Source organism: Thalassophryne amazonica, chromosome 20 (genome assembly GCF_902500255.1).
Source record: "Thalassophryne amazonica chromosome 20, fThaAma1.1, whole genome shotgun sequence".
NCBI lineage: Eukaryota > Metazoa > Chordata > Actinopteri > Batrachoidiformes > Batrachoididae > Thalassophryne > Thalassophryne amazonica.
Window position 1 is genome coordinate 68248851 of NC_047122.1, and position 72089 is coordinate 68320939.

Sequence of the window (72089 nt, forward strand, 5' to 3'; positions counted from 1 at the left end):
CTCTCTTCATTGGCTTCCTGTTAATTCTAGAATAGAATTTAAAATTCTTCTTCTTACTTATAAGGTTTTGAATAATCAGGTCCCATCTTATCTTAGGGACCTCGTAGTACCATATCACCCCAATAGAGCGCTTCGCTCTCAGACTGCAGGCTTACTTGTAGTTCCTAGGGTTTGTAAGAGTAGAATGGGAGGCAGAGCCTTCAGCTTTCAGGCTCCTCTCCTGTGGAACCAGCTCCCAATTCAGATCAGGGAGACAGACACCCTCTCTACTTTTAAGATTAGGCTTAAAACTTTCCTTTTTGCTAAAGCTTATAGTTAGGGCTGGATCAGGTGACCCTGAACTATCCCTTAGTTATGCTGCTATAGACGTAGACTGCTGGGGGGTTCCCATGATGCACTGTTTCTTTCTCTTTTTGCTCTGTATGCACCACTCTGCATTTAATCATTAGTGATCGATCTCTGCTCCCCTCCACAGCATGTCTTTTTCCTGGTTCTCTCCCTCAGCCCCAACCAGTCCCAGCAGAAGACTGCCCCTCCCTGAGCCTGGTTCTGCTGGAGGTTTCTTCCTGTTAAAAGGGAGTTTTTCCTTCCCACTGTAGCCAAGTGCTTGCTCACAGGGGGTCGTTTTGACCGTTGGGGTTTTACATCATTATTGTATGGCCTTGCCTTACAATATAAAGCGCCTTGGGGCAACTGTTTGTTGTGATTTGGCGCTATATAAAAAAAAAATTGATTGATTGATTGATTCTTTGCCTCTATCCTTCACATATTTGGGGAAAAAAAGCAAGATCCAAAGTCCATCTGGATTTTTTTAATTATTTATTTATTTGCAGAATTGATCATGTGGATTTAACAGTAAGTAAAATAGCACCTGTCTCGGAGGCGGTTTGTATTCTGAATGGGTGTGATAGAGCAATGGACCTTTCACTCTCAATCTCCCCATCAATGGTCAGAATCCCCTGGTTGCAGGTCATCAGTGCACCGTTGGTCCCATACATGTCTTTCAGACTTCTACAGTTATTGTTCTGCTCTTGCATGCAGTCCCACAGAGTGTCTGTTATTTTAACTTGTGCCATTTCTCTTGCTTAACACTCACTTTGACATTTGCTCCAGGTGGACAGTATGGACTGCAGCGTCCACACGCCTGGCATACGAAGCAGCACCAGATACCAGAGGCAGCAGCAGTGAACGTCTGCTGAATGTTGGGAAAGTGTAGGTACACGGACCCACAACAGGGGGCGCAAATGAACGGACAATGGAGGAAGTCAAATAACAACACTTTACTGTTGTGAATGGGCACAACAAACACAACAGATTACAACAATAGACAAAAAGCCAAATCACAAAAGGTGTCGTGTGGGCAGGCTCGAAGATAGAAGACGTCTGTCCAAAGCAGAACCGGAACCACACGATTTCCTCCGCCACCAGACCCCGGGAATACTGGAGCCGCCAAGTCCCGAACTCCCAGGTGGCCACTGCCTCCGCGTGTCAGACCTGGTACTGCTGGCGAGGAACAAAAAAACAATTAAATGTGGGCGCGTTTGCACCCAGCAATCCACACGGCAGGAAAACTACCTCCACCTCTCGTTGGAAAAAGAGTCTGCTATACAATGCACAAAAGTCACAAAAGGTTACTGTCGAAAGATCACACAGTCAGCTGAGAACGTTACCTTCCAGGTAGAGCGATATCTCGGCAAAGAGGTGGAGACGTCGTCCTGCTGATGTACCCCTGCTGATCAGGTGATGCGTGACAGCTGTCACCCTGGCTGCTCCTGTGAGGCGGCTGCGCCCTCTGGTGCCTGGAGCCCGCACTCCAGACAGGGCGCCCTCTGGTGGTGGGCCAGCAGTACCTCCTCTTCTGGCGGCCCACACAACACTGAATTCATGTCCTGCTTTTACCTCAAATCAGAACAAGTAGGGAAGGTATCAAAATAGGGAAAAAGCCACAGTGAGTCTCACATTTACTTTGACTTCTGTGTCACGCAGACAATGTGATCCTCAGATATTTCATATTTTGTGTGGTCAGTTTTTTTTTTTTTTTCATTTGGTAACCTACAACCATTCCTTCATCTGAGTCGACACATTCCAAAAAAGTTGGGACACTAAAGCTTTTACCACTTCGTAATGTTGCCACTGCTCCTTATAAAGTTTTGTTTTAAGAGTAATTTTATCCCATTCATCCGGCAAACCCACCTTAAGATGTGACCTAAATGCCCGATGCCCATCCTGAAGCAACTTCACATGCGGCACACATCAACTTCAACTGGAAACCTTCTGATTTCTAAATAACCGTGTTAACTACTTCACCACCACACTGCCCAGGCACAGCATTGCACAGTTTGGAGGGTAATGGAAACCTGCCTACTGTGACCGACAGGGATGATCCAGGATGTTCCAGTAAGCTAACAAGAACGCACCCAATAAAGCTACAGCACAAAATTTTCTGTTTCTTTTAAACCCTCGGCTCTGTGACAGGGCACAGACAGCGAGCACAGACATTATCAACATCAACAAATCAATAGTTGCTCGAAAAGCTTTGCAACTTAATGTGCTATTACTGAGGTATTACCTATATTTACAGAATTTGATAGTATCTCACTAGGCGTGCTGACAAAACTCGTAACATCTACAAAAAGCACAACCTGTTTATTTGATCCTATACCAACAAAACTGTTTAAGGACCTGTGGTCCACTCTTGAGCCAACTGTGCTGGAAATTATTAATCTCTCACTAACTTCTGGATCTGTTCCTAAATTTTTTAAATCTGCAGTGATTAAACCTTTACTTAAGAAACCTAATCTTGACCCTAGTGTATTGACAAGTGATCGGCTGATATCAAATCTCATTTTGCTCTAAAATTCTGGAAAAAGTGGTGTCACGGCAGCTCGTAGACTATCATACTGAGAATAATCTCTTTGAGCCACTGCAGTCTGCTTTTAGAAAATATCATTCCACAGAAACGGCTCTCACTAAAGTGGTGAATGATCTTCTGCTTACAATGGATTCAGACACCACTACGGTTCTGTTGCTGTTAGATCTCAGTGCTGCATTTGATACAGTGGATCATCATATTCTACTTGATAGGCTGGAAAATCATTTTGGGATTACTGAGAATGTACTTGCTTGGTTGACGTCATACCTGACCAGTCGTTCTCACTGTGTTTTGTACAGTAACACTACCTCTGACCTTAGTGACATGAAATTTGGGGTTCCACAGGGGTCTGTCTTAGGCTCCCTGCTTTTCTCCCTTTATATAGTACCCCTTGGGCACATATTGTGACATTTTGGGATTACCTTTCATTGCTATGCTGATGATACTCAGTTATACATGCCGATAACTGCTGGTAATCTCATTCACATAAAATCCTTAGAAGACTGCCTTGTGAGAAGCTGGATGTCTAGAAACTTCCTATTTTTAAACTCTGATAAGACTGTGACATCATCATCAATTTCACCATCTAATAGTTAGCCTAGGCTCATGTGTCATCCATCACACTGACAAAGTGAGGAACCTCCGGGTAATTTTTGATCCTACATTTTCCTTTGATCTCCAAATTACAGATATTACGAGGACTGCTTTCTTCCACCTGTAAAATATAGTTAAGATTTGTTCCATCCTGTCTATGGCAGATGCTGAGACCCTGATTCCTGCTTATCTCTTCTAGAATGGACTACTGCAATGTTCTATTTTCTGGTTTACCGCAGTCTTGCATTAGGGGTCTCCAATTGGTTCAAAATGCTGCTGCCAGACTTTTGACATGAATCAAAAAGTTTGATAACATTACACCCATTTTCTCTTCACTGGCTTCCTGTCCCTATGATATCAGATTTTAAGGTTTTGCTACAAACCTATAAAATTATTCATGGTCTGGCACCTCCCTACTTTAGCTGACCTAATTAAGCCCTAGGTACAGGCCTGGGCTCTGTGCTCTCAGGGTGCAGGACTACTTTGTGTCCCTAAGGTGAATAAAAAGTCTGCGGGTCACAGAGCTTTCTCTTATCGTGTCCCTGTTCTGTGGAATTGCTTTTTCTGCTTTACTTAATGCTGATGAATTATAGATTGAGTATAGTTTTTTCTGTCTGACTGATTCTGTTGTCTTTTCTCTCTGTCCGAGATGTGGCTGGATCCACATGCTGGAATGGATGATTTCTGTGATGGATGCGGGGTGGACCCTGCTGTAGTAACAGATCCGATGGGTGGCTTGATGAACCCCCCCCCCCCCCCCCCCCCCCCCCAAACTCTCATGATGGTTTTCTGGACGCCTGCATGGATTCGTGATGATTGTTGTTCTGTTGTGTTCTGTTGCAAACTTTTTTTGGTAGAATGGCCTAAGCATAGAACAGTGTCTCTTCTTGCAAGTCCAGTATTGTCATGAATATTGTTCATAACCTTGGGTTCATTAACAATCAACACATTATACTCATTTAGTAGTAATTTTATTGGTTCCCAAAAGAATAACAGTGCAGGAGGAAGCTGTAAGAGCAGCACTCCTAGCACAGCAGCTCCATGGGCACAAAGGTCTTTGGATCCAACTTACAAATTGGCACCTTGTAAGTTGGGCGCCAGTTTTTTTCCTGGCGCCCAATGTGGGGCGTCAACAGATCTTCTCGAGCGAACGGAGGAAGACACACCGCAGACCGTGCACGGCTGATTCCACTAGAGGGATCGAAGGAAAGTCCTGAGGAGTGAATTCTCCGTCGGGCCGGTGACCATAGCCGTCAGCCTCCGCTCGCCGCAGTAGATTGACGACGCCTCCGAACCAAATGAGAGGCACAACAAATTAACATAAGTAATTACTGCCTGCCTGTGAGGATAAAATATGTTAACGTGGGTAATAAAGTGCGGGGGAGGGAGTTAGAGTCTCCGGTCCTGCCAACACATTTGGCGGAGGGGTTCGAGTCCCCATCCGGCTAAGAAATACAGGAGGAGTAAAAATAAAATTCAGGAGAAGCAGTTAGAGAGACGCGAATTAATTGAATATTCCAAAAGTGAAACTAAGTGTGTTTGTGGTATGAATATGAGAGAATGGGACTGTGAGTGACTGAAGCACGGACAGCTTGATATCCCATTTTATCAGGGGACAAAAGTGAAGCTGTTGTCTGCAAAGTAGGTCATTTTAAGTCCATACGCACCACACTCACATATTCCCGACGAGTCTGCAAAGAGTGGGATTCCAAGGAATGTCCGCCCCACGGGGTAGAAGCTTCAATCAATCAATCAATCAACTTTTTTCTTATATAGCGCCAGATCACAACAAACAGTTGCCCCAAGGCGCTCCATATTGCAAGGCAAGGCCATACAATAACCATGAAAAACCCCAACGGTCAAAACGACCCCCTATGAGCAAGCACTTGGCCACAGTGGGAAGGAAAAACTCCCTTTTAACAGGAAGAAACCTCCAGCAGAACCAGGCTCAGGGAGGGGCAGTCTTCTGCTGAGACTGGTTGGGGCTGAGGGAAAGAACCAGGAAAAAGACATGCCGAGAAGGGGGGCAGAGATCGATCACTAATGATTAAATGCAGAGTGATGCATACGGAGCAAAAAAAGAAAGAAACAGTGCATCATGGGAACCCCCCCACAGTCTACGTCTAAAGCAACATAACCAAGGGATGGTCCAGGGTCACCCGATCCAGCCCTAACTATAAGCCTTAGCGAAAAGGAAAGTTTTAAGCCTAATCTTAAAAGTAGAGAGGGTATCTGTCTCCCTGATCTGAATTGGGAGCTGGTTCCACAGGAGAGGAGCCTGAAAGCTAAAGGCTCTGCCTCCCATTCTACTCTTACAAACCCTAGGAACTACAAGTAAGCCCGCAGTCTGAGAGCGAAGCGCTCTAATGGGGTAATATGGTACTACGAGGTCCCTAAGATAGGATGGGACCTGATTATTCAAAACCTTATAAGTAAGAAGAAGAATTTTAAATTCTATTCTAGAATTAACAGGAAGCCAATGAAGAGAGGCCAACACGGGTGAGATATGCTCTCTCCTGCTAGTCCCCGTCAGTACTCTAGCTGCAGCATTCTGAACCAACTGAAGGCTTTTTAGGGAACTTTTAGGACAACCTGATAATAATGAATTACAATAGTCCAGCCTAGAGGAAATAAATGCATGAATTAGTTTTTCAGCATCACTCTGAGACAAGACCTTTCTGATTTTAGAGATATTGCGTAAATGCAAAAAGGCAGTCCTACATATTTGTTTAATATGCGCTTTGAATGACATATCCTGATCAAAAATAACTCCAAGATTTCTCACAGTATTACTAGAGATCAGGGAAATGCCATCCAGAGTAACGATCTGGTTAGACACCATGCTTCTAAGATTTGTGGGGCCAAGTACAATAACTTCAGTTTTATCTGAGTTTAAAAGCAGGAAATTAGAGGTCATCCATGTCTTTATGTCTGTAAGACAATCCTGCAGTTTAGCTAATTGGTGTGTATCCTCTGGCTTCATGGATAGATAAAGCTGGGTATCATCTGTGTAACAATGAAAATTTAAGCAATACCGTCTAATAATACTGCCCAAGGGAAGCATGTATAAAGTGAATAAAATTGGTCCTAGCACAGAACTTTGTGGAACTCCATAATTAACTTTAGTCTGTGAAGAAGATTCCCCATTTACATGAACAAACTGTAATCTATTAGACAAATATGATTCAAACCACCGCAGCGCAGTGCCTTTGCTTGACCTGAACTTTGCAGAGTGAAGGGGAATAGGTGACCAACATGGGAAACACATGCACAGAAAATAAGCCCCTATTTCAGGGCGACGAAAAATACATGCACAAACGCAATCTGGAAAATCTGAAGTACATAACAAAATGGAAAAGAAATATGGCTTTTCAGGTAAATTGGTTGTGCCAGATTGTGAAGGTTTGGTGTTAAAACTTACGGCAGCAGCAGCAAATAAAAAGGGTAACAGGAAAGCAAGAAAAGAAGGTGAAAATGGAGAAAAAGTCAGAGTGACTGAACTGGACGTGACAACAAACACACCAATAAGTGACAACATTAATGAGTTACCAGAAAACAGATAACAATCACAGTGGATATTCATGGAGCATGGTCATTACCACTCCTGAAAGAAAGACCTGGGGTGACTCTAAAGGTAAATGGACAGGACATGGATTTTCTCTGTGACACAGGAGCATGTAGGACAGTGATAACAGACAGACCTCCCGGAACTAAATTTGCAAAAGAAGTTGTTTGGGTAAAATCTGCAAATGGACAGGTGAATTCAGAGAAAATATTGAAGTTTGTCAATTTCGAAGATCCTGAAACGGACCAAACTGCTTGTGTCTCTGTGGTTTATTCGCCCCATTGTCCAGTAAATTTACTGGGACAAGATTTGATGACTGCCTTATCTATAGGAGTCACACCAACAGTAGGTGGTATGAGAGCTGTGAGACAGCCCGCTACTGTATATACAAATTTGGCCCAGGCCTGGCAGTACTCTTTGGATCTGTCGGAGTTGAGACAAACTGAACAATTATTAGAGGAAGGTCTGATGACCTGTGAAAACAGAGAACATGTAGTAATGATGTCACCAAAAGATCTACACATAACTATGCTATTCACTCCACAAAAGGATGAAAGGTATGGAGCAGGATTTCTGAAAATTCCATCAGAATTACAGACAGTAGCACACCTATACACAGACAGAAAAACCACCTCTGTGTGTAGTGTAGTGCTGACCCAAAGTGCAGACAAATGGTACAGAGGAAAACCTGAGGCTGTGCCGCATATTTCACTGACAAGGGCAGACACTCAGTCCTGGAAGGACCTTGGAGGAATTGTTAAAATAGCTGAGGAAGCAACTGATTGGCATGAAGCAGATGCAGTGTCGGTGTGGGATTTCAGTCCATCCACAGGCTTGTATCGGAAATACATGTTTGTAAGTGCTTGGACGACACCGGTGATACATGAAGTAGATCTGGACGATTGAAATTTAACATCTGTGTTGTTGACACAGGAAGATGAGACTTTATTGGCCAAACTGCCTCCTCATCTCTGGGTGAATGCACCCACAGATGTAGGACTGTTGAAAAATATTCCGCCAGTCAAAATTAAGCAACGATCTGATTGGAGACCACGGATCAAACAATATCCATTAAAACCTGAAGCAGAAAGAGGAATTGAACTGGTTATTGCAGAATTACTGGAAGCAGGAGTCATCAGGGAATGTTTAGATGCATCCTGTAACACTTGGCAGAAACAGGAAGTAAAATTAAAAAGCAAAAGTTGCAGTTCGTGCGACCACAAGTGACTTATTTAGGCCACGTCCTATCAGCTGAGGGGAAACGAATACAAGACGATCGAAAGCACGCTATTCTCAAAGCGCCTAAACCGTCAACAAAAAAGGAAATGATGACTTTCTTAGGTATCTGTAATTATTGCAGAGCCTGGATTCCATGTTATGCAGAGAAGGTGCAGAAATTGCAGGATTTAATACATTCTATACCAATGGCTATGAGTGACAAAATACAGTGGAATAAAGAAGCTGAAGAACAGTTTACAGCTCTTAAACAAGAACTTGTGAGTTCCACAGTATTATCTCTGCGCAATTATGCCAAGCCATTCACTCTCATGGTGGACACAAAACAGGGATTCATGTGTGCAGCTACAACAACATGGTAATAAAATAAACCAGTTGGCTATTATTCCAAATGTTTGGATCCAGTGGCACAGGGCCTACCTCCCTGTGTCCAAGCAGTATGTGGAGTAGCAATGGCAGTGGAAATTACAGCCGACGTTGTTTTGTTCCACCCATTGACTGTTAAAGTACCACACACAGTCAGTGTGTTACTTCTGCAAACAAAGATGACATTCTTATCGCCGGCTAAACAGATAGCTTATACAGCAACGCTATTGTCTCAGCCACACATTACCATTGAAAGATGCAACACCTTGAATCCCGCCACGCTCCTACCTACTGAGACAGATGGTGAACCGCATGATTGTTTGGCAGACACAGAGAAACAACAATTACCTCGACCAGACTTAACAGATGAACCATTTACAGATGGACTACATTACTTTGTGGATGGCTCATGTTTCAAAGATCAGAAAGGACAGACATTAACAGGTTATGCTGTTGTTCATGTTGTGGGCTGGGGTGTTTGGCTGGCTTCGTTTTTGTTTTCTGTTTCTCCCACCAGGTGGTATGCGTTTAGGACTGAGTGGCTGACGTGGGGCTGAGTTTGAGGACCTCACCCTGATCACCTGATCAGGGTGAGCTTATAGTTAGGGCTGGATCAGGTGACCCTGAACCATCCCTTAGTTATGCTGCTATAGACGTAGACTGCTGGGGGGTTCCCATGATGCACTGTTTCTTTCTCTTTTTGCTCTGTATGCACCACTCTGCATTTAATCATTAGTGATCGATCTCTGCTCCCCTCCACAGCATGTCTTTTTCCTGGTTCTCTCCCTCAGTCCCAACCAGTCCCAGCAGAAGACTGCCCCTCCCTGAGCCTGGTTCTGCTGGAGGTTTCTTCCTGTTAAAAGGGAGTTTTTCCTTCCCACTGTAGCCAAGTGCTTGCTCACAGGGGGTTGTTTTGACCGTTGGGGTTTTACATAATTATTGTATGGCCTTGCCTTACAATATAAAGCGCCTTGGGGCAACTGTTTGTTGTGATTTGGCGCTATATAAAAAAATTGATTGATTGATTGATTGTTATCACTGCAGTTCATCAGGACTCACAGCTGTGTCGCATCTGTCTTGATCAGGGCATGTTGCATTTAAACCTGGAATACACAGTGTGTATTTGCCAGAGACTCGACTTTGTGAGCAGACGTGTGAGATCGATGTTGGGAGAACAGTCTCACCACTACGGACGCAGAGACCGCTCCAGGTTTGATGCCACGGTCTGTGAAAGAGGATTGGGTGAGGTCTCACGCTCTTCAGCACACTTCCTGAGGTATTTTGGTTTTTGTGACTTTCATGAAGTAAAGTCAGTAAATTTGGTGTCCCTCACACCTTGTTATATTGAGTTGTTATGCTATGCTAATCGTCTAAATCAGCTTCTACTGCAGTGGAGTTTTGAACTGAGTGTTCCGTGCCTGCAGGGAGAGAAGCTGATTTTACATTTAGGCCAGGAAGTGTTTTGCTGATTGTGTGCACCTTTGAGCTGTCTCTCTGTGTGGAGAGTGTTGGACTCACCTTTCGGTTTCTTCTTTCACAGACTCGGTTTGTCGCGGCCACCTGGGGGGTGTCGGCAGGGTCCTTGGGTCCAGAATTGCTGTGGCTCCGGTCCTTTTGCGCTGCTGGGAGCGCGCCGTTTTTCCACCTCGCCAGACCGTTGACTTTTGGGTTATTATCACTTAATACACTATGTTAATTAAAACTTGTTTTCCTTTGAACCGTGCTCTGCTTCTTTTATGCTGGGTCCTTTCAAACGCTGGGTCGGTTCGCTGCCCGCGTCCGACACATAACAGTAGTCTCTGGCCATTTAAAAATGGACCAGCTGTAGCAGAGACGGTATTTTTGCCGGGAAGGCTGCAGCAGATGTTGGAGTTAATCCGGGATCAGATGCGGGTGCTCTCCACCCGGGTTGTGCGCATTGGCGCGTGTATGGCGGAGTTTACAGCTTGGGTCGCGTTGCATCCCGCTGTTACGGCTGTAGCCCCGTCTCCTCCCGTGCAGGTGGCTCCAACACCTGTTGTATTACCTCCGGAGGTATTTATTTATCACATTAAGTTGCATGTCAAAATCTGCTGTCACGTAAAGCAGTGTGTATTAGTTTTTACTCGGTCACCACGGGGACCCCTTTATTTGGCATTTTGGCTCCCTCTGTTGGTGACAGAGCCACATTACCGTCTAGGTCCAAAGGATGGAAAATACATTTTTTTTTGTCCATTCTTTACACTTGACGATGTAGACCAATCGTTAGTTAGTTTTTTGTTGGTCTATTATCTGTTTCTTTTATTTAGTATGGGGTGTTTTTGTATCAGGTGTTAATTTGTTGTCTTTGTGTGGGTTAAAGCACTGTCAGTGGTCTGGTGGAGTGGACATGCAGGCTGTCTGGAGCATAGCTTGGACTCAGGTACCTTTATGTTTATTGTCTGTTAGTTTTTCTTTTTTTTTTTTTTGGTTTCACCTCCCAGGGTTTGATTATGAATGTCCTCTGGGGGGGTTTGGCGGGGGGGGGGGGGGTTCAGGGGCGTTAGTTAGGTTTAGTTCAATTCCCGGTTCCACTCCAGCCTCGGTGAGCCTTTGACCATTCGCCATCGGCGTAACCGAGGTGTAGTGCGGTGGGAACATACCTCAGTCGGAGCGGTGGGCCATTTCGGTAGTTCCACCCCTCCTGGTAGGCTGTTGGTATGGTCAGTGTAGTGACACCGGACGTACTTCCGGTTTTCCACTGCGCTTGGGGTGGGACTGGGTTGGTTTTTTCCTGTTTTTTCCCCCGGCTTGGTAGTTTTGTACCGTTTGCCAAAACGTGTACTGACGATTGGCTCTGGTGGTGTTCCGGGGTCTTTCGGGGTGCTGGGGGGGCAACAGGGTTCCCGTTTGTTTTATTTGCCCCCGGGGTTGTTTGTGTGTGTCCACTGGGGGGCTTGGGGTTTTTGTTATTTTGTTTGTTTTCCCCCAGTTTCTGCCCTCAGGGTGTGACTGTGATGTCCTCTGGGGGGGAAATGACTGTGGGACCATCTGGCCGTGGACGGCCAGGGCTGGGTCTGTTTTTGTCATGGGGGTGTCTCCTGGGGTTTGATGGATGGTCCTGTGGGAGGCACTGAAAACCCCCATAAATGACTTTGAATCTCAGAGGGACCTCAGCTGTGGTTACTACTCCTGGAGCTGGCGGAGATGTCCTCTGGGGGGTGTTGGTCCCTACATGTCGTCCGGGGGGGTGTTAGGTTCCTTTTTTTTTGCAGGGTTAAGTTTGGGTTGTATTTTGTTTCTTTTTCTTTTCTCCTCTCCCCAGGGTTTGATGGGACGGTCCTCTGGGGGGGAGGGGGTCGGAATGGTTGTTTGTGTTTTTCTTTTTTTTTCTTCCTCCCAGTTTACACCCCTGGGGTTGGTTATGGTGTCCTCTGGGGGGGTGTTGGGGTTTTTCTTTTTGTTTTGTGACTGGGCAGACTCTGAACATGGTCGGAAGAAGGCTGAATGCACAGGTTCAAGAACTCCTGGCTAAATCTGAGCAAAGTGAATGACAGAAGCAAGAGTTGACAGAAACGAATGCAAAGATGCAGTCAGAGGTGGAGACTCTAACAGGTCTGCTAAATGAAGCAGAAGGCAAGACCATCAGATTCAACAAAAGATATCTCTGCACTGGAGTGTCAGCTGCAGGACATTCAGGAGCTGCTCCAAGAGGAAGTCCATTAGACACCTTCCTTCTCCATCCGCCTAGGGCAGATGGAGGATGAGGGGCATATTTTGCAGGAGATGCTGAAAAAAGAGGAAGAGAGCAAGAAGACTGTGGAGAAGCAAGTTTCTACTCTCTAGACTCAGCTGGCTGAAAGGAAGACAAAGGCAGGATAGGACGCCTTGTCAGTACAGGGGGCTGAAGAGGGCCTCAAATGAGTCCAATGGGAGTTTGGACGGTGTTCAGCGGCAGCTAGAGTAGAAAAGTTCAGACTATGGACAAACTGGATAAGACAGAAATCCGTTTGCAGCAGGAGTTGGATGACCTCATGGTGGACCAGGACCACCTTCAGCAGATTGTCTCCAATCTGGAGAGGAAGCAAAAGAAGTTTGACCAGATGCGGGCCAAAGAGAAATGCATTACTACTCAATATGCAGAGGAGCATGATCGTGCCGAAGTGGACGCCAGGGAGAAGGAGACAAAAGTGTTGACCCTGTCAAGAGAGTTGAAGACTCTTACAGACCTGAAAGGTGAACTTGACCGGTTTAATAAAGTGTTCAAGACTGAGATGGATGACTTTGGAAAGAGTTCATAGTTTGGAGAGGTCCAAGCATGCCATGGAGCAGCAACTGGAGGAGATGAAGATTCAGCTGGAGGATGAACGTAGGCAATGTTTCCAGGCCCACTCTGCCAAGAAGAAACGGGAGCTGGATCCGGGAGGGCTTGAAGGCCATCTTGAAGATGCTATTGAAAATCGCGATAATGTCTTATAGCAGCTGAAGAAACTGCAGGCCCGAATGAAAGACCAGATGAGAGGACTGGAACAGGTGCGAATGTCCGGGGATGAAGCAGTTAATGATGCTAAAGACAGTGATAAGAAGCTTAAAGCCATGGAGGGAGACATGCTACACACCCAGGAGGAGCTGTCTACTGTAGACAGGCTCGGAGAGTGAAAGGATGAGCTCCAAGATGAGATTTATAGTCTCAACACAGAGTTCCCTGTTGGCAGAGGAGAAGAGGCGGCTGGAAGCTCGTATCATCCAGCTGGAGGAAAAAACTAGAGGAGGAGAAGCTCAACATTGAGATGGTCAATGACCGCATAAAGAGATTAACGTTGTAGGTTGAGCAGCTGACGACGGAGCTGTCTTCAGAGCGCAGTAATGCTCAGCTCGTAGAGACAGGCCTTTCCCAGCTGGATCGTCAGCACATGGAGCTGAAACTAAAGCTGCAGGAGGTGTTTTTTGCTCCCGGCCAACATTTCAGCTATGGTCCCTGGAGGGGGGTGTTTTTTCTGGCCCAGGTTTGTGTGGTCGCTGGGAGGCTTCCTGTGAGGGTGGGGTACTGTTGTGGGCTGGGGTGTTTGGCTGGCTTTGTTTTTGTTTTCTGTTTCTCCCACCAGGTGGTATGCGTTCAGGACTGAGTGGCTGACGTGGGGCTGAGTTTGAGGACCTCACCCTGATCACCTGAGGCTTATTATCACTGCAGTTCATCAGGACTCACAGCTGTGGTGCATCTGTCTTGATCAGGGCATGTTGCATTTAAACCTGGAATACACAGTGTGTATTTGCCAGAGACTCGACTTTGTGACCAGACGTGTGAGATCGATGTTGGGAGAACAATCTCACCACTACGGACGCAGAGACCGCTCCAGGTTTGGCGCCACGGTCTGTGAAAGACGATTGGGTGAGGTCTCATGCTTTTCAGCACACTTCCTGAGGTATTTTGGTTTTTGTGACTTTCATGAAGTAAAGTCAGTAAATTTGGTGTCCCTCACACCTTGTTATATTGAGCTGTTATGCTATGCTAATCGTCTAAATCAGCTTCTACTGCAGTGGAGTTTTGAACTGAGTTGTTCCGTGCCTGCGGGGAGAGAAGCTGATTTTACATTTAGGCCAGGAAGTGTTTTGCTGATTGTGTGCACCTTTGAGCTGTCTCTCTGTGTGGAGAGTGTTGGACTCACCTTACGGTTTCTTCTTTCACAGACTCGGTTTGTCGCGGCCACCTGGGGGGTGTCGGCGGGGTCCTTGGGTCCAGAATTGCTGTGGCTCTGGTCCTTTTGCGCTGCTGGGAGCGCGCTGTTTTTCCACCTCGCCAGACCGTTGACTTTTGGGTTATTATCACTTAAAACACTATGTTAATTAAAACTTGTTTTCCTTTGAACTGTGCTCTGCTTCTTTTATGCTGGGTCCTGTCAAACGCTGGGTCGGTTCTCCGCCCGCGTCCGACACATAACAGTTCAATTACCAAATACTGTTATTGAAGCAAAACAGATTGATCATTTTAAATCAGCCCAAGCTGCAGAACTCATTGCATTAACCAGAGCTTGTATCTTGGCTAAAGGACAGAAACTGACAGTCTATACAGATAGTCAATATGCATTTTCAGCAATTTGGTTCTTTGCAAAACAATGGCAACAGAGAGGTATGATAACCTCTACAGGGAAACCAGTGACACATGCAGGCTTACTCACAAATTTGCTAGAAGCTGTGACATTACCATCATACCTGGCATTATGTAAATGTGCAGCCCACACCAGAGGCACACATTTTGTCTCCAGAGAAAACTGTCTCGCAGACAAAATAGCGAAAGAAGCAGCAGCTGGTCGATATGGCACTTCTTCTATTTACACAGCTCAGACAGACAGTGAACCATTAATAGACTCTGACCTTTTACTGGATATGCAAAAACAAGCACCAACACAGGAACGAAATCTGTGGTTGAAAAATGGGGCAACCCCAAACCCCAACGGACTTTATTGTGTACATAACAAACCCATCCTACCCAAAAGCTTATTCAAAGCAGCTGCAATTGCGACACATGGGTTAACACATGTGTCGACAGGGGGGATGGTACATATGGTAGACCAACACTTTACTACCTATGGTTTTAATTTATATTCAAAAAACTTTTGTAAAGCCTGTGTTACCTGATTGAAACACAACCCACAGGGAAATATAAGACCCTGGAGAGGGCAATTCCCCAAACCACAGTATCCTTTTCAAATTGTTCATATGGACTTTATTGAACTAAATCGATGTGGACCTTATCAATACTGTCTAGTATTAATTGATGCTTTTTCAAAATGGGTAGAAATCGTTCCATCACAAAAAGCAGATGCTTTAACGGTAGCAAAAGCACTGTGTAAGACAATTATTCCATATTATGGAATAGCAGAGACATTGTACAGTGATAATGGAACACATTTTGTAAATGAAGTTGTACAAAGAGTAGCAGAACACATGAAAATTAAGTTAAAAAATCATTGTGCTTACCACCCACAAAGAGCAGGATTAGTGGAAAGGACAAATGGCACAATAAAACCAAGATTAAGGAAATGTATGGAAGAGACAAAACAAACCTGGATTGAATGTTTGGACCTAGTAAAATTGTATATGAGAATAACACCAACACCATCAGGTTTAACACCATTTGAGATACTTTATGGATGATGATATCGTCTACCAATTTTTGATATGGATACTAAAACAGCAGATGAGGAACAAACATTAGCATATTTTATGAAAAAGACATTAACACAGAAAGAGATAACTCAAACACATTTACTGCCAGATAATTCTGATCTTCCACAGGACAGCCTTCCAGTAGTCCAACCAGGAGACTGGGTGTTCATCAGAGTGATTAAGAGGAAGAACTGGTCCAGTCCTCGTTGGGGAGGTCCATACCAAGTGCTATTGACAACACCAACTGCAGTAAAGATAGCAGAGAGATCAATGTGGATCCATCTAAGTCACTGTAAGATACAGCGTGTGTTGGCTGCCTCCACAGTGTAAGGGGAAGTCTGGCTACAAAGGGAGTCTATTTAATTAGCAATAGATTGTCTCAACACCAGTGAAGCAGGGAGATCCTTGCACTATTAGGTGAGGTTGGTCAACAGCACTGTATCCTAGCAATCATGACTGAACTACAGCAGACCCCAGAGCGGTGTGCTCAGCGCCGCCGTTGCCGGACTGTTGGGCAGCCGGTTGCACTGTGACCTTAGTGTGTTTTGTGCTCCTCGGATTCCTGGCCTGGTGGTTGACCCAAGAATTGAAGCTCACTGTGGACCGAGCCAGAGAACAATGGAAGCAACGTCAGAAGAGGTTTATTCATAATGTGAATGAGACAGATGGACACCCTCATATATACCATACTAATTTGTGGTACAGATATGTTCATTTATTGGCTATGGAATTACATGTTACTAATTGTTATGTTTGTTCACATATGCCTATATCCTCAACACACCCAGCTCTGACGGCTAAACCATACTCTGCTAGGGTGACAGAATGTCTTATCATACGGATGCATAATCAAACTGTATTTCGGGGACAACAGTTCTCAGCAAATCTGATAAGATGTAATACCACTTGTCTCAGTGCAACCACTTTTATGATAGGAACTTCAACAGAAGATAAGTACAAGCGTGCCCAAGTGCTGCTCCATTGACTAGACTGAAGGGAAATGCAAAAATATCATCACATGTTAAATTGTCATCACAATGGCCATTCCCGATTTGCTTTTATGGGACAGGGAATAAAACTGTAGGTACAATTATGAAACGTCTGTGTACCCAAACTTATGTTTTATCAAATGATTTAAGCCTAACCAAAACATATTATGAGGATGGTACTTATCTTCATCGCATTGGACGTGGATGTAATCATACAGGCTCCTGTCCATGGGGAACGGATGAATCGTGTGCTTATGTTAGTATGTTAGTAAGTTTTTGCTACCACCTATAAATGGTACTGGTGTATGATGACATCTATTGGCATTGTGGTTCCAGGCTGTACATGAGTCTCCCACCAAATTGGGGTGGTGTGTGTGCACCTACCCAGGTGACTGACCATACATATGTGGTAGTGCCAAGGACCTCCACAGAGAAGAATGGCAGCACCAGACGGAGGAGATCGATATACCCAGATGTGTTACCACATGATCACATGTGGGGCTCGGATGTACCAAAGGACCAAAAATTGTGGTCTGTAGGAGATAAAATAGCACATTCATTGTTCCCCTGGATAGGAGTGGTAAAAAATTCATTAATGATTGAAACTCTGAATTATTGATTGGGTCTGTTCATGAATGTAACTGAGAAAATAGTACCAGCTCAAAACACTGAAATAGATGCTTTATGTACCATGGTGATGCAAAATCACATGGTTTTAGACCTGCTTACTGGTTCACAGGGAGGAGTCTGTGTGATGCTTAACACCACTTGTACTTTTATTCCAGATTCAATACATTCTGTTGATGTACAAGATGCGTTACAAGAACTGACCAAGTTACGTGATGTAATGCACAAGGACACTGTAACTGTTACACAGTGGAAACCCTGGTCCTGGTTGACTTCAGGACCATGGTGGCAGTTACTATTGAAAATGGTGACACCAGTTATTATAGTCCTAATTCTGATTGGACTTTGCATGTGTTGTGTGATCCCTTATATCCCTGCCATCCCCTCATTACCCCATCCCCGTAGAGACGGTGTCTGCTCCCAGACCACCAATAACCAGCAAAAATCTATTTAAGCATAAAAATTCAAAAAGAAAAAATAATATAGCACCTTCAACTGCACCACAGACTAAAACAGTTAATGTGGTCTATTAAACATTAGGTCTCTCTCTTCTAAGTCCCTGTTGGTAAATGATATAATAATTGATCAACATATTGATTTATTCTGCCTTACAGAAACCTGGTTACAGCAGGATGAATATGTTAGTTTAAATGAGTCAACACCCCCGAGTCACACTAACTGTCAGAATGCTCGTAGCACGGGCCGAGGCGGAGGATTAGCAGCAATCTTCCATTCCAGCTTACTAAATAATCAAAAACCCAGACAGAGCTTTAATTCATTTGAAAGCTTGACTCTTAGTCTTGTCCATCCAAATTGGAAGTCCCAAAAACCAGTTTTATTTGTTATTATCTATCATCCACCTGGTCGTTACTGTGAGTTTCTCTGTGAATTTTCAGACCTTTTGTCTGACTTAGTGCTTAGCTCAGATAAGATAATTATAGTGGGCGATTTTAACATCCACACAGATGCTGAGAATGACAGCCTCAACACTGCATTTAATCTATTATTAGACTCTATTGGCTTTGCTCAAAATGTAAATGAGTCCACCCACCACTTTAATCATATCTTAGATCTTGTTCTGACTTATGGTATGGAAATAGAAGACTTAACAGTATTCCCTGAAAACTCCCTTCTGTCTGATCATTTCTTAATAACATTTACATTTACTCTGATGGACTACCCAGCAGTGGGGAATAAGTTTCATTACACTAGAAGTCTTTCAGAAAGCGCTGTAACTAGGTTTACAGATATGATTCCTTCTTTATGTTCTCTAATGCCATATACCAACACAGTGCAGAGTAGCTACCTAAACTCTGTAAGTGAGATAGAGTATCTCGTCAATAGTTTTACATCCTCATTGAAGACAACTTTGGATGCTGTAGCTCCTCTGAAAAAGAGAGCTTTAAATCAGGAGTGCCTGACTCCGTTGTATAACTCACAAACTTGCAGCTTAAAGCAGATAACCCGTAAGTTGGAGAGGAAATGGCGTCTCACTAATTTAGAAGAACTTCACTTAGCCTGGAAAAAGAGTCTGTTGCTCTATAAAAAAGCCCTCCATAAAGCTAGGACATCTTTCTACTCATCACTAATTGAAGAAAATAAGAACAACCCCAGGTTTCTTTTCAGCACTGTAGCCAGGCTGACAAAGAGTCAGAGCTCTATTGAGCTGAGTATTCCATTAACTTTAACTAGTAATGACTTCATGACTTTCTTTGCTAACAAAAGTTTAACTATTAGAGAAAAAATTACTCATAATCATCCCAAAGACGTATCGTTATCTTTGGCTGCTTTCAGTGATGCCGGTATTTGGTTAGACTCTTTCTCTCCGATTGTTCTGTCTGAGTTATTTTCATTAGTTACTTCATCCAAACCATCAACATGTCTATTAAACCCCATTCCTACCAGGCTGCTCAAGGAAGCCCTACCATTATTTAATGCTTCGATCTTAAATATGATCAATCTATCTTTGTTAGTTGGCTATGTACCACAGGCTTTTAAGGTGGCAGTAATTAAACCATTACTTAAAAAGCCATCACTTGACCCAGCTATCTTAGCTAATTATAGGCCAATCTCCAACCTTCCTTTTCTCTCAAAAATTCTTGAAAGGGTAGTTGTAAAACAGCTAACTGATCATCTGCAGAGGAATGGTTTATTTGAAGAGTTTCAGTCAGGTTTTAGAATTCATCATAGTACAGAAACAGCATTAGTGAAGGTTACAAATGATCTTCTTATGGCCTCGGACAGTGGACTCATCTCTGTGCTTGTTCTGTTAGACCTCAGTGCTGCTTTTGATACTGTTGACCATAAAATTTTATTACAGAGATTAGAGCATGCCATAGGTATTAAAGGCACTGCGCTGCGGTGGTTTGAATCATATTTATCTAATAGATTACAACTTGTTCATGTAAATGGGGAATCTTCTTCACAGACTAAAGTTAATTATGGAGTTCCACAAGGTTCTGTGCTAGGACCAATTTTATTCACTTTATACATGCTTCCCTTAGGCAGTATTATTAGACGGTATTGCTTAAATTTTCATTGTTACGCAGATGATACCCAGCTTTATCAATCCATGAAGCCAGAGGACACACACCAATTAGCTAAACTGCAGGATTGTCTTACAGACATAAAGACATGCATGACCTCTAATTTCCTGCTTTTAAACTCAGATAAAACTGAAGTTATTGTACTTGGCCCCACAAATCTTAGAAACATGGTGTCTAACCAGATCCTTACTCTGGATGGCATTACCCTGACCTCTAGTAATACTGTGAGAAATCTTGGAGTCATTTTTGATCAGGATATGTCATTCAAAGCGCATATTAAACAAATATGTAAGACTGCTTTTTTGCATTTACGCAATATCTCTAAAATTAGAAAGGTCTTGTCTCAGAGTGATGCTGAAAAACTAATTCATGCATTTATTTCCTCTAGGCTGGACTATTGTAATTCATTATTATCAGGTTGTCCTAAAAGTTCCCTAAAAAGCCTTCAGTTAATTCAAAATGCTGCAGCTAGAGTACTAATAGGGACTAGAAGGAGAGAGCATATCTCACCCATATTGGCCTCTCTTCATTGGCTTCCTGTTAATTCTAGAATAGAATTTAAAATTCTTCTTCTTACTTATAAGGTTTTGAATAATCAGGTCCCATCTTATCTTAGGGACCTCGTAGTACCATATCACCCCAATAGAGCGCTTCGCTCTCAGACTGCAGGCTTACTTGTAGTTCCTAGGGTTTGTAAGAGTAGAATGGGAGGCAGAGCCTTCAGCTTTCAGGCTCCTCTCCTGTGGAACCAGCTCCCAATTCAGATCAGGGAGACAGACACCCTCTCTACTTTTAAGATTAGGCTTAAAACTTTCCTTTTTGCTAAAGCTTATAGTTAGGGCTGGATCAGGTGACCCTGAACCATCCCTTAGTTATGCTACTATAGACGTAGACTGCTGGGGGGTTCCCATGATGCACTGTTTCTTTCTCTTTTTGCTCTGTATGCACCACTGTGCATTTAATCATTAGTGATTGATCTCTGCTCCCCTCCACAGCATGTCTTTTTCCTGCTTCTCTCCCTCAGCCCCAATCAGTCCCAGCAGAAGACTGCCCCTCCCTGAGCCTGGTTCTGCTGGAGGTTTCTTCCTGTTAAAAGGGAGTTTTTCCTTCCCACTGTAGCCAAGTGCTTGCTCACAGGGGGTCGTTTTGACCGTTGGGGTTTTACATAATTATTGTGTGGCCTTGCCTTACAATATAAAGCGCCTTGGGGCAACTGTTTGTTGTGATTTGGTGCTATATATAAAAAAAATTGATTGATTGATTGATATCAAAACAATGGTTGGCAAAATGGTGTCAAATACATGTGTACAGTGTAATCTGGCTTTCCAACAAACTATGCCAAAATATCAAGCATTGAAACAGTCAGACCTTAGTGGAGAAAACTATAATGACTGTGTTTAGAATTATGATGATATTGAAAAGCCCATAATTCCAGTTTAAGCTTGAACTGTTGACGTGATGAGATAAAACACTCTTAGCCTATGAAGCTTTAGCTGAAAATGTAATAAGACAAGTGGTTAAAGTGGACAAATTTTCTATTGAAGTGTGTTTTGGACATGACAAACTTATGTAAATAAACGATAAACAGGGAGGATTATGTCAAGGATTTTATATAGTTCATGCTTATATTATCATTTATTTTATATAGTTCATGCTCATATTATCATTTATTTCCTTCTATGACTACGTGTACTTTTCCTCTTTGTGTGAAGAGGAGGTTTTAAAAAGGAACACTTGTTGTCTGCATTTTTCATGATTGAGCAAACTATTTTTCATTTTGCATAAGTGCCTCATCCTGCTTTGACGAGCCACAAGGCTCATGTCGCAGGAATGGAAGGTTTCAGCCGTTACCTTGCCTTGCTATCTTCCTCTTGCAGACATGACTCATGTGTAACCTCTCCCTGACTGTCCTTGTTTGTTTTTTCTCATGTTGGTGAACTAAATAAAAAGCTGAGCCAGAGGAGGGGATTTTAGGAGAGCTTTGGAGCTGAGCACTTACAAGCTGCTACTGCCCGCCCTCCTCCTCTGCGCAGAGCATAAAAGATATTTGTCTCTCTCTGACTGGTTTCTTTACAGTGTCTGTGCCTCTCATTTCTTTAAAACAGGGTGCAAACCCAACACTGTAAGAGCAGCACTCCTAGCACAGCAGCTCAGTGGGCACAAAGGTCTTTGGATCACCAAGCAGATGATGCTGAAAACAACAATTAAAGAAAATCCTTACAAAAGGACATTCCAGGTCAGCTGAGAACTTTTCATAACCCCTCCCAGCTGTAAGTGTTGTGGAGTTTGTAGACAGTCTCTTGGGGTTACATAGGAAATTTATGGTTATTTTCTCTCCCTTATTCCATTGACACCCTAGTGGGGGTCTGGGGGCATGCTTCAGTCTGTTAATTGCTAAATGAAGATAAGAAATGAAGGCCTTTGTGCTCTCCTAAACAGTTTTCTGCTCTAACAGTCATGTAGACATAAACACAATGGTTGTACAGTTCTGAATTCAGGGTGCACAGTCTGTTGAAGAAGTACTGCAGTTATTGTGGATGCAATTTGCAACTGTAGTGTGATAAATTTTAGAGCCAGACAAATATATTGGTTAAACTATTGGTTGGCTGATATCAGCTAATGTGAGCCCTTCGCCATTATATCAGAATCTGTGTTTATTTTTTTATTTTAACAAATAAACAATGCAGAAAAACACTTCAGCTGTTGGTAATAGTGTTATTACATAGTTTGTCTAGCAGGGGGCATTCAGGTGGCATTGTTAAAAATGTTATCATTCCTTGGTCACATTAACTACAAGATCCAGAATCAAAGTGACCAGTGTGGGCGTGTTTCAGCCTCAAGAGACAAGTAGTTGCTGTGCCACCAGCTGGGCGGAGCCAAAAGAAACAAGAACTCTATTTTCTGCGACTGCTGAGCAATGTGACATGGTGACAGCCGATCTGAGTGAAGGCAGCATGACGTGCATGGTTGGTTGTTGATTATAACTGTTTAGAATGTTTTTGAAAGACATGAACGGGTCATTTGTCCACCTTGGTGCCTTCCAGTTGGGCACCAGGCTGGTTCTGTAACACAGTGGACACATGCTCCTCAACCCAACCGTGCATGTGTTTAGTTTCATACCATGCATGATCGACTGTTGCGCCCTCTTGCACTGTGTGTGGGCTTTGTTTTCCTCGTGCACGTGTTAACATGTCTGGTGAATACAGCAGTCTCAAAGCCAATGGTCTCTACATGATGATGTGCACAAGCATGATGCCAAATGACAACTCCAAGGACTAATAATGCACACAGTTTACCCAAAGTTCACTGAAACATCAACCCCACAGAGCAGATAACAAGGTGTTAAATCCCCAGATGTTGGTAATGATCCAAGTCACCTTTTGTACTTTGAGCCTGACTCGATATAAGTAGATGGTGTTGAGAAAATGATTGGTCTGTGCTATTGTTTTCACCCTTTACTCTCTTTGCTGTCTGCTCTCTACAGCAGGTGGCTATGTCCCCCTGTTTTTGTGCAAATATTTGCTCATTTTGAAATGGATGCCTGCAACATGTTTCTAAAAAGCTGGTACAGTGGTATGTTTCCTACTGTGTTACATCACCTTTCCTTCTAACAACACTGAATAAGCGTTTGGGAACTGAGGACACTAATTGTTGAAGCTTTGTAGGTGGAATTCTTTCCCATTCTTGCTTGATGTATGACTTCAGTTGTTCAACAGTCCAGGGTCTCCATTGGCATATATTTGCACAAAAACAATAAAGTTTATCAGTTTGAACATTAAATATCTTGTCTTTGTGGTGTATTCAGTTGAATATAGGTTGAAGAGGATTTGAAAATCATTGTATTCTGTTTTTAATTTACATTTTACACAACGTCCCAACTTCATTGGAATTGGGGTTGTACTTTTAAATTAATTCCTATGTCACAGGCCAAATGCCAAGAAACAACTTCTTGATCAGTACATTTCCTCTGATCACTTCATTTACTGCAAATAACAGAGACGACCAGAAAACTCTGCAGTCTGCAAATATTTTGGAAAGACTTCTTCAGTGCTAAAAAAAGCTGCCTTCCTCTCAGGACCTGAAATAATTACCTCAAACCAGATGCCTTTTCTTCTGTAAATCATCTTGAATTTCATAGATTTTTACATTTGTGCGCTCGGTAAAAAGGGCAGTGATGCATCATTTCTCAGTGCACGCAGGAACACAGCATCACATCCTTCAATAAAACCGATCATTTTCTCCTTTAACGGGTACTTAAGGTACACTTTTTTGGACACTTTGCCAGGTATAAAAGTGTCATGACATGACAGCTGAATAAGAAGCATCAACTTTTAATGAAAGAGGTGAGAAAACTGTGATGTATATTTCAGACCTAATTAGCACGCAGAGTCAGTGAAGTTATTAGATGTGTAAAGACTCCCTACAGAGGCTGCAGAATACTGCACACACACACACACACACACACACACACACACACACACACACACACACACACACACACACACACACACACACACACACACACACACACACACACACACACACACACACACATTCACATCTATTCCAAAGGCATTTACTCTGATTCCTGCACAGCTCTTGTAGCAATATTTCAATACAATGATTATTTCATTTTCTCTTGCTCAGGCCTGTGCAGACTTTACATTAATTCTCATGTTTCCTTTTTTTTTTTTTTTTTTTTTTTTTTGTCAAGTTGCCTTTATTACTAATTGGAGTCAAGAAATATTATCCAATGAAAAAAGCTAAAACACACAGAGGACTATCTATAATAACAACTTCAGGGAAGTTGCGTGTGTGTTACGCTGTTCTCCCTGAGCTCCTGTCAGGGAGCTCAACTAGTGACCAGTTAAAATAATAATAATAATAATAATAATAATAAATAACCAAAGAGAGGGACGGGTGATTGTCATTTTATGGAAAATAAGCATAATTTTCTGCTATTTCATTTGCAGCTGCTACAAATGAAATAGCAGAAAATTATACTTATTTTCCATCACCAAGTAAAAGGGCATTGTGACCTTTTTTTTTTATCAGAGTACAAAACTCCCATTTGACAGTGACTACACACATTAAACATCACACACACATTGGGTATGTGAACACAGAATTCTGCAGTTATGACCAAAACTACCGCCCTGACATTGTTGGCAGTGTTATTCATGTTTTTGGTGATTCCTTTTGGCCTCTGGGTTGTTCTTTTATGATTTGTTTTTTTGCACCCAGAACTGCATCCACGGAACTCGAACATTTCTTTTTTCTGAGACTGTCACTTTCGGATCCTTTAGCCTGCCATTCCATCATTCTTGATATGTTGTTTTTGTTAAAAAATAAAATCAATAAATAAACAAATAATGCCGTGTGTTAATATGTACAGAAAGAAGTTAAATCATGTGAGTGAGTGATAATGATCTGCAGAGTTGTTTTTTTATGTCATATTATTGTCTGTGCTTCTTTTTTCTTTGTTTGCTATGTGAAGGTGTTGCTGCTGTAACTTGGTATCTCCGATGTGATGCTGCTGTTGATGCCTTGTAATTTGTTTCCGTTCTGTTTTTCCCGTCTGTGCTGCCTGGTTGAAAAAACCATCTCTCACAGCAGCACACATGAACAGATGTTCATTTTGTCAGTTATTGGTGCTGTTTTGCAAATACTTTTATTTATATTTGCTTTAAATGAGCGTGACTGTAACCTGTATTTTATCTCTGGAGTCAAAATATGGACAAAGTTATGAAGAAGAGCTCACAGCAGTGACCTGCTGTATTCGATATCACCACCAGCTGCCACTTCTGAGAACAATTAACACCATGATTCAACACAAGCAAAATTTGCATTCCGTCAATAAGCACAAAGAAGAAAAAGTTAATTTTTCTTAGAAATTTATAATTGCAACATTTATTTTCAGATTGGGAGGGGCAGGTGACGCCGTGATGTGAGCACCTTAAAGCAGTGATTCATGGTGGAATTAATCATTCTGTGTGTGGATGGTTGTGTGTTTGTGGCCGTCACCACAATTCGGTTTTGGGTATTAGACTCTGGTGTCCTAGATTAGGATATCGATGCTCACTAACTAGACAACAGACTGTTGCTGTCACTGCTTGTTCTTTTGTGGTTGTGTGTCCTGGTACGTATGTTGTGTTGTTGGGGTTGTCACACTTTTCATCACTTCACAGTTATGACTGTCTCCACTTGTCTTTCGTTCTTGTCTGTCTTCATGTTGTCTTGGTGATCAGCCTGTCCTGATAGAAGTTATCTGTTAGCGTTAAATAAAATGTTGTAGGCTGATCAGGAAGGGTAGGTGAAGGTCACACACACGCACACCATGTTCACGCACAAACTACATACTGTCTGTCTATAAAAAATAATAATAATAAATTGGATATATACTGTATGTATATACATATATAAATGGTTCTGCCAGTTTAGCATTTACCATCACTATATCTGCAGACAGGGAAAAAAAATCTTTCATGTGTGTGGAAAATGACAAACATGTTGGGAAAGTGTAGGAACACGGACCCACAACAGGGGGCGCAAATGAACGGACAATGGAGTAAGTCAAAATAACAAGGCTTTACTGTTGTGAATGTGCACAACGAATACAACCAATCACAGCAATGGACAACAGTCAATTCACAAAAGTGTCGTGTGGGCAGGCTCGAAGATAGGAGACGCCTCTCCAAGGTAAGACCGGAACCACACGGCTTCCTCCGCCACAGGACCCCGGGAATACTGGAGCCGCCAAGTCCCGAACTCCCAGGTGGCCACTGCCTCCGCGTGTCGGACCTGGTACTGCTGGCGAGGAACAAAGGACAGTTAGATGGGGGCACGTTTGCACCCAGGACTCCGAACAGCAGGGAAGTTACCTCCACCTCTCGTTGGAACAGTAATCCACAAACTAAGCACAAATCCAAAAAGATACACTCCGTAGCTTTGATACGTTACCTCTCTGGTAGAAACGATATCTCGGCGATGAGGTGGAGATGCCGTCCTGCTGATATACCCCAGTGATAATTGCCGTCAGCTGTCTCAGGTGATGGGTGACAGCTGTTACCGAGGCTGCTCCTGTGGGGCGGCGGCGCCCTCTGGTGCCTGGAGCCCGCACTCCAGGCAGGGCGCCCTCTGGTGGTGGTGGGCCAGCAGTACCTCCTCTTCAGCGGCCCACACAACAAAACATGTTTTTTCATAGCGCAAGTAACGTTAGCACGACCATGTGGCTTGTGTCTGAGTATTTTTACACATATCTGTAATAATATGGATGTTGCGCAGTTAATTGGCTTAACGGGTCACGTCTAAGAAGCGCGTGCTGCAGTTTTTCTGTTGAGTGAACTCCCATGTTATACACACACACACACACACACACACAGACCAGTCACTTTAGAATTCACATCTTGTCTGTAAGCATTTTGTTTTATCTATAATGAGGAGGACAGACAGATAACGAGAGATGGATTATTTAACTGCACAGTCTCCCAGTTTTAATCAAGTAATCCTGAATAATTTGTGCAATTTTGCAGAGAGCAATTAATCTATAACCTGACAAAAAGTTGACTTTTTAAGATGCCATCATAGAGCTTCCTGTTTTAATATGATGCTGTGCAAAACACTAAAACTCTGTATCAGTGTGTGTCATTAGCTTTGAAAAATGACCAAACCTCAGTCTTCACTGCAGATGACACCACTTTTGGTTTGAGTACGAACAGCACGCGTGTCACCGTGGACGCAACGGAAATGCCTTTGTTCAGACAAGATGAGCTACCCGTCGAGAGGAGCTACACCAAGACAAGCTATAAGTACCTTTGTGAAAGGATACTGAGGTGGAACCGCTCCCGGCTAAGGAGAGGTCAAGGCTCGGGGCTCGTCTCAACAAACACTTGAATAGGTGTACCTAATAATGTGGCCAGTGATTGTATATACTGAATGTGTTGCTGTAATTTCAGCTCAATTTAATTTCAAGATTCTTTCATTCATTCATTTTCTATACCTGCTAATTCCAATCAAAGGTCACATGGGGATGGAGCCTGTCACAGCAGACATGAGGCAAAAGGTGGGGTCACCCTGGACACGACGCCAGTCTATCATAGGGCTACATACAGACACAAACACTTTCACACACACACACACACACAAGGTTGGGTAGGATTACTTTGAAATGTAATCCAAAAGTAATCAGATTACAAGTAATCCAAATGTATGTACATACATACATGTAATCCACATGTATTCTTGCAAAGTAATCCTACCCAACCTTGCACACACACACACACACACACACACACACACACACACACACACACACACACACACACACACACACACACACACACACTACTTAATATTTAAGTAAAATTTAAATGCTTAAACAGTAAAATTACCAGTGTTAAACTATAGTCCCACTCTGACCAGAGAAGGACCATATGTACACTGGCAGTGTTAATTTAACACTGACAGTGTTAGTTTTACACTGCTGATTTTACTGTGTAGGAGATGAAGCAGTTATGTGACTCCACAGATCATGATGGTTATTTTAGAAAGTGCTGTTTTACACATGTTTGCCTGTGACTGACTTTGTGAAAGCAATAAATATTACAAACACTTTCCATAAAATTTGAGAGATATGATGATGTTGGTGTTTGTCAATCAAGTACTGCATAATAACTATATGTGCTTATTTTGCAGAATTTTCTCTTCCACTGAAGAAGAGCTGTTTGGCTAAAATGGTACAAAATAAATAAGAATGACCAATAAACTGATGACATTTTTTTTCGATAGTATATAAAAAGCACACATGTCCTATTTGGCATTGAACAAGTGTTTGTATATGTGCATGGCTTAAGGACAAAATGAACATATTGTCACGCCAACCTCCGGCAGCGTGACTGGAGATGAGCACATGCAAATGAATGCTATCAGAGACAAAGTGTAATAAATGTGCTGTCAACAGAGTTAGTGCAGCGCCGCATCAGGCTCCCCGTCATATTGAACATAGCCAAAAGAATCTCATCATCCCTCACAGGCAACAACACATCACAAATCATCAAACGACTCCATGAAATGCTGCAGTGCTCTGATAAACTGTAATCTGCGTTTGAGGTTTGCTATGCTTGAAAAGATTTTATCTACTGGGTCACTGTTCTGTAGGATAAACAGCCATCTGGGATTTGAAATCCACTCTTGAAAAAGGCTCCCATTGTATTAAAGATACTACAAACCTGTGTTACCCGTTCCTGGTCTCTGAGACCCAAAGAACGGCATGCTGTCCTACTCATGTTCAGCCAGTCAATGGAACACACCTGATTCAACTCATTCTGGGCCTAAGTTACTGAAGGTTTGCATGGGTCCTTTATTTATTTATTGTACGTTGTGTATACACAGATACAGAGACGGTCATCGATGGGTTTAACAAAACAATTTATTACTATCACACAGTTTGGACCGGTATTCTGTGTTCTTATCTATTCGTGCAGTAAATGGTAAATGGACTGCATTTATTTAGCGCTTTTCCATCTGAATCAGACACTCAAAGTGTTTTAAAATAATGCCTCACATTCACCACAATGTCAGGCTGCTGCCATGCAAGGCGCCCACAACACACTGGGGGCAACTAGTGGATTAAGGACCTTGCCCAAGGGCCCTTAGTGATTTTCTGGTCAGGCTAAGATTCGAACTGAGGATCCTCTGGTCTCAAGCCCAACGCTTAACCACTAGACCAGTGGTTAAGTGTTGCAGTGCATCGATATTTCATTTTGTGACAGCATCTGTGATGTTTTTACTGAATGCAAATAGTAAAAAGGAGTCTAAGTCTATGTGTTAAAACATGGTTAAACACTAAAGCAGACTTACTAACAGGGCACACTGAGGATTTCATCTTTCAAATGCACAAATCCATGTATATTGTCCATTTATGTCCTTTGCATTCATGAATATGCAGTTTGGGGTTTGTCCACCCAAGTGCACAAAATTCTGGGAGACAGCATTTAAACAGGTTAGCACACAATGCAATTTTGTCAAGGTAAAAAAAAAAAAAGGTGAATTTGTATTTTGCGCATTTGAAACCTTGGCATAAACTTAAGGACAAACTTGACTCTTACAGCAACACAGATGCCACGACCTCCTTGTACACAGAATTAACATAATTAAAAAAAAAATCAATCATTATAAACTATGGCCATATTTAAAGTGTTAACAGTTTACTTTGTGCTTCTTTCTTTCAAAATAAATGTCTCCATGTCTAACAGATGGACCACATGTACATATCACAGCTGTGTGTGTGTGTGTGTGTGTGTGTGTGTGTGTGTGTGTGTGTGTGTGTGTGTGTGTGTGTGTGTGTGTGTGTGTGTGTGTGTGTGTGTGTGTGTGTGTGTGTGTGTGTGTGTGTGTGTGTGTGTGTGTATGTGTCACTCCTGCACCTGCTATTACAACAAACAAAAAACAACCTGCTCTTTCAGCTGTTTAATTATTGTTCCATCCATAATTTTTAAGCAAACTGGTGTATGAAAGAGGAGATTGTGTGTTGTTTGTTTTAAGTTGCCAGCACATGAACATGCTCAGTTATGTGGCAGAGTAATGTGTAATGAAGCAAACCTGCAAGTGGCTGATTTTCATTTTGTGCTTCCAGTTGTTAAAACAAGCAAAATCCTCATTTATATACTGCAGTCTATGTCACATTACCGCTATCAACTGTGAAATTTGTCTTCGTAAATCACTTGCAGAACTATCTCCACCTCAAAGTGGAAACCTTTGGAATACCCATGAAATTTAGCACTCATTATCTGGGATCTTAGTAAATCAGGCTTTCTTGCAGTTAGACAAAGTAGAATTGGAAAACGTGCAGTACTTTGGGTCCTGTGGACCAGATTGTGATACAGAGCTCTGAACAATTTAGTGACACGAGATATTGCACTATAGTGTCGACATCTCACACCAGAAGCATTGGCTTCCCTTTGGCCCCTCTTCCTCAACACTGGCTCCTCTGCATGCAGGAGGTGGGTCAGAGGTATTTTTTTCACTTCTGAATGTGGTTTCTTGGTGAAATTATTTCAGATCACTGCTACAGTGCATCACCACATCCACCACATCTTGGCCATCTCCAATGTGCTGAGGCACCTGAATGCTGGATGCTCAGAGAAATGCACCACATGACCAAAATGTCAGAACTGATAGTCCCTCACAAACACAAGTGAGACTCCCCATCTTAGTGTCTCTAAGTAACCATTATTCTGGTGGTACCCATAGATCTTCAGAAGAGACCAAGTACCAAAGACCTCCATCCGCTGTGGTAAGTCACTGATGAGAATCCAAGTCTCACAACTACAGTAAGTAAGGCTTCATGAGGGAGGAATTTCAGGTAAGGTCTCAGCTGTTCCCATACTGACTGCAGTGCCATGTGGACAGTCACTCACTACTATCTTATCATGAATGTGCAGAGGGGTGACAGTTCCACAGGGCAAGAGCTACACTAAATGTGCATGTGCACAACTCCAATGCAACAATGAAAACAAGGCACAGAAAAACTCATATTACAAAGCACAGAGGGAGTGTTGCTTCATTCAGTGTGGGGTGCCTTTATTCCATTACACCTCACAAAGAAAATAGTTCTTAGCTGCTATGTTCATAAATTTCCAATTATAGCTGCTTTAAATTGATAGTAAAGCAGGGATTCTGCTCTGGCATCACTTTTCTAAAGCAGAGAACACAAAAGGCTGATGGCAGTCTGAAATGATCACAACGTTTGTCTCGTCTCTTCTAAATAGACTGGTGATGGCAGACAATAACATACCTGCAGCTGAGGTGCTGCAATGTGCCGTTAATTTAGCTGCCAAATCAATCCCAATTAAGACTGTATAATGTCTCATTTACAGTCTGCAGCCATGTGAGGAGAAAGAACGCACTGCACAAACCCATTCAGAGATTTTGATTCTTTGGCTCCATTTCCTCGTAAAGGATCCATCAAACAGCCGAACCTGCAGAGCCCTTCACCATGCAGCTCCCCGTTCCATTTCTCTGAGGCGATTACGTACTATTTTGAGGTGCTTGAAATGACGGCCAGCTGATTGTTCTCAGGGTTGCCACAACAATAAGAAACTGCTTTGACAAAGCAAGACTTTTTTTTCCAAAAGTGCTGATAAAACTGCACAAGTAAACTTTGCATTTTAACACAGGAGGTGACACTTTGAATGCTGCTTTTCAGGGGACAAATGTGAATGTCGATTATCGTCAAACTCAACATCAGTCAGGAAAAAAAATGGAATGCTAAAAATGGACTAACAAATGTCTGGCCATCTTGAATTTACATTTCTAGTGAGGTGAAGAGAATTGCATCAAAGTCTAGTACACACTGCTAGATTTTCACAATAAAACAATTCATTTTCTGTCCATTTTGGCCTTTCTTCCACACTAATCCACCGTTTTCTCCACCCCAAAATGTTGCTCTTTGAAACTGCACTCAAGAGCAAATCAAATTGAAACTGGTAGAGTCATTTATGTGTCTGTTGGTAAACGGTGCAGTGACACTGACTACCAGCAGGGGATGCAGTAATATGTGTCATTGTTGTGAAGCCACTTTTACAAAAAAAGACCAAAAAGAGACCACCATGGCAATGGTTAATTTTCCACTTTTTTGGCATATTTGGATACACAGTTTGGACTTACCTGTGGTCAAACATTTACATGCACCTGTCACGGGCGTGAGTGACATTATCATTTTGGGTTTTAATGATGTGTCCGCCAGGTGTCACACACGAACATCCAACACCGCTCCCTGCCACCTACAAAATGTGGTGCCATTCACGGTGTCAGCATGAAAATAGTGAGCAGACGATCACTCTCAAGCTGGATTTGAAAATTGTCTAAGTGCCCCCATGAGTGTGGCGTGCGCATGTGCCCCCCCCGCCCACACACACACACACACACACACACACACACACATACACACACAGCATACGGGGGGGGGGGGGAGAGCACACTTGCATAACATGCTGATATGTATTACATGACATGATCACATAAGGACCGGACATCCACGTCTGAGCACACACAGCCAGGCTGCAGCGGCTGCACACAGCACATCAGCAGGCTGCTCCATGTGAAATGGACCAACAGATCACGCAGCAGGCGATCTGAATGTCACACGTGTCCGGCCCAACACACGTGTCCGGCAGAACACACATGCTGCAGGGCTATGAAAATATGACAAGCCAACAGCGCCACAAATATCCCACTTTCAGTCATCTATCACCCACAATACACCGTAACAAACGTCGTTTTATCAGTTATTATGGTGCTTTTTTCTCTTTTCTTAAAAAAATACCTTTATCTCCTTGTTGATTTTTGCCATTTTACACTCCTGTTATAAGACAGTGATTGTAGCGCAAGTTTCTGTCTGTTAATCAAAGCTTTTGCAAATTGCAGGTTTGAATCCCGTGAGTGGTATTTATTTTTTATTTGACCAGGGTTATTTAACCATGGGGTTCTGCAATGTGTCCCATTTTATTTATTATTTATATCAACCCAGTGATTTTCACTAATTATACATGGTTTCTACTTTATTTTTCTCCACATCAGTGGTGCGATGTGGTGCAACACATTCCAGCTGCTCGCACTGTGTTTGTGCATGCGCACAATGGTTCATGGTTCCCCATTTTGTGTTTGGTTTGCGGATTTTCTTCCAGTTTCTGCATCTTTCGTGTTACGTGTGAAGGAGCCCTAATGCAAGACCTTTGAGCACTTCCTGGGAATAGTTATTGTGAGTGCCTAGACATGACAGAAATAAAAAAGGACAAGCTAATGACACAGAAGGCTTTCCATGACAGGCTTGAGAAGGAACTTGAACGTCTTCGGAAAGGACATGACACAAGGCAGTAAAGGTCTTTTCACTGCTCTGTCAAGAATCTGACATATTGTATATCAGCAGTACGGCAATCTGTGTTGTGACTGGCAGAACAGGCTTTAAAAAGTGGCACAGGAAATAGCAATCAATGTGTTAACTGTGTGCAAGCTTCACCAGTATGTAAATAGTTTTAAATTTAATGGGAAAATGTTTGAACTGTGTGAAGATTAAACAGTTTTGTCTGTCTTTTTTTTTTTCCTTTTTATTGACAGGTTTAGCAAGTTTTAATGCTGTTTAGAAATTTGGAGAAAGGTGTTTTTTTTTCTACAACTTGTTGCCAATTTTGTGGTGATAAAGAAAGAACAAATACTGTATTTTTTCCCTTCAGTTTCTGTAACATTTCTGTGAAACATCCTGACAATTTGTAGAATCTCTGGACATCATAGACGGTTCACAGGTGCTGTGTCAGAGCTTCCGTTTCCCAGTGACTTCTGGGTATAAAAATTCTAACTTTTCAAAGCATTCTGAATATGAACTGAGCCCAGCAAACATAGGATATGGGTCAAACACTGCTTCTATGAAGAGGGGGCCAAAAGCACAGCCAGGATCCTGATGTTTGTTTTGGCACACAGCTTCTCAAGTGTGTTTCTGTCCAAAAGATCCAAATAAATCCACTTCACACAAATTAAACATGAGTGACCAGAGATATCTGATGGAAGTAGCCTAATGAATTGTGAAGTGTATCAGACTGTACTATCTGCTCAGATTTAGCCATATGTTGTCAAACTGGTTGAACAATGCATGACAGTTCAGACGGACAAAGGTCTGGCAATTTTGATAAAAGTGATATAAATTATTGGCTAAGCTGATAGGGCTTTTAAAAAGAAGAGTCTGAACCATCTGTCATGCTTAGTTATCACATTACAGGGTAACGTCATAGAATCCAATGGGCGCTCACCTTGTTTGAACAATACTTTGGGGACGAAACATTCAACACCGTCAAAACTATTCCAATTATGAATATAATTGGCTCAAGCACCCAAACCGGTTCAATTCTGTTTGGGGGCTTGTGTTCTTTATAAATGGACATCATTTAAAAAGTATCTTTTATGTCTCTGATCACCTCCTGTCTTGTGTTGATCGTGTCAGTGTGTGTGGGAGTGTGCGCGTGTTCTCCTGGGCCAAAGACCCCTCCCTTTGTGACTTGGCCTTTTGTCTTCTGGAGTCTGTGGGTGTGTGTCATGAGATGTGTGAAGGTGTGTGTGGGCATGTACGGTTATGGGTCCTGCTTGTGAACTCACGGTCTGGGTGAGCGTGGGTCTGTCGTTGCCCCCCCCCCCCCCCCACGCGCCGTCACTTGTGTGTCTACGCGTGTGGGCTGAGTGAGGGGGTATGTAAGCATCATGTTTCCCCTTGACTCTGACATTGAATCTGAACACTTTAAGTCCTGGTTTGTTTTTACTGTTTATTTATTCATGTTGTATTGTATGTATGAGTGCATGGTTTGGGGATGCCCCTCTCTTCTGAACTGCAAACCTAATTTACCTACGGGTACGAATAAAGGAACCTGACCTGACCTGACCTTTTTGTGTCTGAGACCCGATGCACCTGCCTCCCCGCTCTGCTCTGTATCTGTGTGTGTGAGTGTGTGTTGGTATGGGTGCGCTGATCGTGGTCTGGCTCCCTGCGTGTATCTGTGTGTGTGTGAGTGTGTGTTGGTATGAGTGCGCTGATCGTGGTCTGGCTCCCTGCGTGTATCTGTGTGTGTGTGAGTGTGTGTTGGTATGGGTGCGCTGATCGTGGTCTGGCTCCCTGTGTGTATCTGTGTGTGTGTGTGAGTGTGTGTTGGTATGGGTGCGCTGACCGTGGTCTGGCTCCCTGCGTGTATCTGTGTGTGTGTGAGTGTGTGTTGGTATGGGTGCGCTGATCGTGGTCTGGCTCCCTGCGTGTATCTGTGTGTGTGTGAGTGTGTGTTGGTATGGGTGCGCTGATCGTGGTCTGGCTCCCTGCGTGTATCTGTGTGTGTGTGAGTGTGTGTTGGTATGGGTGCGCTGATCGTGGTCTGGCTCCCTGTGTGTATCTGTGTGTGTGTGTGAGTGTGTGTTGGTATGGGTGCGCTGATCGTGGTCTGGCTCCCTGTGTGTATCTGTGTGTGTGTGTGAGTGTGTGTTGGTATGGGTGCGCTGACCGTGGTCTGGCTCCCGGCTGCATGTCCCCTGCTCCTGTGTGTGAGTTCCTGGTGGAGTGTCTGGTGGGCACGCTCCCAGTGTACGTGTGTATGCATTCATGTGGGTGTGTGTGAGTCTGGTGCATGTGAGTGTGTGTGGATGTCTTTGTCATGGCTCATCCTTGGTCCTTTGTCTTTTGTCCCCAAGACTGTGGTTTTTGCCCATTGGTATTTACTATTCCCGATGTTTTGAATCCCTACCTCCCCGTGATGTTGGTTCTGCATTGTGTACTATGTATTTTAGGCTGTATCTTGTCTTTTGGTTTCTTTGGTAACATGTATCTGTTTTTCACATTGTGGCAGCATTATGTTACTGAGGTGTATTTGTGGGTAAGGTCATGCTTTACTTTAGTCAGCTGTGTACGTATTGGTTTGACAGCCTCTTGTGTTCGGTTTGTTTTCTCACGTCTTAGTCTTTCCTGATTGTAGCACCTCCCAAATCACCAAGTCGTAAGTTCACCTGTCACTGTCAGTTTTTGTTGCTTTTTGTTTCCACCTATTGTGCATTCTGCAAGATTTTTGTTACTGTTGGGATTTTTTGTCACACTGTTGTTCTTCGCACTGTTTGTAACCTTGTTGTGTGTTGGGGGGTGTGGCTGGATATTTTGGTGTTCTTTTCTTTTCTTTGCTCTCCAGGAGGCATGAGAACCGATTTGTCTGTGGAGAAGGTGCTGGCTGAAGAATCCTTCACCCTCATCAACATCATGTGTAGCACCTGTGACTGGTGCTCACATGCAACCTTAAAGACTTTCAGCTGAAGCAGATAATTGGATGGCGTTCTGCATTTAAGTCATGTGTGATTCAAGCAGAACTGCCGGGAACTCAACCTTGTGATGTTCGTTTGTGAGACGCTGAGGACCGCGCCTGGGTTTGACACATCGAGCCCGTGAAGCAAGGAAGGGTGAGGGACACATGCTGTCAGCACACATCAGAGGTAATTAAGTGTTTGACTAATTGTTGATAGTAACTTGGTATTTTGTTACGCAGTATACTTGAATTGTGATGAGAATTGTGCAGCTTGCTTCTCACTGCTGTGGCATGCGGACAAGAGATCCTCCACCTGTTGTGAGAAGCTGCTCACTTGCATAAAGCTTAAAATACAGACCTGAATGTGTTGCTGATAGTGTGTGTCTTTTGAAGGATATTGGTTGTGACTGCTGACTTACCTCACCTCTTCTATGCTTCGCAGAGAGTCGGTTTGTCGTGTCCACCTGGGGGGTGTTTGGCGGTGGTAGTGGGTCCAGGAGCGCCGGGCTTCGATCCTTTTGGGCGCTGGAGAGCGTGCCAGCCTTCACTCCACCAGAAGGACGCTCTTTTAGTTTTACACTTTATTATGCACCAGTAGGTGAAATAAATAAATTGTTTTTGTTATTGGAACCGCTTTCTGGTTATTTTTAGCGCTGGGTTCCATCTGACGCAGGTCCGCTCCTCAACCCGCGTCGACACATAACAGTAGTTCCCGGCCATTCCATAATGGACCCAGCGGCAGAGGCGGTTCCTTTTGCCGAAAAAGTTCAAGAACACTTGGAAAAAATATGGGAGCACTTACAGCATCTCGCAAACCAAATTAAACAAACAGACGCCTGTGTTACGGAGCTTGCAGCGCAAGCCGTTCCGCTTCCTGCTGCTCCAGCTGCGGCACCATCGATACTGGTGCAGATAACTCCGGCACCCCGAGATTCGGCGTCCGAACCGATTGTTTGTCGTCCGGAGCCTTGTGAGGGAGATGTCGAAGCCTGTGCTTCGTTTTTGATGCAATGTTCTCTGGTTTCTGCTCAGTTAGGTTGGAACGCCGCAGCTTTACGAGGAATGTTTGTAGATGGGTTAAATGAGTCATTAAAAGACGAGTCGGCAGTCCGTGACGAGCCAAACGATTTAGATGAGCTAATATCGTTGGTGATTCGTCTAGATGATCGGATGAAGGAGCGTGGACGCGAGAGAGGGCGGCCTTCAGAGCAGGTTTTTCGTCTCTGGGCTTTCCCCGACACAGATCTGGGCCGCCTCTTCTTCGCTCCACTGAGGCTCCTCCGACGGGACCTCTGGCTTCTCCTGTTGACGAGCCCATGCAGCTCGGACGAGCAGAGATTACTGTATTGCCCCGACATATAAACGTCAAGAAAAATAATGGTGATGTATCTCCAGGTGTTCTGGGACAGGCAAAATAACACACATAAAAAAAAAAAAAATCTAGTACGGGTTAATGTTTTGTTTTCTTTAAATAGGGGTTATAATTTGTTTGGGGAGTCAGAGGCGTGTCTGGTGGAGTGAATGTTAGGCGGATAGAAGCCCGTCTGGGCTCACTTAATCGTTAATTTTTTATGTGTTTTTAGGTATTTTCTGTTTGGGTTGTTGGGTCATTTTATTTTGTTGTTTTTTATTTCCCTACATCCCTAACCCCAACCTCACTTGCCCCAAGACCGTTTGTCTTGTGGGCTGTGGGGTGGTGCAGGTTGGTCACGCTGAGCGTTCTCAGAAGACCTCTGCACCTAGGGGGGGGGGGGGTGTTAGGGGCGTTTTTCTTGGTTTGGTTAGGGCCCGGTTCCACTCCAGCCTCGGTGAGCCTTTGTACCGTTCGTCATTGGTGTTGCCGGGGTGTGGTGCAGCAGAGACATACCTCAGTCGGAGGGGTGGGCCGATCTGTTGCCGTTCGCCATTTCGGTAGTTCCACCCCTCCTGAGAGGCTGGGGTATGGTCGAGTTGGGGCACCGGACGTATTTCCGGTTCTCCGCTGTGCCTTGGGGTTGGGGCTGGGTTAGTTTTTCCTGTTCCCTTCCCCGGCTTAATGTTTTGAGCCGTTCGCCAAAATTGAGCTGCCGAGGGGCTCTGGGAGGGACCTGGGGTCTTTCGGGGTGCCGGGGAGGGTAACAGGGTTTACGGTCATTTTATATCCCCCTGGGGTTGTTTTTGTAGTCCTCCGGGGGTTGAGTTTTGATTTTGTTCTGTTTCCTTCCGGGTTCCACCTCCAGGGTTGATGGGACGGTCCTCTGGGGGGGAATTGGCTTGGGGCCAACTAGCCAAGTGTGGCCGAGTCTGGGGTTCCGGGGTTGTGGGGAGGGTACCTCCTGGGGTTGATGGTACGGTCCTCTGGGGGGCGCCGTTTACTCCATGTATACCTGGGGACCTGTGTGGGATTCTGGTTCTGGCTGTTCCTCCTGGAACTGGTGGTAAAGGCCTTCTGGGGCGGGTTGGGCTCTGCAGGTCGTTCTGGGGGGGTTGTTTGTTATTTTTCTTTTATGCATTTATGTTTGTATTGTGTTTGTGGGGCTGTGTTGGGTTTTTGCGTTTGGGTGTTTTTCTTTTCTTCCCGGGGTTTGATGGGACGGTCCCCTGGGGAGGTTTTGGGTGGGTTTTGTGTTTTTTCCTGTGTGTTGGATTGTACTGGGGAATGTTTTGGGGCTTTTGTTGATACCAGCCGGCCTTCCAGCTGCGGTGCCTGTCTTGCTGTCTGTGGTGGACCTTGGGAGCATGGTGCTGTCTGCTTCCTGACGAGGACCCCGGAGGGAGGTGCTGTTCTCGGGCCTGGTCTGTTCGGTCGCCGGGAGGCTTCCCGTTAAAGGGGGGGTACTGTTGTGTGTTGGGGGGTGTGGCTGGATATTTTGGTGTTCTTTTCTTTTCTTTGCTCTCCAGGTGGCATGAGAACCGATTTGTCTGTGGAGAAGGTGCTGGCTGAAGAATCCTTCACCCTCATCAACATCATGTGCAGCACCTGTGACTGGTGCTCACATGCAACCTTAAAGACTTTCAGCTGAAGCAGATAATTGGATGGCGTTCTGCATTTAAGTCATGTGTGATTCAAGCAGAACTGCCGGGAACTCGACCTTGTGATGTTCGTTTGTGAGACGCTGAGGACCACGCCTGGGTTTGACACATCGAGCCCGTGAAGCAAAGAAGGGTGAGGGACACATGCTGTCAGCACACATCAGAGGTAATTAAGTGTTTGACTAATTGTTGATAGTAACTTGGTATTTTGTTACGCAGTATACTTGAATTGTGATGAGAATTGTGCAGCTTGCTTCTTACTGCTGTGGCGTGCGGATAAGTGATCCTCCACCTGTTGTGAGAAGCTGCTCATTTGCATAAAGTTAAAAAGATACAGACCTGAATGTGTTGCTGATAGCGTGTGTCTTTTGAACGTTATTGTTGTAACTGCTGACTTACCTCACCTCTTCTTTGCTTCACAGAGAGTCGGTTTGTCGTGTCCACCTGGGGGGTGTTTGTCTGGTGGTAGTGGGTCCAGGAACGCCGGGCTTCTATCCTTTTGGGCGCTTAAGAGCGCGCCAACAGTCACTCCACCAGAAGGACGTTCTTTTAGTTTTGTACACATTATTATGCACAGGTGAAAAATAAATTGTTTCTGTTGTTGGAACCGCTTTCTGGTTATTTTTAGCGCTGGGTTCCGTCTGACGCAGGTCCGCTCCTCAACCCGCGTCGACACATAACAAACCTGTTACGTTTGGATATTAAACACCTTGTTTTTGCACACAGACTTCGTTTCTCTACTACCTGCATCGTGTGGGTTCCAACCTTCTCTTTAATGGTACGAAACCATAACAAAACCTTTGATGCCTGGACAAACTGTTGTTGGCCTTTGTCTCCATATTTGCTGTTTTCCTCCAAAACATTCAGTCATAAATAGTCCAAAGTATACTTTATTTCAGTCCCTATGATCAGACAAATAATTTGGTTTTCAATAAGACTCAGTCATTTTTAAATGTTGGGCCCTGTGTAATCCTTCATTAACCCCTACCTGGATATGTAGATGGCCTCCATTCATTTTTGCATAAACTGGATTTTAAGTGTCTTTCAGCTCCCTTAAGTGGTTCCATTTAGCTCAAAATTTGCTTCTGGCTCATAAACTACAACGTAATTTCACCACTGCTGATGTGGAAACAGCTGAAAGATGGTTCATTGAGCTTCATGTGTATGGATTGCTGCTCTGTAGTGTGTGAGTGTATATTTGAGTAACTCTTTCCTAATGCGGCTTTGAAGTGGCATTCTTGTAAATCCAAATGTTTTCTTTTTTACACCAAATCAATTTAAATGTCAGCAACCCTCCAAAAAGTGCAGCATCATTATCTGTCTGACTCTGTGATTTATGTCACAATCAGGTTTTTTTATTGTTTCAGACTGTCGTTGAGCCATAATTTGCCCACTCAGCAAATGAAATCATTGATGCACAGCACCGACACACTTTTGACTTGTAAAGGGAATTGTATGCAAATGCTTTGAAATATCACCTCCGTTCTCACCTTCACAATGCAGAGAATATTTCTACAAACCAAATGCAGTAGGCTGGAGATCTGTCCCGCTGAGGTGTGATGCGTGGTAACATTTCTGACTAAAATACTGACTGGTGACTGATAATGCATGTGTGTGAAGGCAGTGTGGTCAATTAGCATGCTCACCATGTTTATGTTAATCTTTCCCCAGTGAATGATGTTGAGAAAGATTGTTGAGAGGCTCCTGTGGAGAAAAGGAGGGGCTGGTTAATGACCTGAGGAGAGACGGAGGATAACAGTTATGACAAAATGAAACGGACATGACCATGACTTGATGGCTTGCTGTAGAGATGTTCCATTAAAGACATGTAATTGGTCCTTTTAGATTTTGCTGTCAGATCCTTAAGCACATTATTCCCCCTTGTGTTCCAACAAGTGGCTCCAGCTTTTCAAAAGATTAGCGTCTAATAGTTTTCTGTCCCATTTGTCCGGTGTGCCGTCATAACACATTCAACTGCAGAAGTTTCAATCACGTCAATTTGGAAGAGGTCAGTGCTGCTGAAGGATAATTTTACAGATGGCTCTCTTTAGCATGTTTTTTTTCTTTTTTTTTTTTTTGCTATGCAGAAAAGCATGAAAAAGTGGACTGGCTTCCATTTCAAGGAGTCTCATGTTAAGCTGTTGGCAACCAGTGCAATATGTCTAACTGTTGACTTCACAACTGTCACTGACCAGGATAAGACCATTTGCTACACTTTTGAGTTTTGTAATACCACCTCCTCCTTCCTCTGCATCAGCTACATCAGCCAATGCCGTCCCTTCTATTTATACCCTCGACACACTCAGCCAGGTTTCCACTACATCCACAAAAAAAACAAAAAACAAAAAAAAAACAGTTTTTTTAATGCAGGAAGAACTGGTATAATGGAATGGGAACACAGCAGAAACAGATGAGGATGTGGTCTGGTTTCCATGGATGTGGACATGGACATGGTAAAAAATATATGTAGTAATTAAACCAAGTAAGGACTACAATGATGTTGTACAAACAACAGTCTGAAACACACCAGTCACTGTCTATGGTGCTGAAACTCAACCAAAAAAAAAAAAAAAAAAAAAAAAAAAAGAAAGAAAGAAAGAAAGAAAGACTCTCCCCTAACTCCTCATACAGATAAAGGTTCACTTAAAGCAGACATATGCACTATGTACACAAGCAAGGTGCATATTTGACTGCATGTTAAATAAAATAAAGAAATAAAAATGACTGGCAGGACCGCTGTTTGTTGTTGAACCTAGATGCAGATGCAAGAAAAATTGTAGCACAAATGCAAAAAGTGCAGCACATGATGCTGTACTGACAGGGACAGGACGGACAGAGTGAAGATGTGGTGCACATGTGATTGTTCACAGTGAGAAGGCTGTATGAATGAATTACATGGCATTCATGAGTGTAATAAGAAATTAGTGGGAACATGTTAGACACCATGAGATCATTGCAGGGACATAATCATGACCAAATATGGACTTGAAAACATACATTTTTCCATTGTGACCATGTTCATGCTGTGTTCATCAAAATTTTCAGGATGAAGATGTAGTCTTCATGCTCTTCCTCTGATTGTTTGTTTTCCTTATAGTCTATGAAGTACAACAATGCAAATAAGGTAAGTTCACAAACACAAGGTGAGACAAAAATGCAGGAAGAAATAAAAACTTGTTTTTACTGGACTTATAGATCAATCAATCAATCAACTTTTTTCTTATATAGCGCCAAATCACAACAAACAGTTGCCCCAAGGCGCTCCATATTGCAAGGCAAGGCCATACAAAAACCATGAAAAACCCCAACGGTCAAAACGACCCCCTATGAGCAAGCACTTGGCCACAGTGGGAAGGAAAAACTCCCTTTTAACAGGAAGAAACCTCCAGCAGAACCAGGCTCAGGGAGGGGCAGTCTTCTGCTGAGACTGGTTGGGGCTGAGGGAAAGAACCAGGAAAAAGACATGCCGAGAAGGGGGGCAGAGATCGATCACTAATGATTAAATGCAGAGTGATGCATACGGAGCAAAAAAAGAAAGAAACAGTGCATCATGGGAACCCCCCCACAGTCTACGTCTAAAGCAACATAACCAAGGGATGGTCCAGGGTCACCCGATCCAGCCCTAACTATAAGCCTTAGCGAAAAGGAAAGTTTTAAGCCTAATCTTAAAAGTAGAGAGGGTATCTGTCTCCCTGATCTGAATTGGGAGCTGGTTCCACAGGAGAGGAGCCTGAAAGCTGAAGGCTCTGCCTCCCATTCTACTCTTACAAACCCTAGGAACTACAAGTAAGCCCGCAGTCTGAGAGCGAAGCGCTCTAATGGGGTAATATGGTACTACGAGGTCCCTAAGATAGGATGGGACCTGATTATTCAAACCTTATAAGTAAGAAGAAGAATTTTAAATTCTATTCTAGAATTAACAGGAAGCCAATGAAGAGAGGCCAACACGGGTGAGATATGCTCTCTCCTGCTAGTCCCCGTCAGTACTCTAGCTGCAGCATTCTGAACCAACTGAAGGCTTTTTAGGGAACTTTTAGGACAACCTGATAATAATGAATTACAATAGTCCAGCCTAGAGGAAATAAATGCATGAATTAGTTTTTCAGCATCACTCTGAGACAAGACCTTTCTGATTTTAGAGATATTGCGTAAATGCAAAAAGGCAGTCCTACATATTTGTTTAATATGCGCTTTGAATGACATATCCTGATCAAAAATGACTCCAAGATTTCTCACAGTATTACTAGAGGTCAGGGTAATGCCATCGAGAGTAACGATCTGGTTAGACACCATGCTTCTAAGATTTGTGGGGCCAAGTACAATAACTTCAGTTTTATCTGAGTTTAAAAGCAGGAAATTAGAGGTCATCCATGTCTTTATGTCTGTAAGACAATCCTGCAGTTTAGCTAATTGGTGTGTGTCCTCTGGCTTCATGGATAGATAAAGCTGGGTATCATCTGCGTAACAATGAAAATTTAAGCAATACCGTCTAATAATACTGCCCAAGGGAAGCATGTATAAAGTGAATAAAATTGATTGAAATTGATTGATTGATTGAATTGAAAATAGATCAGTGCTGGGTGACGACATGGGTATCATGGGTAATCATATGATGCAGGGGCTTTCTGATGTGCTGACTTGCATCCTTGCCGTCCTCTCTGCTGTGTTTTGAGGTAAACATGCACACAGGGGATCATGGGGATCCTCCACTGGGATCACCTCCAAGCTACCACATACTTCTCAACATTTTTGTTCATCACACTATGATTCCTCACTCAGGTGCTTTAGTTGGGGCATCCATTGATTCCACAAACATCATGGCATCGTCCATGAAGTCAAGGTCAGTAAGGATAACTTCACACCTTCACTAATATATAAAACATCTCATACAAAAGTAAACAATTTTGCTCTTAACCCCTTAACGCCTGAATTTATATAGCTGTATATAAAAAAAAGTTTTGTGTGTGTTTTTGCCTTTAAGTAGATGGTAAATAATGTTGAGATTATTAATTTCACTTTTGCACAAAAACTAGATAGTAATATTGGGTATTCTGGTAATGACTTTATGTTATAATGTTATAATAATAATGATGGTATGTTGCAAATTTGCGACAACGGGCATACAGGTCAATTTGGTAAGTTGCATATTTGAGTCAGAGATTGTAGCATATATGCGACGATGGGCATTAAGGGGTTAATTTCCATCATGGATGTGATGATGAGATTTTTGCCTGCAACAACCCCAGATGTGTTCATGGAATATTCAACAGTTAACTGTATGTATGTCACAAACAAAACAAAACTGCATTTTGGAATGACACGCCTGATCGATCAGAGCATATTTTGTAAGTTCAAGCTCATTTCTTGATGAGATCATTAATTACAGTGAGTAGTTGCAGCTGTACAGTAATGTACCAATATCATAACCAAATAAAGTAGCATTTGTTTTTGTTTTTATTTTGGTTTTTAATTCACCCCTTGCATTAAAAATTCATATGTTTTAATGGGTTTGTCTTTATAGTAGATCCTTTTTATTGTGGAGATGTACAAGATGACAGCATGTAATAATTTTGAGTTATGCTAATAAACTAAATAGGGAGGAGTCATTCATGTATTTACTAACTGGATTTTATAGTATCTTGCTTTTTTTTTCAAAGCTGAGTTGAAACGTTTGACGTTAGATGAAGAGTCAAATCAAACAACTGCATCCTCGTGAAAAAAAATGAAATCCCCACATGTAGACAAAAATCACCCTGATGTTGAAGTCCATACAATACAAACAATTCACATATATGAATTAAAAAAAAAAACAATTTTAGTGTAATAGCTTAGCATTTGTCATGTAAATAAAAAAAAAAAGCCATTGGATATTATATCAATCAATCAATCAATCAATCAATCAACTTTTTTCTTGTATAGCGCCAAATCACAACAAACAGTTGCCCCAAGGCGCTCCACATTGCAAGGCAAGGCCATACAATAATTATGAAACACAGTCTACGTCTAAAGCAACATAACCAAGGGATGGTCCAGGGTAACCCGATCCAGCCCTAACTATAAGCCTTAGCGAAAAGGAAAGTTTTAAGCCTAATCTTAAAAGTAGAGAGGGTATCTGTCTCCCTGATCTGAATTGGGAGCTGGTTCCACAGGAGAGGAGCCTGAAAGCTGAAGGCTCTGCCTCCCATTCTACTCTTACAAACCCTAGGAACTACAAGTAAGCCCGCAGTCTGAGAGCGAAGCGCTCTAATGGGGTAATATGGTACTACGAGGTCCCTAAGATAAGATGGGACCTGATTATTCAAAACCTTATAAGTAAGAAGAAGAATTTTAAATTCTATTCTAGCATTAACAGGAAGCCAATGAAGGGAGGCCAACACGGGTGAGATATGCTCTCTCCTGCTAGTCCCCGTCAGTACTCTAGCTGCAGCATTCTGAACCAACTGAAGGCTTTTTAGGGAACTTTTAGGACAACCTGATAATAATGAATTACAATAGTCCAGCCTAGAGGAAACAAATGCATGAATTAGTTTTTCAGCATCACTCTGAGACAAGACCTTTCTGATTTTAGAGATATTGCGTAAATGCAAAAAGGCAGTCCTACATATTTGTTTAATATGCGCTTTGAATGACATATCCTGATCAAAAATAACTCCAAGATTTCTCACAGTATTACTAGAGATCAGGGAAATGCCATCCAGAGTAACGATCTGGTTAGACACCATGCTTCTAAGATTTGTGGGGCCAAGTACAATAACTTCAGTTTTATCTGAGTTTAAAAGCAGGAAATTAGAGGTCATCCATGTCTTTATGTCTGTAAGACAATCCTGCAGTTTAGCTAATTGGTGCGTATCCTCTGGCTTCATGGATAGATAAAGCTGGGTATCATCTGCGTAACAATGAAAATTTAAGCAATACCGTCTAATAATACTGCCCAAGGGAAGCATGTATAAAGTGAATAAAATTGGTCCTAGCACAGAACCTTGTGGAACTCCATAATTAACTTTAGTCTGTGAAGAAGATTCCCCATTTACATGAACAAACTGTAATCTATTAGACAAATATGATTCAAACCACCGCAGCGCAATGCCTTTAATACCTATGACATGCTCTAATCTCTGTAATAAAATTTTATGGTCAACAGTATCAAAAGCAGCACTGAGGTCCAACAGAACAAGCACAGAGATAAGTCCACTGTCCGAAGCCATAAGAAGATCATTTGTAACCTTCACTAATGCTGTTTCTGTACTATGATGAATTCTAAAACCTGACTGAAACTCTTCAAATAGACCATTCCTCTGCAGATGATCAGTTAGCTGTTTTACAACTACCCTCTCAAGAATCTTTGAGCGAAAAGGAAGGTTGGAGATTGGCCTATAATTAGCTAAGATAGCTGGGTCAAGTGATGGCTTTTTAAGTAATGGTTTAATTACTGCCACCTTAAAAGCCTGTGGTACATAACCAACTAACAAAGATAGATTGATCATATTTAAGATTGAAGCATTAAATAATGGTAGGGCTTCCTTGAGCAGCCTGGCAGGAATGGGGTCTAATAAACATGTTGATGGTTTGGATGAAGTAACTAATGAAAATAACTCAGACAGAACAATCGGAGAGAAAGAGTCTAACCAAATACCGGCATCACTGAAAGCAGCCAAAGATAACGATACATCTTTGGGATGGTTATGAGTAATTTTTTCTCTAATAGTCAAAATTTTGTTAGCAAAGAAAGTCATGAAGTCATTACTAGTTAAAGTTAATGGAATAATGGAATCTTCCATTCCAGCTTATTAATTAATCAAAAACCCAGACAGAGCTTTAATTAATTTGAAAGCTTGACTCTTAGTCTTGTCCATCCAAATTGGAAGTCCCAAAAACCAGTTTTATTTGTTATTATCTATCGTCCACCTGGTCGTTACTGTGAGTTTCTCTGTGAATTTTCAGACCTTTTGTCTGACTTAGTGCTTAGCTCAGATAAGATAATTATAGTGGGCGATTTTAACATCCACACAGATGCTGAGAATGACAGCCTCAACACTGCATTTAATCTATTATTAGACTCTATTGGCTTTGCTCAAAAAGTAAATGAGTCCACCCACCACTTTAATCATATCTTAGATCTTGTTCTGACTTATGGTATGGAAATAGAAGACTTAACAGTATTCCCTGAAAACTCCCTTCTGTCTGATCATTTTTTAATAACATTTACATTTACTCTGATGGACTACCCAGCAGTAGGGAATAAGTTTCATTACACTAGAAGTCTTTCAGAAAGCGCTGTAACTAGGTTTAAGGATATGATTCCTTCTTTATGTTCTCTAATGCCATATAACAACACAGTGCAGAGTAGCTACCTAAACTCTGTAAGTGAGATAGAGTATCTCGTCAATAGTTTTACATCCTCATTGAAGACAGCTTTGGATGCTGTAGCTCCTCTGAAAAAGAGAGCTTTAAATCAGAAGTGTCTGACTCCATGGTATAACTCTCAAACTCGTAGCTTAAAGCAGATAACCCGTAAGTTGGAGAGGAAATGGCGTCTCACTAATTTAGAAGATCTTCACTTAGCCTGGAAAAAGAGTCTGTTGCTCTATAAAAAAGCCCTCCGTAAAGCTAGGACATCTTTCTACTCATCACTAATTGAAGAAAATAAGAACAACCCCAGGTTTCTTTTCAGCACTGTAGCCAGGCTGACAAAGAGTCAGAGCTCTATTGAGCTGAGTATTCCATTAACTTTAACTAGTAATGAGTTCATGACTTTCTTTGCTAACAAAATTTTAACTATTAGAGAAAAAATTACTCATAACCATCCCAAAGACGTATCGTTATCTTTGGCTGCTTTCAGTGATGCCGGTATTTGGTTAGACTCTTTCTCTCCGATTGCTCTGTCTGAGTTATTTTCATTAGTTACTTCATCCAAACCATCAACATGTTTATTAGACCCCATTCCTACCAGGCTGCTCAAGGAAGCCCTACCATTATTTAATGCTTCGATCTTAAATATGATCAATCTATCTTTGTTAGTTGGCTATGTACCACAGGCTTTTAAGGTGGCAGTAATTAAACCATTACTTAAAAAGCCATCACTTGACCCAGCTATCTTAGCTAATTATAGGCCAATCTCCAACCTTCCTTTTCTCTCAAAAATTCTTGAAAGGGTAGTTGTAAAACAGCTAACTGATCATCTGCAGAGGAATGGTCTATTTGAAGAGTTTCAGTCAGGTTTTAGAATTCATCATAGTACAGAAACAGCATTAGTGAAGGTTACAAATGATCTTTTTATGGCCTCGGACAGTGGACTCATCTCTGTGCTTGTTCTGTTAGACCTCAGTGCTGCTTTTGATACTGTTGACCATAAAATTTTATTACAGAGATTAGAGCATGCCATAGGTATTAAAGGCACTGCGCTGCGGTGGTTTGAATCATATTTGTCTAATAGATTACAATTTGTTCATGTAAATGGGGAATCTTCTTCACAGACTAAAGTTAATTATGGAGTTCCACAAGGTTCTGTGCTAGGACCAATTTTATTCACTTTATATATGCTTCCCTTAGGCAGTATTATTAGACGGTATTGCTTAAATTTTCATTGTTACGCAGATGATACCCAGCTTTATCTATCCATGAAGCCAGACGACACACACCAATTAGCTAAACTGCAGGATTGTCTTACAGACATAAAGACATGGATGACCTCTAATTTCCTGCTTTTAAACTCAGATAAAACTGAAGTTATTGTACTTGGCCCCACAAATCTTAGAAACATGGTGTCTAACCAGATCCTTACTGTGGATGGCATTACCCAGACCTCTAGTAATACTGTGAGAAATCTTGGAGTCATTTTTGATCAGGATATGTCATTCAAAGCGCATATTAAACAAATATGTAGGACTGCTTTTTTGCATTTACGCAATATCTCTAAAATCAGAAAGGTCTTGTCTCAGAGTGATGCTGAAAAACTAATTCATGCATTTATTTCCTCTAGGCTGGACTATTGTAATTCATTATTATCAGGTTGTCCTAAAAGTTCCCTAAAAAGCCTTCAGTTAATTCAAAATGCTGCAGCTAGAGTGCTGACGGGGACTAGAAGGAGAGAGCATATCTCACCCATATTGGCCTCTCTTCATTGGCTTCCTGTTAATTCTAGAATAGAATTTAAAATTCTTCTTCTTACTTATAAGGTTTTGAATAATCAGGTCCCATCTTATCTTAGGGACCTCGTAGTACCATATCACCCCAATAGAGCGCTTCGCTCTCAGACTGCAGGCTTACTTGTAGTTCCTAGGGTTTGTAAGAGTAGAATGGGAGGCAGAGCCTTCAGCTTTCAGGCTCCTCTCCTGTGGAACCAGCTCCCAATTCAGATCAGGGAGACAGACACCCTCTCTACTTTTAAGATTAGGCTTAAAACTTTCCTTTTTGCTAAAGCTTATAGTTAGGGCTGGATCAGGTGACCCTGAACCATCCCTTAGTTATGCTGCTATAGACGTAGACTGCTGGGGGGTTCCCATGATGCACTGTTTCTTTCTCTTTTTGCTCTGTATGCACCACTCTGCATTTAATCATTAGTGATCGATCTCTGCTCCCCTCCACAGCATGTCTTTTTCCTGGTTCTCTCCCTCAGCCCCAACCAGTCCCAGCAGAAGACTGCCCCTCCCTGAGCCTGGTTCTGCTGGAGGTTTCTTCCTGTTAAAAGGGAGTTTTTCCTTCCCACTGTAGCCAAGTGCTTGCTCACAGGGGGTCGTTTTGACCGTTGGGGTTTTACATCATTATTGTATGGCCTTGCCTTACAATATAAAGCGCCTTGGGGCAAGTGTTTGTTGTGATTTGGCGCTATATAAAAAAAAAATTGAATTGAAATTGAATTGAATTGAATACTCAGCTCAATAGAGCTCTGACTCTTTGTCAGCCTGGCTACAGTGCTGAAAAGAAACCTGGGGTTGTTCTTATTTTCTTCAATTAGTGATGAGTAGAAAGATGTCCTAGCTTTACGGAGGGCTTTTTTATAGAGCAACAGACTCTTTTTCCAGGCTAAGTGAAGATCTTCTAAATTAGTGAGACGCCATTTCCTCTCCAACTTACGGGTTATCTGCTTTAAGCTACGAGTTTGTGAGTTATACCACGGAGTCAGACACTTCTGATTTAAAGCTCTCTTTTTCAGAGGAGCTACAGCATCCAAAGTTGTCTTCAATGAGGATGTAAAACTATTGACAAGATACTCTAACTCCCTTACAGAGTTTAGGTAGCTACTCTGCTCTGTGTTGGTATATGACATTAGAGAACATAAAGAAGGAATCATATCCTTAAACCTAGTTACAGCGCTTTCTGAAAGACTTCTAGTGTAATGAAACTTATTCCCCACTGCAGGGTAGTCCATCAGGGTAAATGTAAATGTTATTAAAAAATGATCAGACAAAGGGAGTTTTCAGGGAATACTGTTAAGTCTTCTATTTCCATACCATAAGTCAGAACAAGATCTAAAATATGATTAAAGTGGTGGGTGGACTCATTTACTTTTTGAGCAAAGCCGATAGAGTCTAATAATAGATTAAATGCAGTGTTGAGGCTGTCATTCTCAGCATCTGTGTGGATGTTAAAGTCGCCCACTATAATTATCTTATCTGAGCTAAGCACTAAGTCAGACAAAAGGTCTGAAAATTCACAGAGAAACTCACAGTAACGACCAGGTGGACGATAGATAATAACAAATAAAACTGGTTTTTGGGACTTCCAATTTGGATGGACAAGACTAAGATACAAGCTTTCAAATGAATTAAAGCTCTGTCTAGGTTTTTGATTAATTAATAAGCTGGAATGGAAGATTGCTGCTAATCCTCCGCCCCGGCCCGTGCTACGAGCATTCTGACAGTTAGTGTGACTCGGGGGTGTTGACTCATTTAAACTAACATATTCATCCTGCTGTAACCAAGTTTCTGTTAGGCAGAATAAATCAATACGTTGATCAATTATTATATCATTTACCAACAGGGACTTAGAAGAAAGAGACCTAATGTTTAATAGACCACATTTAACTGTTTTAGTCTGTGGTGCAATTGAAGGTGCTATATTATTTTTTCTTTTTGAATTTTTATGCTTAAATAGATTTTTGCTAGTTATTGGTGGTCTGGGAGCAGGCACCGTCTCTATGGGGATGGGGCAACGAGGGGATGGCAGGGGGAGAGAAGCTGCAGAGAGGTGTATAAGACCACAGCTCTGCCTCCTGGTCCCAACGCTAGACAGTCACAGTTTGGAGGATCCCAAAAAATTGGCCAGATTTCTAGAAATATATTTACATTAATGGTATATTGATTTCCAGATCAAGTCAAGGAACAAATTATTAAATTACTCAATGCTGAGGGAACAAAATAAATTATTTTGTCCTTTGCCTTTCTAAAATAAATAATGGCACACATCTCAAAGTGCAAATCAGTCTGCATTTAAAAGTGAATGATTGCAGACATTAATGAACTGTTTGAACTTGGTTAATTGAAAGGAAAAAGGAGCCCAACAAGAGTTGTCAAGTGAAACAAATAAAATGATTATGCAGTGTGCCTTTAAAATAGAAAATGAACGACAAAACAAATGAATGGCTACAGGAGTCAGTGTTTTTGACAGAACTGTAAGAAATTGGCTGATTAAAGCTGATCTAATTAAAATGAGGCCAAAAGAAAAGAGCACTGACACCTAAACAGAGGAGCAAAAGGACAGAGTGCTAAAGCAGGAGATTAACATTTTTCAACCAAGATGTTTTGGGTGTCATCATTTCACTCGGGACACAAATGAATTCATCATTACATTATTGATTTAGAACCCAAACACTGCTGTGGACTTCTGGCTAATTAATGTTATTGGATGGGCCAATAAGAGTTTATTGCTTCTTGTCACCATTAATCAGGCGGAAACATCATTAGACGTGTCCAGATGCACACAAGGTTTCCACGCAGATCTAAACATGCACATATTTACCTCCCCAAATGTAAATAAACTTCATAAGACAACAGACTGTAGAGTTAGCTGCTTACCTTAGCCTATCAATCCCTCCCCAGCACTGCTCTTTGAGTCATTACAAGTGGATTACCAAGGAGGGGCTCAAGATGCAACTTCTCATTGATTAATTCTAATGATGTTTTCACTTATTTGATGGCAAGAAGAAGAAATCAAACATTTTGTTAAATTAATTTGTTTTGCAAGTGACAGAATGGCCCTCAAAACATCTAAAAAGTAGAGCCTTGGTTGATAAATGGAAGTTCTCATTGAAGAGATGCAATCATGGTGTATGGGTGAATTGATGAAAATGTCAGGTTTCTGTCCTGTTTGTGTTCCTTTTCTATTTTTTCCCCTTTTCTTTTCCTTCTGTTTGCCCCATTCTTGATTTGTTAGTTGTTTTTATCTTCATCACTTCATTATTCTCATTCTAGTTTGGTTCTGATTATTCCTGTTTATGCATTATTCTTTGGTTCTTGGTTTTGTTTCTTTATTGTATTTTTTTCAGTCATTTATTGCTTTTCTTTCTGTATGTTTGTGTCTCTAGTTCTGTTCCTGGATATATTTTATATTATTTGCCATATATGTATTTGTTATCTTTGGTAGTTATTATGCAGTCTTTGGTTTTGCTTGTTATTTATCTTCAGTGTCTCTTGGTCTGGTTGTGTTCTGCTTTCCTGGGTTTTAGTTTTGGTTATCATTTTTTGTATGTTTAGTTATTCATTGCATTATTCTGTAGTCACTGGTTTTGTTCTGCTCATCTTTTGCCCTCTGTTCAACTTATAGGTTGTTGGCTATGTTTATTGTATTCACGTTATGCATCACTCAGTATTTTTCCCCTTCTAGTTTTGGTTATGATCAGTAGTATTCTTGTTTCCCACTTTTTAGACTAGTCACTTTATTTCTTGTTTGGCCTCTTGTTTTGATCACATTAATTATTGTCTGCCTTAAGCACATCACATTTTTCCACAAACACACAATGTAGCTCCTTCTGGCCTTTTCTATGCTTCTCCAACAGTATTCTCAAATCAAATCAAAATCAAATCAATTTTATTTATATAGTGCCAAATCACAACAAACAGTTGCCCCAAGGCACCTTATATTGTAAGGCAAAAGCCATACAATAATTACGGAAAAACCCCAACAGTCAAAACAACCCCCTGTGAGCAAGCACTTGGCAACAATGGGAAGGAAAAACTCCCTTTTCACAGGAAGAAACCTCCAGCAGAACCAGGCTCAGGGAGGGGCAGTCTTCTGCTGGGACTGGTTGGGGCTGAGGGAGAGAACCAGGAAAAAGACATGCTGTGGAGGGGAGCAGAGATCAATCACTAATGATTAAATGCAGAGTGGTGCATACAGAGCAAAAAGAGAAAGAAACAGTGCATCATGGGAACCCCCCAGCAGTCTAGGTCTATAGCAGCATAACTAAGGGATGGTTCAGGGTCACCTGATCCAGCCCTAACTATAAGCTTTAGCAAAAAGGAAAGTTTTAAGCCTAATCTTAAAAGTAGAGAGGGTGTCCGTCTCCCTGATCTGAATTGGGAGCTGGTTCCACAGGAGAGGAGCCTGAAAGCTGAAGGCTCTGCCTCCCATTCTACTCTTACAAACCCTAGGAACTACAAGTAAGCCTGCAGTCTGAGAGCGAAGCGCTCTATTGGGGTGATATGGTACTATGAGGTCCCTAAGATAAGATGGGACCTGATTATTCAAAACCTTATAAGTAAGAAGAAGAATTTTAAATTCTATTCTAGAATTAACAGGAAGCCAATGAAGAGAGGCCAATATGGGTGAGATATGCTCTCTCCTTCTAGTCCCTGTCAGTACTCTAGCTGCAGCATTTTGAATTAACTGAAGGCTTTTCAGGGAACGTTTAGGACAACCTGATAATAATGAATTACAATAGTCCAGCCTAGAGGAAATAAATGCATGAATTAGTTTTTCAGCATCACTCTGAGACAAGACCTTTCTAATTTTAGAGATATTGCGCAAATGCAAAAAAGCAGTCCTACATATTTGTTTAATATGCGCATTGAATGACATATCCTGATCAAAAATGACTCCAAGATTTCTCACAGTATTACTAGAGGTCAGGGTAATGCCATCCAGAGTAACGATCTGGTTAGACACCATGCTTCTAAGATTTGTGGGGCCAAGTACAATAACTTCAGTTTTATCTGAGTTTAAAAGCAGGAAATTACAGGTCATCCATGTCTTTATGTCTGTAAGACAATCCTGCAGTTTAGCTAATTGGTGTGTGTCCTCTGGCTTCATGGATAGATAAAGCTGGGTATCATCTGCGTAACAATGAAAATTTAAGCAATGCCGTCTAATAATACTGCCTAAGGGAAACATGTATAAAGTGAATAAAATTGGTCCTAGCACAGAACCTTGTGGAACTCCATAATTAACCTTAGTCTGTGAAGCAGATTCCCCATTTACATGAACAGATTGTAATCTATTAGATAAATATGATTCAAACCACCGCAGCGCAGTGCCTTTAATACCTATGACATGCTCTAATCTCTGTAATAAAATTTTATGGTCAACAGTATCAAAAGCAGCACTGAGGTCTAACAGAACAAGCACAGAGATGAATCCACTGTCTGAGGCCATAAGAAGATCATTTGTAACCTTCACTAATGCTGTTTCTGTCCTATGATGAATTCTAAAACCTGACTGAAACTCTTCAAATAGACCATTCCTCTGCAGATGATCAGTTAGCTGTTTTACAACTACCCTTTCAAGAATTTTTGATAGAAAAGGAAGGTTGGAGATTGGCCTATAATTAGCTAAGATAGCTGGGTCAAGTGATGGCTTTTTAAGTAATGGTTTAATTACTGCCACCTTAAAAGCCTGTGGTACATAGCCAACTAATAAAGATAGATTGATCATATTTAAGATCGAAGCATTAATTAATGGTAGGGCTTCCTTGAGCAGCCTGGTAGGAATGGGGTCCAATAGACATGTTGATGGTTTGGAGGAAGTAACTAATGAAAATAACTCAGACAGAACAATCGGAGAGAAAGAGTCTAACCAAATACCAGCATCACTGAAAGCAGCCAAAGATAACGATATGTCTTTGGGATGGTTATGAGTAATTTTTTCTCTAATAGCTAAAATTTTATTAGCAAAGAAAGTCATGAAGTCATTACTAGTTAAAGTTAAAGGAATACTCGGCTCAATAGAGCTCTGACTCTTTGTCAGTCTGGCTACAGTGCTGAAAAGAAACCTGGGGTTGTTCTTATTTTCTTCAATTAGTGATGAGTAGTAAGATGTCCTAGCTTTATGGAGGGCTTTTTTATAGAGCAACAGACTCTTTTTCCAGGCTAAGTGAAGATCTTCTAAATTAGTGAGACGCCATTTCCTCTCCAACTTACGGGTTATCTGCTTTAAGCTGCAAGTTTGTGAGTTATACCACGGAGTCAGGCACTTCTGATTTAAAGCTCTCTTTTTCAGAGGAGCTACAGCATCCAAAGTTGTCTTCAATGAGGATGTAAAACTATTGACGAGATACTCACGAGATACTAACGAGATACTCACGAGATACTAACGAGATAGATCAATCTATCTTTGTTAGTTGGCTATGTACCACAGGCTTTTAAGGTGGCAGTAATTAAACCATTACTTAAAAAGCCATCACTTGACCCAGTTATCTTAGCTAATTATAGGCCAATCTCCAACCTTCCTTTTCTCTCAAAAATTCTTGAAAGGGTAGTTGTAAAACAGCTAACTGATCATCTGCAGAGGAATGGTCTATTTGAAGAGTTTCAGTCAGGTTTTAGAATTCATCATAGTACAGAAACAGCATTAGTGAAGGTTACAAATGATCTTCTTATGGCCTCGGACAGTGGACTCATCTCTGTGCTTGTTCTGTTAGACCTCAGTGCTGCTTTTGATACTGTTGACCATAAAATTTTATTACAGAGATTAGAGCATGCCATAGGTATTAAAGGCACTGCGCTGCGGTGGTTTGAATCATATTTGTCTAATAGATTACAATTTGTTCATGTAAATGGGGAATCTTCTTCACAGACTAAAGTTAATTATGGAGTTCCACAAGGTTCTGTGCTAGGACCAATTTTATTCACTTTATATATGCTTCCCTTAGGCAGTATTATTAGACGGTATTGCTTAAATTTTCATTGTTACGCAGATGATACCCAGCTTTATCTATCCATGAAGCCAGACAACACACACCAATTAGCTAAACTGCAGGATTGTCTTACAGACATAAAGACATGGATGACCTCTAATTTCCTGCTTTTAAACTCAGATAAAACTGAAGTTATTGTACTTGGCCCCACAAATCTTAGAAACATGGTGTCTAACCAGATCCTTACTGTGGATGGCATTACCCTGACCTCTAGTAATACTGTGAGAAATCTTGGAGTCATTTTTGATCAGGATATGTCATTCAAAGCGCATATTAAACAAATATGTAGGACTGCTTTTTTGCATTTACGCAATATCTCTAAAATCAGAAAGGTCTTGTCTCAGAGTGATGCTGAAAAACTAATTCATGCATTTATTTCCTCTAGGCTGGACTATTGTAATTCATTATTATCAGGTTGTCCTAAAAGTTCCCTAAAAAGCCTTCAGTTAATTCAAAATGCTGCAGCTAGAGTACTGACGGGGACTAGAAGGAGAGAGCATATCTCACCCATATTGGCCTCTCTTCATTGGCTTCCTGTTAATTCTAGAATAGAATTTAAAATTCTTCTTCTTACTTATAAGGTTTTGAATAATCAGGTCCCATCTTATCTTAGGGACCTCGTAGTACCATATCACCCCAATAGAGCGCTTCGCTCTCAGACTGCAGGCTTACTTGTAGTTCCTAGGGTTTGTAAGAGTAGAATGGGAGGCAGAGCCTTCAGCTTTCAGGCTCCTCTCCTGTGGAACCAGCTCCCAATTCAGATCAGGGAGACAGACACCCTCTCTACTTTTAAGATTAGGCTTAAAACTTTCCTTTTTGCTAAAGCTTATAGTTAGGGCTGGATCAGGTGACCCTGAACCATCCCTTAGTTATGCTGCTATAGACGTAGACTGCTGGGGGGTTCCCATGATGCACTGTTTCTTTCTCTTTTTGCTCTGTATGCACCACTCTGCATTTAATCATTAGTGATCGATCTCTGCTCCCCTCCACAGCATGTCTTTTTCCTGGTTCTCTCCCTCAGCCCCAACCAGTCCCAGCAGAAGACTGCCCCTCCCTGAGCCTGGTTCTGCTGGAGGTTTCTTCCTGTTAAAAGGGAGTTTTTCCTTCCCACTGTAGCCAAGTGCTTGCTCACAGGGGGTCGTTTTGACCGTTGGGGTTTTACATAATTATTGTATGGCCTTGCCTTACAATATAAAGCGCCTTGGGGCAACTGTTTGTTGTGATTTGGCGCTATATAAAAAAAATTGATTGATTGATTGATTGATACTCTATCTCACTTACAGAGTTTAGGTAGCTACTCTGCACTGTGTTGGTATATGGCATTAGAGAACATAAAGAAGGAATCATATCCTTAAACCTAGTTACAGCGCTTTCTGAAAGACTTCTAGTGTAATGAAACTTATTCCCCACTGCTGGGTAGTCCATCAGAGTCAATCAATCAATCAACTTTTTTCTTGTATAGCGCCAAATCACAACAAACAGTTGCCCCAAGGCGCTCCACATTGCAAGGCAAGGCCATACAATAATTATGAAACACAGTCTACGTCTAAAGCAACATAACCAAGGGATGGTCCAGGGTCACCCGATCCAGCCCTAACTATAAGCCTTAGCGAAAAGGAAAGTTTTAAGCCTAATCTTAAAAGTAGAGAGGGTATCTGTCTCCCTGATCTGAATTGGGAGCTGGTTCCACAGGAGAGGAGCCTGAAAGCTGAAGGCTCTGCCTCCCATTCTACTCTTACAAACCCTAGGAACTACAAGTAAGCCCGCAGTCTGAGAGCGAAGCGCTCTAATGGGGTAATATGGTACTATGAGGTCCCTAAGATAAGATGGGACCTGATTATTCAAAACCTTATAAGTAAGAAGAAGAATTTTAAATTCTATTCTAGCATTAACAGGAAGCCAATGAAGGGAGGCCAACACGGGTGAGATATGCTCTCTCCTGCTAGTCCCCGTCAGTACTCTAGCTGCAGCATTCTGAACCAACTGAAGGCTTTTTAGGGAACTTTTAGGACAACCTGATAATAATGAATTACAATAGTCCAGCCTAGAGGAAACAAATGCATGAATTAGTTTTTCAGCATCACTCTGAGACAAGACCTTTCTGATTTTAGAGATATTGCGTAAATGCAAAAAGGCAGTCCTACATATTTGTTTAATATGCGCTTTGAATGACATATCCTGATCAAAAATAACTCCAAGATTTCTCACAGTATTACTAGAGATCAGGGAAATGCCATCCAGAGTAACGATCTGGTTAGACACCATGCTTCTAAGATTTGTGGGGCCAAGTACAATAACTTCAGTTTTATCTGAGTTTAAAAGCAGGAAATTAGAGGTCATCCATGTCTTTATGTCTGTAAGACAATCCTGCAGTTTAGCTAATTGGTGCGTATCCTCTGGCTTCATGGATAGATAAAGCTGGGTATCATCTGCGTAACAATGAAAATTTAAGCAATACCGTCTAATAATACTGCCCAAGGGAAGTATGTATAAAGTGAATAAAATTGGTCCTAGCACAGAACCTTGTGGAACTCCATAATTAACTTTAGTCTGTGAAGAAGATTCCCAATTTACATGAACAAACTGTAATCTATTAGACAAATATGATTCAAACCACCGCAGCGCAATGCCTTTAATACCTATGACATGCTCAAATCTCTGTAATAAAATTTTATGGTCAACAGTATCAAAAGCAGCACTGAGGTCCAACAGAACAAGCACAGAGATAAGTCCACTGTCCGAAGCCATAAGAAGATCATTTGTAACCTTCACTAATGCTGTTTCTGTACTATGATGAATTCTAAAACCTGACTGAAACTCTTCAAATAGACCATTCCTCTGCAGGTGATCAGTTAGCTGTTTTACAAGTACCCTCTCAAGAATCTTTGAGAGAAAAGGAAGGTTGGAGATTGGCCTATAATTAGCTAAGATAGCTGGGTCAAGTGATGGCTTTTTAAGTAATGGTTTAATTACTGCCACCTTAAAGGCCTGTGGTACATAACCAACTAACAAAGATAGATTGATCATATTTAAGATTGAAGCATTAAATAATGGTAGGACTTCCTTGAGCAGCCTGGCAGGAATGGGGTCTAATAAGCATGTTGATGGTTTGGATGAAGTAACTAATGAAAATAACTCAGACAGAACAATCGGAGAGAAAGAGTCTAACCAAATACCGGCATCACTGAAAGCAGCCAAAGATAACGATACATCTTTGGGATGGTTATGAGTAATTTTTTCTCTAATAGTCAAAATTTTGTTAGCAAAGAAAGTCATGAAGTCATTACTAGTTAAAGTTAATGGAATACTCAGCTCAATAGAGCTCTGACTCTTTGTCAGCCTGGCTACAGTGCTGAAAAGAAACCTGGGGTTGTTCTTATTTTCTTCAATTAGTGATGAGTAGAAAGATGTCCTAGCTTCACGAAGGGCTTTCTTATAGAGCAACAAACTCTTTTTCCAGGCTAAGTGAAGATCTTCTAAATTAGTGAGACGCCATTTCCTCTCCAACTTACGGGTTATCTGCTTTAAGCTACGAGTTTGTGAGTTATACCACGGAGTCAGACACTTCTGATTTAAAGCTCTCTTTTTCAGAGGAGCTACAGCATCCAAAGTTGTCTTCAATGAGGATGTAAAACTATTGACAAGATACTCTAACTCCCTTACAGAGTTTAGGTAGCTACTCTGCTCTGTGTTGGTATATGACATTAGAGAACATAAAGAAGGAATCATATCCTTAAACCTAGTTACAGCGCTTTCTGAAAGACTTCTAGTGTAATGAAACTTATTCCCCACTGCAGGGTAGTCCATCAGGGTAAATGTAAATGTTATTAAAAAATGATCAGACAAAAGGGAGTTTTCAGGGAATACTGTTAAGTCTTCTATTTCCATACCATAAGTCAGAACAAGATCTAAAATATGATTAAAGTGGTGGGTGGACTCATTTACTTTTTGAGCAAAGCCGATAGAGTCTAATAATAGATTAAATGCAGTGTTGAGGCTGTCATTCTCAGCATCTGTGTGGATGTTAAAATCGCCCACTATAATTATCTTATCTGAGCTAAGCACTAAGTCAGACAAAAGGTCTGAAAATTCACAGAGAAACTCACAGTAACGACCAGGTGGACGATAGATAATAACAAATAAAACTGGTTTTTGGGACTTCCAATTTGGATGGACAAGACTAAGATACAAGCTTTCAAATGAATTAAAGCTCTGTCTCAGAGCAAACATTGCATCTGTCGTGTTCTTTCTCAGTATGAAACCATATTTCTGCTCACAGATCTTCACCCATTTTCTCAGCCTAGCTTCTACTACTCTTTCCCATAACTTCATGCTGTGACTGATCAACTTTATACCTCTGTAGTTACTGTAGCTCTGCACATCACCTTTATTCTTAAAAATAGGATCCAGCACACACCGTCTCCACTCCTCAGGCATCCTCTCACTTTCTAAGATTTTATTTAACAATCTGGTTAGAAACTCCACTGCCATCTCTCCAAAATATTCCCATACCTCCACTGGAATGTCATCTGGACCAACTGCCTTTCTGCTCTTCATCCTCTTCATGGCTGCACTCACTTCACCCTTACTAATCTCTTGTACTGTACCTCCTAACTTACTCTCACCACATCATCCAGCCTCTTCTCTCTCTCTCATTTTCTTCATTCACCAGTGCCTCTCTCACCTGCTCACTGAATTTCACGCAACAGTCTTCCTCCTTCAGTTTCCACCATCTGATCCTTTGTTGAGCTCTCACTCTATTCCTCTTCTTCACATCTGAAGTCTTCCTACAAACCACCACCCTATGCTGTCAAGCTACACTGTCTCCTGCCACCACCTTACACCTTCCAGTTTATTTTAACTTGGCTCTCCTATAAAGAATGTAGTCCACCTCATCATGGGGAACGTCAACTCACTTTGTAACAAATGTGCGGAACTGGAGGCACTGTTGAAAACAGACAGGACATACCGTGAGCGTAGCATTTTCTTTTTGACTGAGACGTGGCTTACGGACATTATCCCCGACTCAGGTATCAATATGCCCAGCTTCACTCTGGTGCGGGCGGACAGAGAGGCACAGAAGTGTGGAAAAATGAAAGGAGGAGGACTTGTGCTGCTTGTAAACAATAAGTGGTGCCACCCCAGACACATAACCGTGAAGGAGAAGATCTGTTCCTGGGAGGTGGAGGTGCTAGTGGTGAATTTAAGACCTTATTATGTGCCACGAGAGTTTTCTCACATCATCGCCATTACTGTTCTGTTTACATTCTACCGCGCATAGACCCCTCCATAGTGTGTGGTGTCATTCATGACATGGTAGTAGGGATCCAGTGTCAACACTCTGATCTGGTCACACAGGGTACTAATGACAACTTGGAGGGATAGGTGGACTGTGTCACTGACTATATACAATTCTGCACGGATGTGGTGGCCCCTGTTCAACCAGTGTGGTGTTTCACAAACAACAAGTCCTGGATAACAAGCAGCATTAAACACCAACTAAATCTGAAAAAGGAGGCTTTTAAAACAAGAAACAAGGACCGTATCAGAACTGTACAACATGACCTGAAAAAGAGCATGAAGCAAGCTGAAAGGGATTATAAAAGGAGGTTAGAGAGCAAACTGAAAAACAACAACGTGAGGGAAGTGTGGTGTGGTATGAGAGCCATTACTGGCTACAAAGCGAAGGAAAGTGGCCACACGGGGACGCTGCTATGGCCGAGGAGTTCAATCGCTTTTACTGCAGGTTTGACTCTGCTGCTGCTGCCTCCTGCTCTGCTCCACTCAGTGGCATCTCCACCTCTGCTGCTGTAATCTGTTCTGCTCCACCCAGCAGCTATGGGGGGCGGGGGGTACGGGGATTACTTCACCGTTGATGAGGTGAGGGTGGAGCTCCGAAAGGTGTGTCCTGGTAAATCAGCTAGACCTGATGGCATATCACTGAGGGTCCTGAAGTACTGTGCTGCAGAGCTGGCAGTGCCTCTGCAGGTGGCCTTCAACCGGACCCTGCAGATGGGGCAGGTGCCGAGGCAGTGGAAGACCTTGTGCATTGTGCCAGTGCCCAAGGTCGGGAGGCCATCAGGGGTTAAAGACTACAGACCAGTGGCCCTGACATCTGTAGTTATGAAGACCCTTGAGAGGCTCCTCCTTCGGCTTCTTGGGCCACAATTACAGCCTGCACTTGACCCTTTACAGTTTGCCTATTGAGCGCACATGGGTGTGGAAGACGGCATATTGTTTATGCTGCATAGGGCACTCTCCTTTCTTGATGGTTTGGGGGGGTACGTGCGGCTTATGTTCTTTGACTTCTCAAGCGCATTTATTACCATCCATCCCTCTATTCTGTGGGATAAGCTTGAGAAGCTGGGTGTGGAGCAAGTATTTATCTCCTGGATCAACAGCTACTTAACAGAGAGACCACAGTACGTCATGCTGGGGCAGGCAGTTTTTTTGGAACTGCACAAAAAAGCATTGGCACTCCCCAGGGAACGGTCCTCTTCCCTTTTCTTTTCACACTGTATACATGACTTCACCCACAGGACTCCAACATGTCATATGGCGAAATATTCTGATGACACAGCTGTAGTGGCTTGTGTGAGGGGAGTGGAGGAGACGGAGTATAGGGCAGTCATCAGGGAGTTCACCAACTGGAGCAGGTGCAATGGGCTGGCGTTGAACACCAGCAAACAAAGGAAATGATCGTTGACTTTGGCAGGAGGAAAGCACAAAACCTACCTAGACAATGTGGGCATTAAGGTGGTCCTCACGTACAAGTACCTCGGAGTCCACATTGACAATAGACTGGACTGGTCAGTGCAGGTAAATGCTGCATATAAAAGGGGACAAAGCAGACTGTTCTTCCTCAGAAAACTGAAATCCTTTGATGTTTGCAATGATATGCTTTTTCTTTTTTATCAATCTGTGGTGGTCTGTGCTGTATTGTTTGCTGTTGCATGTTGGGGGAACAGCATGTCTGTCAGGGACAGCAACAGACTGGACAAATCTGTCAAGAAGTGCATGTCAGTGATGGGGAGGGAGGTGGTCTCTGTGGGTGAACTGGTGGAGAGCAGGATGAGGTGTATTATGAATTCTATTATTAACAACAAATCTCATCCTCTACATGACACTGTGGTGCTCAGAAAAGCAACCGCAGTGACAGACTCCTTTCCATGAGATGCAGGACTGAGAGGTATAGAAGATCAATCAATCAATCAATCAATTTTTTTATATAGCGCCAAATCACAACAAACAGTTGCCCCAAGGCGCTTTATATTGTAAGGCAAGGCCATACAATAATTATGTAAAACCCCAACGGTCAAAACGACCCCCTGTGAGCAAGCACTTGGCTACAGTGGGAAGGAAAAACTCCCTTTTAACAGGAAGAAACCTCCAGCAGAACCAGGCTCAGGGAGGGGCAGTCTTCTGCTGGGACTGGTTGGGGCTGAGGGAGAGAACCAGGAAAAAGACATGCTGTGGAGGGGAGCAGAGATCAATCACTAATGATTAAATGCAGAGTGGTGCATACAGAGCAAAAAGAGAAAGAAACAGTGCATCATGGGAACCCCCCAGCAGTCTACGTCTATAGCAGCATAACTAAGGGATGGTTCAGGGTCACCTGATCCAGCCCTAACTATAAGCTTTAGCAAAAAGGAAAGTTTTAAGCCTAATCTTAAAAGTAGAGAGGGTGTCTGTCTCCCTGATCTGAATTGGGAGCTGGTTCCACAGGAGAGGAGCCTGAAAGCTGAAGGCTCTGCCTCCCATTCTACTCTTACAAACCCTAGGAACTACAAGTAAGCCTGCAGTCTGAGAGCGAAGCGCTCTATTGGGGTGATATGGTACTACGAGGTCCCTAAGATAAGATGGGACCTGATTATTCAAAACCTTATAAGTAAGAAGAAGAATTTTAAATTCTATTCTAGAATTAACAGGAAGCCAATGAAGAGAGGCCAATATGGGTGAGATATGCTCTCTCCTTCTAGTCCCCGTCAGTACTCTAGCTGCAGCATTTTGAATTAAATGAAGGCTTTTCAGGGAACTATTAGGACAACCTGATAATAATGAATTACAATAGTCCAGCCTAGAGGAAATAAATGCATGAATTAGTTTTTCAGCATCACTCTGAGACAAGACCTTTCTGATTTTAGAGATATTGCATAAATGCAAAAAAGCAGTCCTACATATTTGTTTAATATGCGGCAGTTGTTTAATTAAGGCAGTGTTCAAAAGCTAATCATTGGCACAGCATTGTCATTGTACATATATACAGCAAAATGTGTCCTCCGCATTTAACCATCTTAATTACAGTAAGACACAATCCAACCACTAGGGGCAGTGAGCAGCCACAATACACTGCCCGGGGACCAACTCCAGATGTAGAGACGCTGCCTTGGTCAGGAACAGACCCTAAATAAGCAGCTTATTGATTGTGGGAGGAAATGGGAGGAAACTCACACAGACACGGGGAGAACATGCAAACTCCACCCAGAAAGGCCGTGGGAATTGATCCCACAATGTTTCTGTAAAGGCTCTCAGTTAAGCTTGAATCTTTGACTGGACGGGGTTGCTTGACGGGAGGATGTCAGGTTAGCTTCTGCAATTTGAAGCGAAGTGTCCTTGTGTCAAGCAACCCCTTCCAGTCGAAGATTCAAGCTTCTCTACTTGATCCCACAACCTTCTTGCTGTGAGGCACCAGTGCTAACCACTAATCCACAACAGCGCCATCATGGCACTGTACAGTTACGCTAAGAATAGTGATGTCACATGAAAACTCTGTTTGGATATAATTTCCCCTCTATAGCGATACTTCACGTGACATCGTGTCTGCCACCCATTGAGTGTATATGGATCTGGAAGCCTACAAACACCTTCATTGTAGGTTAGCTTAGAGAAATACTTTGCTTTTGTGGAACTATCTAGGTTCCGAATGTATTCAGGGACCACCGCATCACTTCCTGAACTTGAAGACGCCATACTCTCTCTCTTTCGTGGTATCAATTTACATGTGTTCTTGCCAACCATGTCCATGCACATGCGTTGTGATCATCTGCGTAACAATGAAAATTTAAGCAATACCATCTAATAATACTGCCTAAGGGAAGCATGTATAAAGTGAATAAAATTGGTCCTAGCACAGAACCTTGTGGAACTCCATAATTAACTTTAGTCTGTGAAGAAGATTCCCCATTTACATGAACAAATTGTAATCTATTAGACAAATATGATTCAAACCACCGCAGCGCAGTGCCTTTAATACCCTTAAGATCATTTGTCCCAGCCGCCATGAGACTGTTTAACGCTTCTTGTTAATGTATTTTTACTTCGAATGTGTTTTTATATTTGTCTTATTTATTGGTATTTTATTGCATAAATGCATTGTGTATGTATGCTCTCAGGCCAACCTGGTCTGACAGCAAGTCGTGCTTCAGTAGCACACAATATACATTAATCTATTGGTTCATGATATTGTGACGAAAAGCGCCTCATTTTCGTCATGGCAGCACGAATTCATTCTCATTCATTCCGTGATGGCTACACAAAATTAAAAGTGAAGCGGGTGGTGATGGGGGGGGTATGGTTAGGGTGGCGGAAAGGAGTAAAATTAGGTTATGGTTAAGGTTAGGGTTGGGGTGGGAGTTGGATTAGAAATAGTGAGTTAAAAAAGCTCCGTCATGAAAATTTGACTCATTTCGTCACAGGAGCACAAAAAAAAAACAAGACAAAAAAAAAAAACGTGAGACTGGGCTGCAACCTGGTCTAAATGTCCCCTAAAAGGGGATGAATAAAGTATCTATCTATCTATCTATCTATCTATCTATCTATCTATCTATCTATCTATCTATCTATCTATCTATCTATCTATCTATCTATCTATCTATCTATCTATCTATCTATCTATCTATCTATCTATCTATCACCTGTGTGCACCTTCCTCCACTCTTATACGTCACCCTGTGCCCCCCACTTTTCTTAAACTAGGCGTTCACCACAGGCATTTCCATCCTTTTTGCAAAATCAGCTACATCTTCCTTCCACATTCCTGTCCTTGATACCATATCTACCCATTACTTCCTCATCACCTCTGTTCCCTTCACCAACATGCACACTGAAGTCCGCACCTGTCACCATTCTTTCATGCTTGGGTTTCACTCTCCACCACTTCATCCAGAAATCATTGATCTTGTCCTTCTCACAACTTACCTGTGGGGCATATGCACTGATGATATTTATCATCACCCCTTCAATTTCCAACTTCAAATTCCCTTAACCTCCAACAAACTCTTAACATACTCTGTCTTTAAAATGGCCCCAACACCATTTCACTTCCTATTCTCACCAAGACACAACAAATTGAACCCACCTCCTGTGCTTCTGCTCTTACATCATACACTTGTTCTCTTGCGCACACAATATGTCTACTACAACCCCTGGCAAAAATTATGGAATCACTGGCCTCGGAGGAGGTTCATTCAGTTGTTTAATTTTTTAGAAAAAAAGCAGATCACAGACATGACACAAAACTAAAGTCATTTCAAATGGCAACTTTCTGGCTTTAGGGCCCTGTCCCACTGGCGTTTAGGAGGATTTGCGGATGGAATGCGCACAAAAGTGGCCCACATCCGCCAAACAACCGCAATAACCGTGTAACATTCCTGTATGAGTTGGCCGCCATCCGAACACGTCCGTGATCATCCGCAGAGGCACGCATGTCCGCAGCCAGGATTTTTGAGCGGCTCAAAAATCCTGCTGCGGATGAGATCCGCATCACTGCCTGAACACATACTGAAGACATATGCAGGACATACACAACCAACGCACCGCATATCCCTTGTCATCCATTGATATCCGCGACCGACGGGTTGGCGCGGCTTGGCAGCGGACCGGGACAGCGTGCAAAACAGATATGATGTGTGCCCAGCACAGCCACATCACGGTCGCAAATAGTATGTCGCGCATGCAGACAGAGTGGGCACGGATGAAGCGAGTGCATCACGGCCGCTGTGCCCCTCATGGGGGTGCCTACGCGGTTGCCTTCACTTCTGTTCCCTGTTATAGCTGCTTTTCTTCCTCATTTATTCGCTGATCCACCCCGGGACATTTGTCATTTTTGTCCACCTTTGTTGCGGACGCTCAGCTTTTGTCTCCTCATTTCATGTGCAAATCCTCCTAAACGCCAGTGGGACAGGGCCCTTAAGAAACACTATAAGAAATCAAGAAAAAAAAATTGTGGCAGTCAGTAACGGTTACTTTTTTAGACTAAGCAGAGGGAAAAAAATATGGACTCACTCAATTCTGAGGAATAAATTATCTAATCACCCTGGAAATTTTCATCCCAAAACTAACACCTGCATCACATCAGATCTGCTCGTTAGTCTGCATCTAAAAAGGAGTGATCACACCTTGGAGAGCTGTTGCACCAAGTGGACTGACATGAATCATGGCTCCAACACGAGATATGTCAATTGAAACAAAGGAGAGGATTATCAAACTCTTAAAAGAGGGTAAATCATCACGCAATGTTGCAAAAGATGTTGGTTGTTCACAGTCAGCTGTGTCTAAACTCTGGACCAAATACAAACAACATGGGAAGGTTGTTAAAGGCAAACATACTGGTAGACCAAGGAAGACATCAAAGCGTCAAGACAGAAAACTTAAAGCAATATGTCTCAAAAATCGAAAAATGTACAACAAAACAAATGAGGAACGAATGGGAGGAAACTGGAGTCAACGTCTGTGACTGAACTGTAAGAAACCGCCTAAAGGAAATGGGATTTACATACAGAAAAGCTAAACGAAAGCCATCATTAACACCTAAACAGAAAAAAACAAGGTTACAATGGGCTAAGGAAAAGCAGTCGTGGACTGTGGATGACTGGATGAAAGTCATATTCAGTGATGAATCTCGAATCTGCATTGGGCAAGGTGATGATGCTGGAACTTTTGTTTGGTGCCGTTCCAATGAGATTTATAAAGATGACTGCCTGAAGAGACCATGTAAATTTCCACAGTCACTGATGATATGGGGCTGCATGTCAGGTAAAGGCACTGGGGAGATGGCTGTCATTACATCATCAATAAATGCACAAGTTTATGTTGATATTTTGGACAATTGAAAGGCTGTTTGGGGATGATGAAATCATTTTTCAAGATGATAATGCATCTTGCCATAGAGCAAAAACTGCAAAAACATTCCTTGCAAAAAGACACATAGGGTCAGTGTCAATGAGCAGATCTGATTTGATGCAGGTGTTAATTTGGGGGATGAAAATTTACAGGGTGATTCCATCATTTTTTCCTCAGAATTGAGTGAGTCCATATTTTTTTCCTCTGCTTGGTCTAAAAAAGTAACCATTACTGACTGCCACAATCTTTTTTTCTTGATTTCTTATAGTGTTTCTTAAAGCCAGAAAGTTGCCATTTGAAATGACTTTAGTTTTGTGTCATGTCTGTGATCTCCTTTTTTCTACAAAATTAAACAACTGAATGAACATCCTCCGAGGCCGGTGATTCCATAATTTTTGCCAGAGGTTGTATTTTCCTCTCCATTATGCCAGCCAGCTCTTTCCCTTTACCAGTCATACTGCCAACATTCAAAGTCCTGGCTCTCACTTCCACCCTTCTAGTTTTCCTCTTCTCCCACTGTCTATTTGAAATGTTCTCCTCCTGTTCTTCTTATTCTTCACCCAGCAGTAGCCAAAACTCTGCTGGCACCCTGTTGGGCAATGGCACCTGTGGCTGTCATTGTTAACCCAGGCCTCAACCAATCCTGTATGGAAATTTGATTTGCACTCTGCATGGTTATGGTGCCTTGTTTTATGCCAGATGCCCTTCCCGATGCAACCATACTCATTTTTTTTTTTCTTTTCAGGCTTGGGACCAGCATTCAGAATGTACTGGCTACATAACTGATGTAGCTGAGATTTGACAAACTTTAAAGTTAACACCCTGCCTCCTTCTACCCTCCTCATTCATCCGGGCTTGGGACCAGTGTCACCGATTGAACTGTCCCTCCAAAAAATCGGTCCACCCTGCCTTCATTGTGCATGCATCATCAGCCGCGGTTCATCGATTATCACCTCGTTTCTGCTTCAGACTGCCTCCAGTCATCATCTATCTCAGGGACAGATATTTGAAGCTTCTGTACAACAATCATTTCCACATAAATTCAGCATTATTTCATCATAAAAGACAGAGGAAGCGATCAGAGTGCCACAGCTACACACGCTGCTAGCTGTTGCATTCACTGTGTGTCCATCATTTTAAAGCATCATGATTATCGCCTGTCTTATGCCTGACCCATGTCAGGAGCATGGTCAGTACGGGCAGTGCAATGATAGTAAGATGCACAGTCAATGTACTGGTAACGTGTGTCAGAGGTACTCCAGACTTGCTATTTGTGCAGCCCACAAGACAGAAATGCTTCTCACTCTCCACCCCTATGTGTGCACACACCACCCAGGATATATATTCAGCCCCAACCAGTCCCAGCAGAAGACTGCCCCTCTCTGAGCCTGGTTCTGCTGGAGGTTTCTTCCTGTTAAAAGGGAGTTTTTCCTTCCCACTGTTGCCAAGTGCTTGCTCACAGGGGGTCGTTTTGACCGTTGGGGTTTTTCCATAATTATTGTATGGCTTTTGCCTTACAATATAAAGCGTCTTGGGGCAACTGTTTGTTGTGATTTGGCGCTATATAAATAAAACTGATTGATTGATTGATTGATATATTGGGGAGATGGTGTAGCCTGTAGCATTGTAAAAGGGACTGTATTCCATAGGATGCACCAATCCAGTCCAGCTTCCCCCCACCACCACCACCACCCAGTAATCTAACACTTTTTTGGGGGGGGGGGTGGGGGTTAAAGATAGGAGATGTGATCAGAAGTCAGTGGTCGCCGTTGTGGTGATGACTGCTGGAGCGCAGAGCTATCAAGTGGCACAGACCAGCAGTGGGAGTTTTTGCTCTTCTTTTTCAGGACCTTGGACAGCAGCACAGCCCCTGTTTCTTGCATGCTCTGCTCTGATGTGGAATGATGGTCTGGATGATACCCAAGCAAACGGCTGTGGTTTGGTTTCCAATCAGTTTTAACATGCCCCCCCCGCCGCCGCCGCTGCCACTGCTGCCACCGCTACCAATAACCTGGGGTATGTTTTGATTTTTGTTTTTAAAGAGAGGAGATGTGATCAGCTGAAAAGTGCTTCCCAGTGTTCTGAAAGAGAAGGGCAAAAATTCCCACCGTGGGTCTATGTTTCATCATAGCGTTGCACTCTAGCACATTGCACATAGGAGTGGAGAGTGAGATGTAGGTCTGTCTTGCTGCAGTATGATCCCTCACTGCTGTAAGCACCACTGCTTACAGTGCACATATTACTATTCCTACATGCCTGAAAACATATTTAGTTGGTGTTTTCTTTTCATGACAATTCACTGGAGCAGCACACTTGAATGTTTTCCATGAATTAATGGAATGTTACATTTTTAAGCACCAGAATTGTTTTTTTATATCATTATGTCATAGTGCTCTCGAATTGTCAATTCAATTTATTTCATTTGTGTAGCACCAAATCACAACAAAGCTGCCTCAAGGCACTTCACATGAGTAAGGTCTGACCTTACCAACCCCTAGAACAAGCACACAGGCGAAGGAAGGAAAAACTCTCTCTGATGATGTTGAGGAAGAAACCTCAAGTAGACCAGACTCAGAGGGGTGACCCACTGCTTAGGCCATTCTAACAGTTACAACATTTTGTTGTTGTTGTTGTTGTTGTTGTTTTTTTTTTTTTTTTTTTTTTTTTTTTTACAAAGCTGAGGAACAGGAAACACAAAACCAGAGTAACATCAATAACAAAGTGCATTATTAAGATGACCACGCAAGCAATTGCGCCACAGGCAGGGGGTCATCCAGTGCCCTGGGGTGCAGGGCCAGCTTCCATCCATCACATCATCAGTGGGCCTGTCACATTGTCATAGTATATTCCAAAAGCAGACTGCAGTGTGCTGTGTCAGCTTCAGCCATGGCATCTTGTGGTCAGTCCAGCGCCCTGTGGTGTGCAACTGTCAGCATGGTGAATTGTTGCTGAGAATGCTCCCTGATGGAAAGCTTTGCTCTTTTTCCAGCTCTCCCCCAATTTATCACTGCGATGACTGAGGATGTTGGACCACTACAGGCAGGTGATAGAAGCTGAGGAGAGGCACGAAGTGATATTGGCTTTGCTGACAT

General features: G+C 42.4%; 1 pseudogene; it reads left to right on the top strand.

Annotated features, from left to right (window-relative positions):
• The first annotated feature begins 12079 nt into the window (after positions 1 to 12079).
• Positions 12080 to 17577, top strand: LOC117501539 (annotated as a pseudogene).
• Positions 17578 to 72089: the final 54512 nt, after the last annotated feature.